The 72,089-nt window shown below is 38.6% G+C and overlaps 1 pseudogene; it reads left to right on the top strand.

Annotated features, from left to right (window-relative positions):
• The first annotated feature begins 36,824 nt into the window (after positions 1-36,824).
• LOC102516170 lies at positions 36,825-62,628 on the top strand (annotated as a pseudogene).
• The last annotated feature ends 9,461 nt before the right edge of the window (positions 62,629-72,089 follow it).

Below are 72,089 nucleotides of genomic sequence, written 5' to 3'. Positions count from 1 at the left end.
AAAACCAAACCACAAACATATTTAAAACAACATGATACATAGTTTTCAGATTGTTTGGAAAGCAAAAAATTATTTCTTTTCCAGAAATGTCTGCATCTTTTATTCTTCTTGGTTGCCATGCTGCCCTGAAAAGTATATCCAGAACAATGCTGGAAAGACGTGGTGAGAGCTGGCGCCCCGCCTTGTCCCCAGTCTTAGCGGGAGAGCAGTCAGTACGATGTTAGCTGCTGGGTTTTCGTTGGTGCTCTTAATTAGTTTGAGAAGTTATTTGATTCTTGGTGTACTGAGATTTTAATCATGAATGAGTTTGAATATAATCAAATGCATTTCTTTCATCATCTATGGACATCCTCATATATATTTCTCCTTTATTCCATTAATATGATGAATATATTGATTGAGTTTCCAATGTTAAACCAAATTCGCAACCCTGGAACAAAAGACACTTAGTGTTGATGGATTGATTGGTCATTGGGAAAATATATACATGTATTTATATACTGTTTTAATTAACTATATATCTTATTTAAGAGTGTGTATATATATATCCATATACACGTAATATATATTTAATTTTCTAATATTTAGATAAAAAATTTTGTATCTATGTTTTTTTTTTGAGAGTATTTTGGTAGCTTTTTTGTAGTTTTAGTTTCTTATAATGTTATATAATTTTACTACCAGTATAATGCTAGCCTCATCAAATGTATTGGCAAATGTTCTTTTCGCCACTACCTTTTCAAGGTTTTGAGTAGGGTTGGGATTATTTTGTTCTTAAATATTTGGTAGAATTTACCAGGAAATCCATCTGGACCTAGATCACCTCTGTGAAGAAGTTTTCAGTTAAGAATTTAACCTCTTTAATAATAAGTATAGGCACATTCAGCTTTCGATCTATTCTGCTGCCGAATTTGATAGCTTAATTTCTAACAAGTTTAACTTGTCGAATTTATTAGCACCGTGTCCCTGGGATCATGTCCAGTAAACTATCCCTGTGTTTAATAATATAACAACACCGCTCTTGATCACAGAGACAGTGACTTCACTGGGAAAAGAGAAGCCTAAATCTGTGTTGTCCTCCCCGTGGGCCAACAGATGAATGCAAAAGGGTAGCTGTGAAATGTATGTATGTGCGTGTGCGTGTGTGCACGTGCGCGTGTATGAAATCTGATTCAGAATAGAATTCTGTAGTGAGACTGTCAGTTGTCAGTTCAGGCACCCCAAAAGCAGATACTGATATAGACAGACACTAGCATGAGTCACAGGGGGCTTCCCCTGTGGGGAGACTGGGCAAAGGAATAAGGTGACCTGTGATTCAGACCCAATCAAATTCTCAGTTGAGTGAACCCCGTGGAAGTTCTGGAGCTGAGATGCCCCTGCAAGCTATTCTGACTTGGGGACTGGGGACCTAGGCTTGATAGCCCACACTGATCAGCCATCGGATGTGGGCTGCCTCTGGAAGGAGATGTGACCTCAGGTGACACAGTTTTCTTCTTTAAGGACAGCCCTTAAAGAGCTGGCAGCTAAGGGCAATTTCCAGCATGGAAATTGCTGTGGAATTAGCCCTGTATTCTTTTTTTTTTTTTTTAAGTTGGGGAGGCAATTACGTTTATTTATTTTTATTACTATTATTTTTGATGGAGGCACTGGGGATTGAACCAGGACCTTGTGCATGCTAAGCAGGCGCTCTACCACTGAGCTAGACCCTTTCTCCCCCTTTATTCTTAAAAAGGGGTCTGGGCATTGCATCCCAGCATCCACCACACAGTCACCTTCGTAAATGACTACACCACTGACAAACTCAATTCATTTTAAAATGTTTATACCTTACGTTCTACACCTATTTAAGTAAGTCTGCTTATCAACATGCTCATGTGTGGGGAAAAAAGTCCATTGACAAATTCAGCTGAAATTGTAAAGAAGATGCACGGCCAGAAGTTACTAATATCATGCAAACCAGGCAGGCCGTTCCCCAGATAAAAGGATGATTGTAGGAAATTGGCCTGCCATTAATTTTTAATATGCTGTCTAATTTAGGCAGCATATCAAGGATCCTTGTTGAGTCACAAAGTAATATCTCTCCCTGAAACTTGTTAGAGTTTGCTAAACATTATGCTGTTGAGGCGAGTAAAGTGATTTGGTGTAAATCCCTCAAGAACCGTTCTAATGAATGATGTATTGTTTATTCTATTAGCACTATTTGCTCTTCAACTCCCCAGTGCCAAGAATTCCAACATGCTCCTTTTCTTTTACAAGCAACAGATCTCAGACAATAAGGAAGAGAATTTCTGTGACTCAAATCAGAATCGACAGGCAGTCAGACAAAGATTGCTTGCCTCATTCTGATGAATTTCTCATGATTTCTTCCTCTGGTAAGAAATAGAGAAGAAAGAAAGTTGAAAATAGTTTATCCCCAGCTGTGATTGTTATCCTCCACCAAATGCCATCAAGCATTTAAATAAATAATGTCATTTTGGCAGAAAAAATAAAGTTCCACTCATTTGTTTCCATTCTCAAATGCATGAAGAATGAGACTCTTTATGGGAAAGGAGGAGAATGACTGTGTCCTGCACCCAACCATGCAGTGCCTTTCAGGAGCACGGCCCCTCATCGACTTTCTTTTCCATTCTGTTGCCAGAGGCTGTGGGAAGAGAAAACGGATCATGTCGCCCATCCCTGTGAGCTACACTAACACCTTGGCATTCTGGTGCTGGGGAGAGTCGCGGTGCTGTAGACCAGTTTAATTCCGTCTAATATCACCACCCATTTCGTGACCTTGGCTGAGTCTAACGACAGGACATGTTTGACCAGACCTGTAGATGGTTCTACATGCATTTAGTCCATGACACAGCAGTAGACGTAATAGTCTGTTTAAAGATGACTTCTAATATAGGTACTAGATGTGCGTCTGAACAACAGCACAAACGGAAGCCACCAGAAGACGAGATGCTGTCTGGCGGGAGGATCGGCAGCCCCAGGCTGCGGGCCTGTAAGGGGCCGTGAGGTCAGGGGTAGAGCTGCCCTCTGAGGCGTCTCCTTCTCTGGGAATAGATCCCATTAGCGTTACACTCTCCGCTCCCTTCCTCGCTCCTCCCTGGGGAGTGGGAAAGCTATAACCCCAGATTGCAAAACTTGTACAGAATAAATTGGGCATTCTCAGCGGAGCTCTGCCCTTCCTCTTCTTGGGAGCTGGGAGAAGGCGACTGCAGTCACCCTCAGGGCCACGTGGCCGGCCCCAGCTCAGAGATGCAGTGTTAGGGGCTCTACCTGCTCATGTACGTATCAGCTGTGTCCTCCACCCGGGCACGTACCGGAAATAGATGCCACCTGTGTGTCTTTGTTTTCTTTCTGGATTTGTTCAGAGCCTGGTTAGGGAAGAGGAAGGTATTGCTTCCTCGCTCTCAGAGATTCCCAACATTTCCTGCACAGGCCGGGCAGCCTCAGGAATGAAACAGAGGAGTGAAGCGGAGACCAGATGTGCAAGCGGCAGGGCTCTGGGAGGGACCGAGACACAGGGTGTCAGGCCCGGGCTTCACTGTGTGGGTTGGGTGTTTTGAACTTGCGTTTTTCTTTTCTTTTCTTTTTTATTTTTTTAGAGATGAATGTGGAGCTAGGTTTTAATTGCTGGGACATGAGGAAGAGATGTTAAGCCTCAGGGAACATTTTATTTTGACCCTGGCAGATAAAAATAGGTTAGAGCAGTTTTGTCCACAGGCAAATGATTGGTTTTTTAAGAGACTGGGACTTAAGCAGAGAGTGTTGGCCTCGGTAAGCATCTGGCCTCAGCCAAATCCCTGGCAGCCTGAGGGCCTGGCAACGGAGACCCAGTGGAGGCTCTCAGCAGGTTCCAGGAAGCCCCAGCTCACTATTAAAAACAGCCACAACCTTTCCAAAGTAGTCGTGGCTGCGGCAACACTCCACAGTTACAGGTCTTCCGGGCCTTGTTGGACAGAATGACGTCTGCTGCTTTAGAGTGAACGTGAGCTGAGATCCAGCGTTGCAGAGAGCATGACGAGGTTCTGGCTTTGCGTTCTCCGTGCCAGGCCTGCAGAGTCTTCCCAAATTATCCTCTCTTGGATGTTTTCAATTATCTTCAGGGCCAAGAAAAGGAAACACGCTGAGGTTAACCTTGGGTTTTTGAGGCTTGTCCACAAACTCCTTTTGGTTATAGACAGGTTCATTATAATTACAATAAAAATCTCAGGGAAACAATTTTGGGGAGCCCAAATATGACTTTAAATTAAAGGGCATGGCAGCAGTAACGGGGGCTCAGTGCCCACCCACAGAAGAAGGATCCTGGGCTCTAGGCAGAGTCCATGCTCAGCACTGGAAGCAGCAGAAACCAAGAGGCTTTGAATACACTGCTCATTGGCTAGAAAGGCACCTTAGCTAAGTCCTGATGTTTGGGACTGTCAACAACGCACATTTCTCAGCTTTGTGTGTAAACAGCCATGGCTCTTAGGTCACTTGGTGAGAGAGGAAGCGCGATGCGTGGGGGCTCCTCCCTACCCCCAGGATTGGCAAATTGGTGGTGCCTTTGTTAGCCTCTTGCTGGAAGATTTATCCCAATGGAGCTTAAATTCTAGGTAGTGGAGTGCAGACAGCTGGTCTGGACCACCAGCGTCATTCCACCCTTCTCTCAGAGAGCACCGAGCATCTGCAATGGTCTCTGTCAACACTGGCTTCTGGCAACGCAACTTCATGGAGATGGTGACTCTGGGGACTAGAGATCAGTCTGTTTTCTAAATTTGATGGGTGGGGAGCCAGTGCTATAATGATCTCCTTTCTTATTAATCCTTTGGACCCTCTAAAGTGAGGTGTATCAGACGTGGACCTGACATGACAAATTCTGAAGCCCTCAATGAAACAACGGCACCCGTTCCTCCGAGGTGTTCCTCAGAAGGCAGCCATTGAAAGACCAACTCTACCCGGGCGTCCAGCATCCCTCTGCTGAAGCCGAGCTGAATAATAAATTTGGGAGGATAGTTTGGGCCTTAATTATAACTTAGAAATTTTAAACTTCAAACATTTAAACTCCACAGGGGAAAATAACTTGATGTCAGACTTTAATTCATTTGGACTTTAATATATTTTGACTTTAACTTGAAAGGAGGTTTAATCTTTGAACTCTTGTTTTGCCCTGGGAAGTTTGTAATAGTGGGGATCTTTAAATTCAGGTTTGGGGTGTTTCTATGATGTTGGTGTCTCCTTATTAGGAGAAATTTGAGGCTATCTTTTTGTTGGCATTAAATCTCACTGACGGACTTCTGACACGCTGTGGGAAAATGTGGCCAGATACAGTTTGGAAGTAGGAAATAGAACTGAAAATGGATTTTTCAACTTTGGATTGAGACTGGGCTTCAAGTTGACTTACTTAATGAGAAGTTCATATCCATCTCAGGGCATTCTAGAGGCAAATGTTACAGGGTCCTGGGGTCCCAGGAGACTCTGAAAAGGCAGGGAGTAAGAATTTGGGGAACAACTTATGAAGATAAGAGTGGAGCTGGACTGACAACTGGGGCAGCTCCTCTCCTGAGGGCCAAGTGTGTGACCATTTGAATGTAATGGGTCAAGAGAGAAATTAACCTGAGGAATTTGGGGGTGAATGCTAACCTCCCACTCCTGGTGTTTTCTCCTTGATGGACGCAGAGCTATTACACTGATCCTATGGCCTCTCTCTGACTCGCTCCACCTGGCAGTGGCTTATCTGCCTGGCAAACTGGGGGCGATCCAAGAGTGCTCATTCCTCCTCTGAGATTCTAACTCTGAGAGCGAGCTACAAGCTTTCTCCTAAGTGTCTCTAGTGTCTAGACCAATTCGTAGTTAGGCCCTATCCTTGCTGAGGGATGGGGAGAAAAGAAGACGGGGGGCCAAGAGGGAATGAGGGCAGGTCTGTCCTGGTCCTACGTGGGCAACTCGGCCCAGTTCTTGGGTTTGTTTTCAGCATGCACAAAAGCTCCAACTTAACTCTTCGCATGAATATTGATTCTTGTCCTCTACCTGCCACTTCTTGGTTTATTTCTAAATTTTCCGGGACTAGGTTCAGAGAAAGGGGTAAGACACTCTTTAATAGACCCTCCTGAACTCCCAATAGACTTAGGACTGACATCTGTAATTCGCTAGTGATGCGATCTGACCATGTCTCTGAAACCTAGTCCGCTCATCTTTAAAACTAAAAATATAAAACCGACTTCACTGCATGGGTAATGGACAGTAAACAAAATTTAAAGGATTACTAAATATGACATCACAAGTGGGCTTGCAAATGCATTACCACAAAAAAAGAAAGATTCATCCTGTCTCAAGCAGAGTTGGTCATTTGTAGGTTACCCCCACCCCACCCTGCCTCCACCTCCATTGGGGATGAAAATGGCTTGGAGTTGAGTCTGTGGGCAGGCTGATGGACCAGAGTGAGGAGGAAGGGGCTGGCCAGGCACACCCATCTCCTCCTTACACACTCACCAGCAAAGGAAGAGACTTGATCCTCTCAGGAGGAGTGAGTGAGGGGAACAAGGGGCCCCTCACTGTAGTGGAAGTGTTACTGTAGTGGAAATTCTTTCACACGGAAACAGGAGTGGGGGGCAAATGTCACCCTCAGTGACACACAGACACTGCATGTGCATGTTAAATAAATGATGCTTTATGACTGTTCCATATGGATGCTAGTCCTAGAAACATTAGTACCAGGAAATTTAGACTTACAGCCATCCTGAGAAAATGTCCTGGCTGTCATATGAATAGACAGAACTTTTCAATCACACTGAATAAAAGGAAATATAATGTCAGTGTGGATTTCCTTTGAATTCTTACAGTTTTGCACAGAAGGGACTGAAAGATTGATGTATTACTTCACAACTAATCTGATTACTGGAGAGAATATTTTAAAGTAATGAGTGAGCTCTTAGCCTAATTGTTGACATAGTAAGAGTTTTGTTTTTTTGTTATTTTGAATGAGAATCTCGTCTCCATTCCTGCTAGCAAATGCCATTTCTAGGCAACATAGGTGCATCTGTTTATCGCAGTTTGTATTTTCAAACAAATAGTTTGTAGAAGGAAATAGAATAGAGTGGAACTGAACTGAACTAGACTGAACTGGAGTTGGATTGGATTAGACTGGGTTCCTTGGAGACTGTGCCATGGTGATGGCTTACCTGACCAGGTAAGGCAAATGAGGCCCCAGGATTACTCATCTGCCTGAGGTCACTCCCTCTGTTAGCCGAAGACCTGGAGAAGGAATTGAATTTACTGACCTCAGCGACACATTCTTCCCTTCCATGCTGCCTCTGATAATTCTCTCAGTTCTGATACAATGTTTTCATTTGTTTGTTGCTAGTGTTTTGTTTCGATGCCTAGATTTTTCATCTTAACTCAGTTTTATGATAGAAACCCATGAAAGAAGGAGAAATGTAAGATTTAAGAGCCTTTTTCCTGAAAAGTACAAACAAACAAAAATCATTTTTCTCACACCATGTAGGAAATCCCTTTAGAAATTTGCACAGCCAGGTTCAACTGCTCTGATTCCCCAAAAGGGGAACCACAATATGGATCAAGGAGACACTGCCCAAGAGATGAGACGTAAGGATTGGCATTCAGTAGCTTAAACTCATTTTTAAAAAATGTTACAATGGAAAAGTTCAAATATGTACAAAAGGAGAGTGATCTAAAGAATTCTCATATGCCCATCACTTAGTTTCTACCATGACCAACCCATGGCCAATCTTATTTTGTCCATGCCTTGCCCTAGGTTACTTTGAAGCAAATCTTGGGTATCAAAGCATCTCAATATGAGTCTCTGAAAGATAAGGATTCTTTTTTATTTGAAACACAATCGCCAGATCATTATCACACTACAATTTAACGATAATCGCTTTAAATTACCTGATCGCCTAACACATTTTCCTAATGGTTTGTTCAGTTTAATCAGGATCAAGTAAGATCTATCGCCATTGGTTCTCTCTCTTCTAAACTACCGGTATTCCTCCCTCTCTCTTTCTTCCCTTGAAATACGTCTATTTAAAAGATAAGGGCTTTTGCTGACAAATGCATGTGCTTCTCCCCCATCAATCTTGCCCTTAAAATCGTGCCTTAATCATCCCACAGGCGAGAGGCTGATTTGTGATTTGCTGTGAGTTTCTGCTTCTCCAGCCTCTGACCATTGAATAACGCTTCCTCTGCTTCAATTTCAGCCTCAGTTTTGTTTTTGGCTGTGAGAACCCGAATGGAAACAGAACCTTCCCCGCCAGGCTATGGCCCGTGTGGGGGTCCACATGTCCTATTTCAGTAACAAAAGCACGTCCTCACTCACATGTATGGTGGATAGTGATGGGTCTGTCAGCTGAGCTCCATGCGGCCTGGGCATTCTCTGGCCTGGTGGTCGATGTCTAAGGGTGGGAGCCGTGTCATGTTTTATGACTTAGCCTTGGGAATCGCGGATCCTAGTTACAGGCTCATCAAACTGAGGGGCAGGAACATGGACCCCACAATGAGAGGAACTTCCAGGTCCCATTGTAAGGTCACATGGGGTGAGAGATGTTGTGGCCATCATCTTGGAAAATACAATTTATTGCATTTTATTTCTCACTCTTTGCTGTGATTATCGCATCCACCAAAGTTCTAATCAGTTATTATTGTTATTATAGTTATGAACTCATGAAACTAAATACATATAATGGGATTCTAATCTATCACAATTTTGTCTTTATTCATGTATAAATTCACTCATCTTTAGCAAGTGAGTCCCTCTGAATGGACCCCTTCATTCTTCTGATACAACTTCACTAGGTTTCAAAAGTCTCTTGTTTTCAAGTATGACATGACATTTCAGGCTCATCATGAACACTTCTCATCCCAGAACTGGAATCAGTCTTTTTGTTTCCTTTTAAGGTAAAATACAATATGAGTTCCTCTGGTATTTTGAATTCGAATTCAAAACCACAGGGTTATTACTAACCACTTGGATCTTACACTGCTGCCTCCTTTCTACCACGCCCCAAATCCTAATTCTCAGTAATACCAACCTAATTATGTATATGTTTTTTTCCACAACTGCACCAAACAGTCTCAGAATGAATCTCAACAATACAATGACTGAAAATTATTTTTATATTCAGATTTTTTTATACTGAAAATTTTATTTTGGGGTAAGTCTCATAATGGAGGTATAATCAAAGTCTTGTGTTTTAAGAGTCGCTTGAAATAACTCTCCTCCATGTGATTATGACACCACCTCAATACAGAGTTAGATTCACAGACCTTCTCTTTTTAAGGATTCCAATTTTAAGTTTAATCAATTTAACTAGCTATATAAAATACTTACATAGTGCCAAAATCAAGTCTGCAAAAGACGGTATGTTCAGGGAATATGGTAACTTTTATTCCTGTCCCTTCTACTGCCTCCTCCTTCCCCTCCATTGATAACTTTTTTTTTTTCAATATTGGTTTATATTTTTAATATAAGAAAATACATATGTATTGTCATCTCACCCCCCTCCTTCTTAGATAAAGAGATGTATGTAATAAATACGCTTTCCTTTTTCACTTAATAAATTCAGAGACCATCGCATGGAAATATATAAAAATATTTCTCATTTTCTTTCACACCTGCATACCCCTTTGTCTGACTACACCATTGTGCATCCAACCAGGACCCCACTGAGGACACTGGATTGTTGCCAGTTTTTTGGTATCACAAAATAGGCCTGCAGTGAATAGCCTGATGATTTTGTGCTTTTTGTATTTTTGCCAGTGTGTTTTTTTTTTTTAAGAATGGACCTCTAGAAATGAAGGCTTACATTCATACGTAATTTGTGCCAAATTCCCTTCCATGGATGATGTAGCATTTTGCTTTCCTGCTAGAAATATGTGAGTCTGCTCCTTTCCCACAGCCTTACCAAACATATTATGTTGTCAAATTTTTGCATTTTTGCCAATCTGATGGTGTTTTTAATTGTCTTGTGCAAAGAGGCACATTTACATATCAAACTATGAAAATAAGTTACCATCTTAACTGAAGGGAATTCAATAGCCTGTTTTTTTTTTTTTTAAAAGACAAATAATTTTCTTCTTCGTATGACTACTCAGCGTCAAATACTTTTTCGTTTTCATTGCACATTGTCTAGTTAAACACATGCCCATGGTCTTCTGCGGTTAACGGAACAGAAAAAGAACTTGTTTCTGGGACGCGCTTGACTGGAGTTCAGCCTCCTGTACGCACCTTGTCAGACAACTCCTAGTTTGAGATATTACTTAGTAAAACTAGGCTGCCCCCGAGCCGGTGGCTAAATCGGCTGATTGTCATGCAGCCTCTGGGGGGTGACCTCCTCCCCGCCTGGCGCAGCTCCGAGTCAGTGCACTGCCTCCACACGTAGGGCCCTAACAACCTGGCCGGCCAGCCTCAGAGCCTCATCCTGACAAGTTAATTTTCTCCCATTTTACTACTTAACCTTCCCCCAACCCCTGTCTGTGCTGGGTTGGATGATCAGGACTTGGGTGACCCCATGGTGATACGGCTTCCCTACCTAGTTTATCTTCCATTTGTAACGAATAGACAGAGAGGGAAGAACTAGGAGATCAGGGAAACAGAACAAAACAGATATTTTCATTGCATGTATTTTTAGCTACTTAGCCAGCCATGCAGCTTTTGCACAGTGATGTCAGGGAGTCCTGATTTCAACTATCATTTCCTATTTGTAATTAATCCTAATGCTGAAAAATAAAACGCTTTCCCTTCCTATTCTCTATCTGTGCTTTCTGTCCAGCATCGACTGGTCCCCTTTCTCTATTCTTCTGTTCCCAGATAAACTCAGGCAAGAATCTCCTTTTCATGTTGCATTTCATTTTATTTTTTTAGCTATTGAATAGTATACTAGCTGCGTAAGGACAACCTGAGTCATAGCTTTTCACTGTCTATTTAAAACAGTAAAGGCAATTTGTTCTGGAATGAGCTATTTCAGGTGATTAAGATGGAGACTTCCTTCAAAAAAACTTTCAGGAGATATGAATGTACAGTCTAAAATATTGGAATTGGGGATGAAAAACACATTTGCAAGGTTTACAAATGACGACTAATTCTTACTGGATCCTAGTGTTGGAAGTGACTGCCAGTTGTTCTGGGATTGCAGTCTCTTTACATCATAGGGCATGCAACTTTTGGTTTCAATTATACCAATTCTAAATAAATCCGAATAGACAAATAGCAAATATCCCAAATCTTATTTTAAAGAATTTTGTTAGTATGGAGAAACGTTGCCCAAAGTCTTGTAAACGCATCTTGCAAAATCTTTGTTAATGACAAAAAACGTCTACTGTGTTCGGAATTCTCAAGTCAATCAAAGAAAGAAAAAATGTAACCTTCCATATGGTTTCATTGCCAAATGTGGCGCAACTCGTCACTTTTAAGACATGAACCATCTACTGTGTCATTTTATTTAAAAAACAAAAAACCTGACTTTAACCCAGGTACCTTTAAGGATGGCATAAAATAGAGTTGAGTTTTACTGTTGGTTTTACCAGGATCTGAAAATACATTTACAGCCTGACTGAGGAGAAGCTTCACGTAGCCAGACAGATGTCACGGAGAACAGGACCAGTCACTGTGGTTTGTATGCCCCACGGTTTCTCGCCCCACTAGGGTCAGGAGGAGTACTTTATCTGCTCCATCCCTCCCCTCATGTGTTCAGATGAGAGCCGCAGTGTGGGTTAAACTGGCCATTTAGTTTGTAAGTTACCTATTTTCCCACATATCTGAAAGTCCCGGTGAATTATAACTCATTACAGAATAAACGACATATTTTGACTCCTTTTCCGTCCTCTCCTCCACCCTGGCAAATGTACATACAAACACAGACAGACAAAATATCACTGAGGCTAGAAGCAATGTCTTTGAAATAAACTGCAAGCTAAGTTTTATGCTGTGAAGAAGGTGAAGGAATCAGAAGCAAAAGAAAAAAAATCTCTGGGGAAATAGAAGATGTTCACAATGACAAAGGTAAGAAAGAACAAAGAATAAAACACTCAAGCTCTCAAACTTGGGTCTTACCAGCCCAGCGAACTGAGGGTTTGTCTAACACACACTTAAGCAACTGCTGAAATCTGTCCATCGACTACTTCAGTTATGACAAGTTAAGGGACTCGAGCAGCCTCACTTGCCAAATGACTTTTCCAAAACACTGATAATCTCAACATTGTCACCACATGAGCAGTTGAAAATGTGGAAACAGTTTCTCTCAGAAAATCTGTTATCCTTAAAACGTTTACCTTTTTCCTATCTACTTCTCTGTAGCTTAAAGTTAACATTTAGAATGAATTTACAGTTCAAGTTTTTTAAATTAATTGTTTAAAGGAGAAAGAAGAAATCTGTTACAATACTCAAGTAGAAATTTACTAAACACTTGTAGAAAAAAATCATATAGAGATGAAATTCGTTCTGCGTGGATTTTGTCAGATCAGTTTGCATTTAGAGACAATCAAATGTTATGGAACTTGCATATATGCCTGGTTTGGTAATGAGATGGCCGCCTCTTTTTAATTTTATGTGTTATGACAACTGCAGTTACATGCCCCTGTACAATACACTCCACCCCCATTTCCATCTGCCAAGACAAACACATACATAGAAACTTCTTCTCTGGCTCTTATTTAATTTTTGTTATTGTTGTTCTCTAGTGGGTTAGGAATAAATTTCCTTCTTTGTCACACACATATGCTCTGATGCTGGTATGTATCATTTATTAAAATAAGTAGAAGCCATTCTGATTTCCATACTCATCGGTTTTCTGTGGGTGTTTTTCTGTGTTTTTTGTATTGTTTTCAGCTTTCTATTTAGTTTGCGGTAGAAAAGAAAAAAAAAAAACGAATATTATAGCAATATTTTTCCTGTCATTAGATGCATAGAGTGACACAGAAAACGTAACACCTCAGGAGGAAGAATGTTTCTTTCTGAGGTATTTGGGGTAGAGCTTTCAGTTGATGGCGTGAAAATAAAAGTGAATTACTGAAAGCACTCTAATTCAAACGTGTATATTCAAGTGTACAAATTCCTTTAATAAATATTCATAAGATTTAATTTAATATTATTTCAACGCTTTTTAAATGGCCTCTTAGAACACAAGTTAATGATGTTCCCAGGAATGAATTCATTTTATCTAATCATGAATAATAATAACTCATACTTTGGAGGATTCTAATCTGTTCTGCAAAGTGCTCACTTTTTCACATGCATTATCTCACCCGATTTTATTCACCTGTTTTGTTTTTTTTTTTTCCATTTCTCTTTCCCCCTCTCCTTCCTAAAATTATAATATGTTTGCTTTCCGGGAGAAAGATTATTCTCTGTACACGTCAGAGTAAAATTGGCAAATTTTCAGCTCAGAAAAGATTAAATCACTTAAATGCAAAGATTATTTAAAGCCTGGTACGGTTCAGGGTATTGAAACAGGAAAAGTCAGGGGATGGATAGAAGAGGCAGCAATGTCTAAAGCAACAGCACAAGGATCATCTTAACCCCGTAAATCACTCTTGTAACTTTTATTTGGACCAAATAATCTTGCTATATTATATTCCAAGTCCTTGATTTATAAAATAATTTATTTTTATAGTTTTGATGTTTTGCTTTATACAACATTGTAATATTGTCCTTGCAAATTGGGATAATTTGTTATTTTAGATGTCTAAACATTTTCTCACATGCAAATTTGTGTTGAGTGACATCTATACTCTTGATGTGGGTCACTTTCCATTTAATTCTCTGCAAGCATTTTATCAAAACGTTTAAGATTTTATAATGAAAAATTTCTTCAGTTCGTCCACCTGTGCTTCTTGATGGATGAGAATTTCCGTCAAGTAATGACCCTTTGGTTCCTCTTTTGTTATAGAAAGGTCATGTTGATTTGCAGAGGGAATTATTTTATATTCATTATATCATTAAGCACTTTTGAAAAATGAGACACTGTTAATGTTCCTAAATGTTTCCAAAATTCAATGGAATGAGCACCTTGTTCAGCGCATTTGCCGTTAGCATTCCGTGCAAGCAGGTAAATACAGTTCTTTGCTCTAAAGTGGCAGTCCACAGCCCGAGAACTTTATGTGCCAAGGTGGGCAAAGCAGAGTTTATGCTGCTCAAGAAGGAACTTACTGGGTCTGATTAAGCTGGAATCTCACTTGTACGATGTAATCAAGTATTTTAAAAAGGATTATTTTTTCTCAAGTCAGCACATCCCTAAGCTGGCCCTTGAATGCTTGGTTTGTTGACCTTCCAATAATGGCCCACTCAGTCTTTATCCTTCTTGTCTTTCAATTTAGTGTTTCTTTATCTCTTTCAGGAGACTATTTGTTAATAGCAAGCTTTACAAACAGTAAGTTTTCACTTTTAATGTATTTGCTAATAGGTTCTATTCCTTTCTTTATTGTCCCAATCTCTGTGTATACTACTTTCCCCAGTCAGAATTAACATAGTTTTTTATTTTAACATATTTTCTTCTATCCTCTCTGATAAAGAATTAACTAAAAAATATTTAAAATTTCCAACCCTAACAAACAAACAAAAGCACTCTTCATCTAACTGTATTCTCTATTCGGGAAAGTAGTAGCAAGCTTATCTTGGTCTAATTCCACATTAAATTCTTAACCTATTTAAATGTACCCTAATGTAATGGTCTACTTATCAATCCATCACTCGGTGCATCTGCTTTGAAATGGGCAGGTGGTCCCCTTCAGAAGTACCATTAGATAATGATGATGATTGCAATTAGGTGATAATGATCTTGGTCATTTACAACATGCAGAGTTGTTTGTATAAATAATTTTTTTTCAAGTATGGCATGGAGTTGGTAAGGAATCAAAAGATATTTCTTCCTTAGGTAATAATTCCTCTTAGATGAGATTAGCTAGTCCTATGGGTTTGGAAAAGTTTCTTGCATAAAAGTTTCTTGCATTTTCCTATTTAATAAGACAAATTATGTAATTATTTTCAGTGGTGGGGGGGGTGGCACACCAAATCCAGTTTTCATGTCCACCTCCCATCCAGGCCTTTGCCACATGCCTTGTTTCCTGGTTGGCTGAAGTGCCCCAGTGACTGCTCAAATGGTCCCCCTGGTCATGAGCCCTGGCAACCACGGTCACTTCATCTCCTAACACACCACAGCTTCAGTCCCTCAGGGTCAGAGCCAATGATCTGAGCCACATTGTCCCTGGTCTCCTCCCAAAGCTGCCCTGAGAGCCATGTAAATAACTCAGGTGTGGGGAGGAGTTAGCGTCCTGTGGGCCAGACTGTGACCAATGAGAGACAAGAGGAAAGAGGAGGAGCCAGCAAGTAAAGCCAAGACGTCAGATGTGACCTAAGGATCGAGTCTGTTTTCTTCAGAAGTTGGGGCCAGCTTGGCTATGCCTCACTGTGTCTTTGTTTTCTCCTCTTGCTTGTCTCATGTCCCTTTTTCTCACTCTGCTTCCCTGGGACAACATCCCCAATAAAATTTTAGCATAGAATAAGCTCTATTTCTCAGAAACTTGGGCAGCGACAGAGCTCTTTAAGTAATTGTCCACACGTGTTTCCATTTTCTTACCCTAGAAATCGTGACATTTACTGGTTTCTTACAACAACCAATCCCAATCTCCAGCACTTCCCGTGAGAGATCAAACTGATTAACTGATACCTTTCAGTAATTGGCTGTTGTCTGGTCACCACACTTTCCAAAAAGAATTCCTGGGGAAATAGTGCCAGACCAGAGGGTCATCTTTAATTTCTCATGTATTATGATTTATAGCCTAGCTGGATTACCCGAGCTACCCTTGACTTTTAAAAATTCAATATAAATTATTAAAAGAGCTCTAAAAGTCTCATGTGAAACCTGAAAGATTCAGCATGTTTCTTAGCCTCCTGTGAACCAATCCTAGAGCATGTACTTTAGAAATTTATTAGTGTTTCCTTATTAAATATAATAAAATATGCTTTTCACTTTCCAAAGGATTTTCATATTCAAGATCCACACAATTACCCTGAGACCTGGACAAGGTATTTTATGAACGTTGATACTCTCACAATTTATGTAGGATAAATTGAGGCCCAGAGTGGCTAACTCGGTTTCCAGAGTTGGCAAGTAGCAAAAATGGGATATAAAATTGTTTTTCTTGGGCCGTTTCCTCTTTCTATCCTGTCATGCTGCTCCAGCTCACTAAATAAAGAGGAGTAAACTTTAAGAGTAATTTGGACATAACACGATTCCTGAGTAGAAATAAATCATATATCTGCAGAGAAATGAGATCTCACGAACCACATGTCGATACATCCCATTATTTGAGACTCGCACAACTGTATGCAAATGTAATTTCTATGCCCCTCCCCAACAGACGAGAAAATTTAACAACTTAAAGAAAATTGGTGGTGAAATCTTTGGTAATGTCTTCTTTATTAACACCATCTAGCATGCAATACTGCCTAAAGGTAAAATGCTTTGCCTCAGAAGTCCTTAAGATTTCCTTATGTTTCAGCTGCATCTAATCTTTGGGCAGATATGGAATCAAATGACTTCTAAGGTCCTAAGATCCACTGGAAAAAAAAAAAAAAAGTATGTTCTTGGGTATACATTTGTTTACATCTGAAAAATGACGGGAAATTGAAACAAATAGGCACTTTTCTGAACAGAGAAAAGTTAATGATGGAAATTCTCAACAAAACATATTTGACTGTTTTAAATGATCTAAAAAAGAATTACATGGAGAAATCTATGTGTTTTCAGATTCATATAAAGCCCTTCTAGTGATAAAATGTGGATCAGTTGGGGAAAATTCTGGAAGCCATGAGAGCGTGTGTGTGTGTCACTTTGGGCAAAACTAAAATAATACTGATTGGCAAATTGACCCAAAGGATTAGAAAGATTGGTTTTGTACCATCGATTATGTTTTTCACAGTGAAAAATTCCTGGTAAACTATCTGCTGAAGATACGAGACAAACGTACTTCTGAAATAAAGCATAAAAACCCAAAACTAAGTCTTAACAAGAAGGAAAACAAGGAACAAAGATGCAAGAAATGCCAGCTCCTTAGAGAGAAACCCCCACAGACCCCTGTGCTGACTTCTTGAAATTTTGCCCCCCTTTCTTCGCAAAGTACAGAATCTTGTTTATATGTTCAGAAAATCAACTTTATCAGAAAAATAGAAAAATGAATTTTCAATGCAAAGAATGAAAACTGAGTGATATGGTATTTATTAAACCCCAAAGTGCATTACTTTGCAGAAAATAGATTTTGATCAAATCCCAGATTTCAGAAGTTAAAAGTATTCATTAAAGAAGCAGTTTTACTATCAAGGTGTGGCCCCGACTCTACTTTAAATGGTTGTGTTCATTGAAAATGATGTAAGCCAGAACTTTAAAACGGTATGATGTATAAAGACTGTCATTAGGCTCGAGGGATCGTCAGAACCTTTCCCACATAACTGCAAGGATCATCTAGCCTTCATAATAATGACAGTATGTCAGGCGCCAGAAACAGTTTCCTCCAACAGATGGCCACATGCTTTCTGTTCTAGAAAAAGCAGAGACATGCAGCTATTAGTGTAGCAGATTTATCCCCATCCACACCTGAGTACTGGTGTCTTAGAGGCTGAGTGTTCTTGGAAGATGTCTTAACATCTTATAATGAATAAATATATAATCATAAAAATAAATGAAATATTAAACCTTGCATATTAACTATTCCCAGGAGGAATGACTAACACATCAGGGAATAAATTTTACATTTTATAATGTCTCAGTAACTCCTCACATGCACCATAAACTTTAATAAGCACAAATGCCAATTTCTACACTGCTTCAAAAAGTAGACTGAAAACATTATCAAACAACGGCATAAATTAAAAGATGAAAGCTACAAATTTTGACAGACACTCACAGAGTAAGATGTTAAGGTTTTTACTTGAACACTCTTTCACAAAGAGTCTCTGGTATGGCTGGATACGCTTAAGAGGCAAATATGAACATAGGTCACAAACAGAGCGTTACTACCCCGCTGCCGGGGCTGGAAATAGGCTTCCTTCATCTGCACAGCATCAGGCCACTTCGGAAGAGCTGGTTCCTGTCTGAAATGCTATATTTTAAGGGAGACATTTATAAACTATAACATATCCCAAGAAATGTATTACCAGTTGTGAAAACCCTCTGAGGGAAGAGGACCACTTTAAAAGGCAGCACACCTGTCTAGTAAATGTCTTCCTCAACAGCAGAGGCCTGGGGCGGGGTCCTGGCTTTACCTCTTATCACCGTGGAAACTGAGGAGGGTTACTTCTCTGTAGCCATTTCCTCCACTATAAAATTAGGACAGTGATGGTTTGTGCTAAGCACGAAGGATCATTGAAAGTTTACACTGAAGTAAATCACCTCAACCACTGTCTAGCATATATTTAGCTCTTAGAAAATATCGTTACTCCTATGCAAAGAAGAGACAAGTTTTTTGAGGAGAATTCAAGAAAAGAAAAGGGCTAACATCGAATTTTTGTGACACCGGAATGTAGGAGAGTTAGTTAATACTACGTGTGACTAAGGAAAGAACTAAGTTCACATGATGGCCCTTTGAGACATGAGCTCAATACAACAAAAGGAATAACAACACTCTAAAGACTAGGTTTATCCAGAAATGGAAAGACAGGATGGGTTCATTGAAGCAAGGCTGACATCAGGAGGTGTCCAAGCATGGGTGAGAAGACTCTTGGGCAACAAGGTTATGGAGCTCTTCCTGCTTCAGCAGCCTCAACTGCCTTCTGACTAAAGCACATTTGTCTCTCCAGACACCTCATTCAGTACTTCTAAAGGAAGGACGCTATCCCCTGATCTCTATATACTCCCAGACAAAAGAGTGTTTAAGAAAATAAACACTTATTAAAGACTCAGTTTGAATAAAGTGTACATTACAATGGTTACCTTTTGGGGGTAGAATAATGGTCTGATAAAAGTCATCACTGTATGCCATGCATTCTAGTACACGTATTTTTCACATGTTAACCTTTCTGAAAGGGAGATGCCTCAATGGTATCATAGTTGCAGTCTTTTTCTTTAACTGTAGTACATAAAATAATGGTGCATTTTATAGCGTTGGTATCTTAGATTAGATGAAATACGGTATTTTGTGCACCTTACATACCAGGTGCTAAGTATGCACATGCACGTCTCATTTAGTTATCCTAGTAACCTTTAGGTGGGTTTTGTTGGTACCATTTTACAGGTCTGGTTTAGAGAGTTAAAACGCACTGTCTATGACCGTGCAGCTAACAAAGACGGAGTCAGAGTTCAGTTGAGATTCCTCTGACTGTCAAGTTCTTGCTTGTTAGCCAGTTCACCAACACGCTCTCTTTTCTAAGAAAGTTTTGGATAAAGATTTTCCCTATTTAAAAAGAAAAACTTTTAAAGCCTCAGAGAGGCTTCTTTTTATTTACAAATGTTTCTCACGCTCCTGGTGTGTCCCTCGGCTGGCTCAGACCCTGCAGCTTCCGAGCGGGCCTGCGCTGGGAGCAGCTGTGTCATTTTGTGCTGATTCCCAGAGCTAATCCAACATGAAAACACAATTTAACGTCGAGGTGAGTCTAAGAAGCCGGAGCATTGTTGAGGAAGATTGTCTTTTTTAAAAATGAGGCATAATATCTGTTCAATCCCCCTGGACGATGTTTTAATGTGATCTGAAATTCCTGCTAGCATTCTCTATGGAAAAAATTACTCCCCTATATAAATGCTTTTAGAGCTTAACAAAATAAGTTTGCCACAGCCTTAAAATTGCCAAATGCACAAGAGGACTTTACAATAGAATTTTTAAATTAACTGGAAATGTCTCTTTAAGAACTGTCTCTATTCACCTGACAATTTTTTAAACTATTATTAAACATCAATATTTTGAGAAATAGTTGAACTAATAACGGAGGCAACAGGATGGATTATGAGGTTCCTCCCTAAACTACCTAAATATTTCCAATTGTAAGGACCATGATATAATCTTATTTTTACAGCTAATTCAATACCAAACTGAGGCAGTAACAAATAAACCAAACTAGATTCAGGACCAAAATGAAGAGCGCAAGAAAAAAATATCACAACAGGGGTGTTACTAATAAAAATCTATTTGGTGAAGCTATAAAATCTCTATTGCTGCTTTAGCACGCACAATCATTATATTCTGGATTGTTTCCAAATTACCAGTTCAGGATATATTGATGGGCTGAAAATGACTGTATTTTAACAGCAATTCGATAAGAAGGGAACAAAAATACAACATAGTCAATTTTAGTGGTCTCTCATCCTCACTTTAGTTACTGAAGATGAAATGTGTATTATCAACATGCTAAACAATCATGGAACAATGGATGTGACCTGTATTTCTCTGTTCCATAATTTCTGTCTAAACTAATTTTTACTCTTTAGATTTAACTCCATGTCAAGTTCTAATTTAGGAATTTTTTCTTTCATGGCTCCCCCATCTCTGGTAGCTGGAGTGATGGCACCCTTTGTCTTTATTATTTAATTAAATTAAACATTATTATTATTACTTAATAATAATAATATTATTAATTAAAAATGATTATTACAAGTAAAAAGAATTTGTACTTCCAGAAAGAATTTCCGATCTTATAAAACTGTGCAAGATATATATAGATACATAGATATAATATATAAATGTAAATATATTTAAAATAGGTATATAAATGAAACATATGTTCATATGTTACAAAGAATGAATACACACATATATGTATACAACATGAAAATATTAAAGTATTTCAAGAAAGCTTAAAGCCATCTTTTAAAAACCAAACCCAATCTGAGAACACGCTCCAGATCTCACCAAATAACACTTGTGTGTGCATTTCTTTGGTACTTTTTTCCATTTCTGCATTAGATATACAGCATTATTTTCTAAATAGAAGCATGTGTCTTATATTAATTGTACTTACACAGATAAGTCTAACACTTGAATTCCTCACTCAAATGTATGTCATATTTTTCCATAGCAGCACATAAGTTTCATCTTTTTTAAAAAACTACCCCAAAGTATTCTATGGTATGAATGTATCATAATTTATAAAATGGCGTGGAGTCAAATGTTAGAGAATGCAGTGCTTTCCTTGTTTCCGACTTTATGAAATCCTTCTAACTTTGAGATGTAGAGCTTGAGTGCATCAATGCAAATGAGAAATGCGAAGTTTAAGCCCCAGTTCCACCAATTACTAGTTGTGTGTGTGAGCTTGAGCAAATTTTAATCTCCCTGTGTCTCAAGAAAAATAATGATTCCAACTTCACAGGATTGTTGGTGAGGATTAAGTCAGTGAACATACAGACAGTGCTCAGAGCACGCTGCCTGGCACAGCGGAAGTGCTCTGTAAGTGGTCGCTGTTGTCATTCCTATTGTGACATTAAATATTATGTTCGATGTAACAGTTTATGACCTTAGGTCTAGGCACAGATCTCTGGGATTTGGACCATCTATTACCATTAACAGAAAGAACTGCATGATTTTGGCATCAGGCTTCAAATAGTACCTGGAATAGAGTGCATTGAAATTAGTTGGTGTGGAATCTAAAGGAAAAGGGAGAAAGTTACCAAGCTGTTTATTGAACATCAAGTCCTTTCCAGAAACTGCACTAGATCCATGCAATTATTCCTCGTAACAACTCTCAGAGAGAGAGCTACAATCTTACTTTCAAAGGGAAGGTGAAGTATCAACCGCTGCTACACACAAAGTTGACACAATATTCAAATTCTGGAAATCCCTAGGATTTGCAGGTCCTACTCATCTCACAGTTGGCCCCGGAGGGCTGTGGGATTTTCTTCTCTTCTCCTGCGTGTACTGCAAGGAGACCAGGGTTGAAAAGACAGAGGTGTTCATCCCAAAAAACAAGCTCCCTATGAGCAAAATCTGAGTCGATCTCAAAATGTAGTGCTCAGTACAGTGCAAACATAACAGCATCAAAAATATTTTTTACTGGTTAATAAGGAACCATACATGTTTATGTCACTCAAACTGAAGGTTCTCACGTACCGAGTTAACAGAGTAACTGCACAGGTTCCTTTCTAAAAGTTTGTCTCTGTGTAATTTTCACGTGGATGGAAGTTTCACATTTTAAATTCTTCAGTTCTGTGTAGACAGGAGAGCTGTCAAACATAGGCCCCAGACAAGGAAGTTTTCCAAGCTTAGAACTTGAGACTTGCAATTATATCTAGATCTGCCTTAAATTTTAGGAAGATTAATTAAATTATATATATTTTTTAAAATTTCACTTTTAGGGGACAGAAGAACTATAGTTGCCTCTTCTTGGAAACAAATGGTTGATTAAAGTTGTTTTTGTAAAAAACAGATTAAGAAAATATAAAATATTGGAATGATATTAAATTCTGGTGATAAGATGTAATTTATAAATTTAACAATAAAATTTCAATACATTTGTTGGACACAACAGACCATTGAGATTAGCATTTTCAGCTATTCCAACTTGACACAGGAAAGAACTGAAACATAGGGTTGTTAGCTAATATTTCCAGCGTCACTCAGAGGGTAAAAGGCAGATGTAAATCAAACCCAGAGGGGCTGGCTTCAGAATTCTCATCCTTAGCCTCTGTGCTGTGCTTACATGATGGTTAAAATGTCTTAGCTGTGTTTCCTTCCTAAAGACACATTTAATGCATAGAGGGTGTATCTCAAACCACTGCTAGTGATGCTACACTTCCTTCTATAAGTATGTATGGCTTAAAATTTCAGAGAGGAAAATGTATCACACATTTCCTGTCCATCTACAGCAGGTTTAGGGGCAGTTATGGTTAGTATATTAAATTGTACTTTGAAGAGCTTCCACTGACCATCAACTTTCACCTCCAAAAACGCTCATTAAAAAAATAAAGTTATTTATGAATCTTTAGTTTTAATATTTTCAATGAACGGTCCAGCTACTGTGTTACTTCGCCCTGAGTAATGAAGTTCCTGCAAAATGTGTAGGTGCTGCTGCTTTATTCTGCGTGGAGGAAACCGAGTTCCCCTCTCGGAGTGAACCATCACTCGGCAGCATGAGTTATGTTAATGGACAATCTCTTTACCCTGAGCCTTGGCCATCTGTTTCACCCTCTAATTACAAATGCGGGAAGAACACAACTCACATTCGTGTCTATAAAGGAAAATATAAGGGACTTAAATGCAGGTTTATATCACTGCATCTGTGCAGTGATTTTTAAACCCAGGAGGAACAAAAGGGCAGGAAACTTTTCTTTCCCTCCTCCTTCCAATTAGCATAGACAAGTAGGAATTCATAGCACAAAGGTACCAAGATTAGTGCATCAGGCAAAAATCAGAAAACTATCATATTAATCTTGATCTGCGTTTTACTTCACATTCCATTTTTTTTTCCTGATTCCAATAATGGTACAGAAATTAGCATTTTTTAGAAGAAACGCAGAAAAGTCACATGATTTTAACAAACAGAACAGCTCAATGACAAGTGTGACTCAGAACCAGAACCTTTGTCATTTAGACGTAATTAATTTAGTCAAGAGAAAAGGCAAAAGTGTTCCCTTGCCTAGTCACAGTGCCCTGTTTGATAAAGCTCACAAACCTGTGTGAGTGGGTGTGTGAATCTTAAATCTAGGCATTTGGCAACTGAGTAATGATGCTGCCCCGGCCCGGCGCCTGAGGCTCGATTCACACCCTAACAAGGAAGAGATATTAAATCAAACAAGATTGCAAATGCGTAACCGGGCCACTCACTTCACAGTCTGTAGGTTCAATTTATTACAGCAGTACTTTGTGTCTATGGTGGCTCACATGTCTTTTCTTCTTAATTATGACAGCTGCATTCTCCTGATACATCAATTAGTCCCTGAAACGCAAAATTTGCTCTTACCCCTAACCAGCCCAGCTATTATCAAAGACAAATCAGTTCAAAGTATATTGAGCTGTATAGAAACAATCTAAATTACCCAATCACGCAGACACTAATCACTAGGGAACTAGGGTATCTTAACTCTTTGGGACCAGCTAGAGCAAGAATATAGAATGCTATAGCTCAGTGGCAATCCCACCAGGAAACAGCTTAAATACACACTGGGAGTCTCAAGAGAAGCATAGCAATTATACTGTTTGTCTCACTATTACATTAAAATTAAAACCCGTAAAACCTCCAAAGATTAGGGAAATAAGCAAAACTGAATGATAACTTGTGCCCATAAACACAAATTTTAATTTGCCCTCCAATTAATGTCCTGCCTGAAAATAAAAAGAAAATCTAAAATTCAGGCTTTTTCATCTAAATTTTCACAACTTTCCCCTTTTTCTCTCATGCATGTAAATGCACTTTCCTTCTAAATCCCTCACTCTATGTGTGAGCCAATGATGTAGGGGTTATTACCCCATGGTCTCCAGCTGTTAGCTAGAGAGCCGATGCTGTGGAATGGACATGGGGGCTGTTCACCCACTCCCCCTGTTACAGTTAACAACCCAGTGATTGGCAAGGAGTGGCACATTTGAAGTCCACTGAATTCGCTGTCTCATTAAACAATGCAGACAGGGTTGAAAATATCATCCTCTGGTGCTTTGAACTTGCATCTGCCCCATTAACATTTGCATTAATGGGGCTTCAAAAAAGTCATAGGCAGGTAGCTAATTGATATTCTTAGACGTTATCACCCCTTAGTTTAGATAATATTAGTGAGATTGGTTGAGAAATCAGGTTAGCACATTTCATTTACTTGAAGGAAATTTTACACGTGATCATTTGTATCTTCTCTTTCCAAATTAATCTAAATTGGCACACCTGATTGCTTCTTGAGAGCTCTTCCACTCTTAATTTACCACCCCAGTCTCCAGTCTGCCCTCTCCATACACCAAGATCCTGGCCCAAAAAAGTCTACCAAGTGGCCTGGGAAAATAGTCTGTTACTGGACACTATAAGGCAGAACTTTCTTTCCTCAGACTCCAGGAATGAGCAACGTAATAAATAATGATGGAGCCGCAGCAATGCTCTTAAAACTCAGTTGAAGTGTCACTTCTATAAAATTTGTCCTGCTAGTTCTCATTTCATTCATGATTTCTCCTAAGTATATATCAGACCATGCTACTGTTCTGTTTAAAATGCTTCAGTAGCGTCTCACCACAACCAAAAGGAAACCCCAGCTCTTGGGACAACTTCTCCGATTTCAGCTCCCTCTACTCTTATCCCTGCCACTAACCTCCAGTCACCTTGGCCTTTGGTCTGTGCCTTAAACGTGCCAAGTTTTTTCTGTCCTGGGCCTCTGTGATTATTGTATCTGCTTCATACACTCTTCTTCAAGCCTTTTGCATTGCGTCGCCTTATTACCATTCAGCTGGTAATTCAGAGAGCCGTTTCTTACGTATCTACCTAGTAAGCAGCCTTCTAGTCACTCTATGATCCTATTTTATCTTTGTCATTACATACCAGTACCTAAAATGTTCTTTTTTGTTCTTTACTGTTCTTCTTTTACTAGCTTACTTGTTTATTCTCTCTTATTCCTGACCAGAGCACAGCTCCTCAGTGGGGGGTGGGGGTGGGCTCTGTCCCTCGTAAAGCCAACAATTACAACAGTGCCTGACACACAGTAGGTGTCCAACAGTGTAGCCATTCGCCCACGTGTCTACAGAGTACTTGCAATGTAGCTAGTGTAACTGAGGGACTGAATTCTTAAATCTGCGTAAAGTAATTCATTTAAATTTCAGTTGCCACATCTGGCTAACAGCTGCCATAATCAACAGCACAGTGCCAGCTCATCAGTTCAAGCACTCCCAAAGTAGCTTCTACCTTAGACGGTGCTGGTAATGCACAAAAAGCCTGTTTTCTCCTTGAGTATCTTCTTCCTCCGTGACTACAACCAACCACTGCCCTTTCTGTAGGACATCATCAGCTCATAAATGTTACAGTCTAATGAAAATACACACAAATCATTTTGATTGTTGGTGGACATTTTTAGACAGAGACTTACAGCCATAAGGAAGACTATACTGACTGTGACTCCACTAACTACAAGTCACAAAATTTAAAAAAGTGAAATTTTAACATGTCACAAACTTAAAGTAAGTGCTACATGTGCTAGAAATGAAGAAAGAAGAAAAGGGATAATAAGAAATGAGCAACACTTAAGAGTTCAGACCTTGACATAAGATCTGAAGGGCAGGGGGCCAGGATTTTAAATCCTATATTTGTCAGGGGAGCTTCATCCATCCTACAGGCTGAAAAGCCTTTACATTCTGTGGAACAGGGCTAGAAAATATTTATCCTTTAAGAGAGTTTGCCAGTGGTCTAGAGTCTTGAGTCTAAGATTAAAAAAAGTAAAAACAGCCACGAAATCCCCATCAGAAATCAAATTCCAGGCTTTCAGCACAGATGGGTGAAGATTCCAAATGTACACAAGTGTGGGTTACAGGCACTACAAGCCCACCAAGGAACATGTGCAGTCAGATTCAGGATCATTCACAACCTAAGTTCCTGAAGAAAGACCTTTAACAGAGGCTCAGAAAGCATACTCTGTCGTCATGGTCCTTAGTACAGAAAAGACAATCTCCTTTAGCTGGGTTAATAAGAAAAGGAATTGTGGCAGAGTATTAAGGTAACTTAAAGAATTCCTGCGAGGGCCAGGAAACCGAGCTTGGCTGCTACAGAGCCAAGGAAGAGGCCTGCACCTTGGAGAGACGCACAGCCACACCACGGGAACGTTCCAACAGAAGGCCCACGGCAACCAACGTCCTGCTGCTCCGCTCCTGTGTTGCTAGAAATCCTGCACCAGACCTCGCATCACTGCTGCCACAGCTGTGGCATCCCAGGTGTCGCCTCAGAGTGCCCACTCTTGCCTTCCCAGCGTCACTTGGGTGCTTCTCCAGATGCAATCTAGTTTCTCCAGGGGAACACCAAGTCTAGCAAATCTGAAAATGCAGATTTAACTTTTGCAGACCTGTATAGTAAAAAAAAAAAAGGAGTTATGAGTAAATATTGAATGAGCCGATTTGAAAGAGATGCCTCATATCTGATCTCCCTAAATGTAATCTCCAGATCGTGGGTGTAGAGCATATGATCATGTAATATGTTGTGATAATCACTGAACATGTCCTAAAAGTTCTCCCCTAAAGTGTGAATTCCATTAGGGCAGATCATTCTGTGCGTTGAATATTGGTTCTTATCACCTGGCATAAAATACACACAGTATTTCTTAAGTGAATAAATTCTAAGTAATTAATTATGAAACTTCGAACTCGAGACCACACCTCCTTATTGTAACATGAACAGGAAAAAAAGGGATTTATGATAATATAAATTCCACAGCAGATGAAGGCATGAGTCTGACTAGTAGGGAAAGTCTACCGTATTTATACACCTAGAGTTTACATATCATGACAAGCTGGTATTCCAAGGTAGTTGGGTACAGCGACCCAACAGGCATAAATATTAGAGCATCAGAAAGCAAAGGGGGCTAATGAGTATCTCTTAAAGATAATTAGTATTCTATGGAGTAAATAAGAGAGAGAAAGAACACAATGTAACAAGTTAGAGAACCATTTTAAACCTTAAATGCTGACTTCATACTGATGGAAACCACTGATTATGTTCAGACCAGGAGACCTTCTTTCTCCTCCTCAATTTTGACCACCTTTAATTCCTAGAATCCAGGTTATAAGAGTTTTTAGTCTTTCTATAACCTGACTTTTCCATATTACAGAATTAGACTGTCAAGAAAATTAATGTTTTCTACATAGGCAATATAAAAGGACATTTATTTATTCCATATCATGAGGAAAAGGTAAATGGGATTTTTGTAATGTGTAAGAGTCCCAGTTCCCAGTTCTGCATGTAAGGGTCTTGTAAGCCCCCACTCTATCCTAACAGCAAGTGAAAAGCTGAATGTACTGAAAAAATCAACACGCCTTCTAAGATCCGTACGAGAGATGAGAATAGAGGGCAAGCGAATACAGAAAGTAACTCACTGGAGCAGAGACTCATGAGCTAAATCCACCGCAGGAACCAGCGCCAGGGGAGGAAAATCAGAACTGTAATGGAAAAATTGATGGAGGCACAGTGTGGACAACTCTGAGAGTTAAAAACTCTAGCAGGTCCCAGTCACGGGGGAGTACTTACAATCTGGGAAGGTTTACCTCCAGGAGCTCGACCAGGTTTCCACAGTGTATTGGAGAAAATCCCCTCATGCTCCTGCAGGGAATGGGGACAGGAGCCATTCTGAAGCACACCAAAGCACTCTGATCTTATAATGCCTGACCTCAGGGGGAACTAATACACCAGAGCTTGATCTTTAGGGCTTCATCAGAACCTAACTCACCTGCGGGGAAGGAAGTACCCAATTCCAGCTCACTCTCGCCATGCCCTTCCACCTAAGAGGGGGTAAGAAAAGTTAAAAACACTTGTGAAGTTCAGAGTCGAACCATCAGAGTGAGACCTCCTCACAGGACTACAGAACTCCTTCCCTCCCCCAGCCCTATCTCACGACCACATCACTAAAGGTGTGTTGGAGTAGCTCCTTCTACCTGGTACATCATGTCTGGCTATTTAAAAAATTTACCAGACATACCAGGAAGCAAGAAACACAGTTTGAAGAGAGAGCAAGCATCGAAACCAGACATGGGAAGGATGTTGGAGTAATCAGACTGTGAATCTAAAACAAGTTAATTAATATGATAAAGGCTCTGCTGGATAAAATAGACAATATGCAAGAACGGATTGGCAAAGTAAGCTGAGAGATGGAAATTCTAAGAAAGAACAACAACAACAACAAAATGCTAGTGATAAAAAACACTGTAACAAAAATAAAGGATGCCTTTGTCGGGCTCACTGGTAGACTAGATGCAGCAGAGTAAAGAATCTCTGAACTCAAAGGCACCACAGAGAACCTCCAAAACTGATAAGCAGAGAGAACAAAGACTGAAAAGCCCAGAACAGAATATCCAAAGACTGTAAGACAATCTTAAAAGGTATAACATGTATTTAATGAGAATACCAGAAGAAGGAGAGAAAGGAATAGAAAAAAATCTTTGAAACAATAATGGCTGGTAATTTCCCTCGAATTAATGTCAGACACCAAACTACAAAACCAGGAAGCTCAGAGAACACCAAGCAGAATAAATGCCCCCCCCCCAAAAATTAAAAACGTACACCTAGATATATCATTTTCAAATTACAGAAAATTAAAGATGAAGAAAAATTCTTGAAAGAAGCCAGAGGGGGAAAAACATCTTACCTATATTGGAACAAAGACAAGAATTACATCCAAATTCTCTCCCCAAACCATGCAAGAAAAAAGAGAATGAAGTCAAACACTTAAAGGGCTGAGAGGAAAAATCATCAATCTAAAATTCTCTACTCTGTGAAATTATTCTTCAAAAGTGCAAGAAAAAAAGACTTTCTCAGAAAAACAAAAACTGAGAGAATCTGTTACCAGCAGACCTGTGTTGCAAAATTTTAAAGTTCTTTAGAAAGGAGGAAAATAATATAGGTCAGAAACTTGATCTGCATAAAGCAAGCAAAAGCTTCAAAGAAGGATTAAGTGAAGGTAAAATCAAAACTTTCATTTTTCTTGTTCTTAATTGATCTGACTTTTTTCAAAATAATAGTAGCAATGGACTTGATAATGTATGCTTATGTGTATATTATACCTACAAATACACACATACATATCTATGCTTTTGTGTGCTTATATATTATTAGTAAATAATGACAGCAATGGTACAAGGGGTGGGAAGGAGGAATTAGGGATATTTTGTCATTATAGAGTACTCACACCATCAGTGAAGTGGTAATTGTGTTATTTAAAAGTAGACTTGTGGAATAAAGACAGTCTCTTCAGCAAATGGTGTTGGGAAAACTGGACAGCAGCATGTAAAACAATGAAGCTAGAACACTCCCTTACACCATATACAAAAATCAACTCAAAATGGATTAAAGACTTAAACATAAGACAAGATACAATAAACCTCCTACAGGAAAACATAGGCAAAACATTATCTGACATACATTTAAAAAATTTTCTCCTAGAATAAATAAAAGCAAGAATAAACAAATGGGACCTAATGAAACTTACAAGCTTCTGCACAGCAAAGGAAACCAGAAGTAAAACGGAATGGGAGAAAATTTTTGCAAGTGAAACCGACAAAGGCTTGATCTCCAGAATATATAAGCAGCTCATACGACTCAATAAGAAAAAAATAAACAACCCAATCCAAAAATGGGCAGAAGACCTAAACAAGCAATTCTCCAAGGAAGACATACAAATGATCAAAAAGCTCATGAAAAAATGCTCAATATCACTAATTATCAGAGAAATGCAAATCAAAACTACAATGAGGTATCACCTCACACCAGTCAGAATGGCCGTCATTCAAAAATCCACAAATGACAAATGCTGCAGAGGCTGTGGAGAAAGGGGAACCCTCCTACACTGCTGGTGGGAATGCAGTTTGGTGCAGCCACTATGGAAAACAGTGTGGAGATTCCTCAAAAGACTAGGAATAGACTTACCGTATGACCCAGGAATCCCACTCCTGGGTTTATATCCAGAAGGAAATCTACTTCAGGATGACACCTGCACCCCAATGTTTATAGCAGCACTATTTACAATAGCCAAAACATGGAAACAGCCTAAATGTCCATCAACAGGTGACTGGATAAAGAAGAGGTGGTATATTTATACAATGGAATACTACTCAGCCATAAAAACCGACAACATAATGCCATTTGCAGCAACATGGATGCTCCTGGAGAATGTCATTCTAAGTGAATTAAGCCAGAAAGAGAAAGAAAAATACCATATGAGATCACTCATATGTGGAATCTAAAAAACAAAAACAAAAACAAACAAAAACAAAGCGTAAATACAGGACAGAAATAGACTCACATGCAGAGAATACAGACTTGTGGTTGCCAGGGGGGTGGAGGGTGGGAAGGGATAGACTGTGATTTCAAAATTGTAGAATAGATAAACAAGATTACACCGTATAGCACAGGGAAATATACACAAAATATTATGATAACTCACAGAGAAAAAAACGTGACAATGAGTGTGTATATGTCCATGAATGACTGAAAAATTGTGCTGAACACTGGAATTTGACACAACATTGTAAAATGATTATAAATCAATAAAAAATGTTAAAAAAAAAGTAGACTTGTATTGTGGTATATATATGATGGAATACTACTCAGCCATAAAAAAGAATAAAATCATGCCATTTGCAGCAACATGGATGGATATGGAGATCGTCATACTAAGTGAAGTAAGCTAGAAAGAAAGAAAAATGACATATGATTTCACTTATATGTGGAATCTAAAAAATAACACACACACACAAATGAACTTATTTACAAAATAGGATGAGACTCTTAGACATCGAAAACAAAACTTATAGTTACCAGGAGGCAATGGAGGTGGGAAGGGATAAATTGGGAGTTTGAAATTTGCAGATACTAACTACTATTTAAAATAGCTAACTGCAAGGGCCTACTGTATAATGCAGGGAACTATATTTAATATCTTATAATAGCCTATAATAGAAAATAATATGAAAAGGAATATATATATATATGTATAACTGAATCACTATGCTGTACAGCAGAAATTACCATATTGTCAACTGAACATACTTCAATAAAAAGTAGACTTGTATTAATTATAAATGTACATTGTAAACTCTAAAGAAAAAAATTATAACTGCTATGCTAAAAAAAAAAGGAGTAAAAATGAAATTATTTAAAATGATCAATCAAAACTACAGAAGGCAGAAAAAGAGTGGAAGACAGAAGTAGGAACAAAGAACAAGGGCAAAAAATGGAGAACAGAAACAAAAATGGCAAATATCAGTCAACATATAACAGTAATCACTCTGAATGTCAGCGGTCTGTATGTGCCAATTACAAGACAGAGGTTAGCAAAGTGAGTCAGAAGACATGACCCAACTGTATGTTGTCCACAAAAAACACTCACTTTAAACATTAGACACATAAAGATTAAAAGTAAACAGTTGGCGAGAAATATAGCATGCTAACACTCATCAAAACAAAGCAAGAGTAGCTATATTAATTTCGAACAGAGCAGGCTTCAAAGCAAGGAACGTTATCAGGGGTGAAGAGTGGCAGAATCACCTAGGTTTTCTCCTGGAACTCTCCGCTCTGTTCCATCGATCCGTTTGTCTACTGTTTTGCCAATAGCGCAGTGTCTTGATTATTGTAGCTTTACATTATGTCCTGAAGTTAGATAGCGTCAATTCTCCAACTTTGCACTGCTCTTCCAATATTGTGTTGGCTCTTCTTGATCCTTTACCTCCCCATGTAAACTTTAGAATCAATTTCTCAATATCCACAAAATAACTCGCTGGGAGTTTGGTTGGGATTGAGTCAAGATGGGAAGAACTGACATCTTGACATTTTTGAGTCTTCCTGTCCGTGAACATGGAATCTAGTCATTTAGTCTTTTTTAATTTTGTCTATCAGCGATTTGTAGTTTTCCTCACATAGATCTTGTATATACTTTGTTAGATCTATACCTAAGTATAATGAACACTTCCGCTTTGAAAGATAGTTTGGCAGTTTCTTATAAAACTAACCATACTCTTAGCATGCAATCCAGCAATCAGGCTCTTTGGTATTTACCCAAAGTAAAACTGAAAATTTGAAAATTATATCCATACAAAAACCTGCACAGAGATGTTTATAGCATCTTGATTCATAATTGCCAAAACTTGGAAGAAACCAAGACATTTTCAGTAGGTGAATGAATAAATAAACTATCACATCCAGACAATGGAATACTATACAGCACTAGAAAGAAGGAAGCTATGAAACCATGAAAAAACATGGAGAAACTTAAATATTACTACGTAAAAGAAGCCGATCTGGAAAGGCTATGTACTATATGACTCCAATTATATGACATTCTGGAAAAGGCAAAATATGGAGACAGGATAAAGCTCAGTGGTTGCCACAAGGGAGGGAGAGTGGGATGAACAGACAGAGCACAGGGAAATTTTAGGGCAATAAAAATACTCTGTGTGATATTATAATGGGATACATGGCAGGATACTTTCGTCAAAACTCATACAATGTGTAACACCAAGGCTGAACCCTAATGTAAACTGGACTTTAGTTTATTGTAATTTATAAAGGTAAGGTCATCAGTTGTAAGAAATGTACCGCTCTGGTGAGGGATGTTGATAATGGGGGAGGCTGTGCATAGGTAGGGGAAGGTTATATGGGAAAGCTTTGTACCTTCCTCTTAATTTTGCTGTGAACCTTCAAACTGCTCTAAAAAAAAAAAAAAAAAATCCTTTAATTAATAAGGAATAAGAAACAGGAGGAATCTAAATATTTAGATGGAAATTCTAAAATAATTTCCATTCAGTGTTTATTGATAATAAAAACATTTAAGTAAATTTATATAATTATTATTAGTGAAATGAGAAATTCCTTGCAATTTTTCTTACACAATTACTTCGAATCCACCTATCACACGAGAGTCCTTTTTTCTTTATGTCAATATGCTCTTCTTTCACCACATCCAATAGGAGCCACCTCTTTCTTTTGCAATAAAAACCAAATAGAATAGAAGGACGGATGGATAAATGAATGAGTAGAGCAAACTCCATCACCTTAAAGTGCACTGTACCTTTTCAGCTAAATGGTAAAATGAATACCCGAGCCTGCAAACCCAGCAGGTATTTCAAACTTAAAGCCAGAGCAATCCTGTTGCTGACAATAATATAGGTCACTAGGACACCTGGGAAAATGTCTGATCTGACAGGAAGTTTTCACGGAGCTCTGTGGTTTTTCAGTGTCTCAGGCCACGGGACAAATTGGAAGCTGATCGGGGAGTAAGTTCAAGAGTCAAGACAATGCTGAAATATAAATGTTTTCATCAAAACTCTGTTGAAGGTGTAAGAAAATATGGTGACTTAAGCTTTTCATCACTTTCTACTTTTCATTTTTAATGTCATGGAGATTTGATAATAAGAAGCAAGTAATTATATATATAAAGAGATAAAAATTAACCAAGAGTAAGGGCCACATATTACCTCTTGAAGTGTTTCAAGTGCATTTATGGATATTATCTCCTACTGAGAGACGATATTTAAATCTTCAAAGCCTTAGCAAGTAAGTTTAACAATATTTGAAATATATACATTTTGTTTCTATTCTTTCAACCTGAAAGAAGTCAACCCTCGACCCATCATCTTGTTCTTTCTTAGTATTTACTTTGTTTATCCCCACTTCAAATCTGGTTGGGTTGTAGTTTATCCTTTAGAAAGAGAGATGTATATTTATTTCCACCTTTGTAAGGGTTCTTTTTTCTTTTTTCCTTAACACCCTAGATTTCATATTTGTTTCATTGTGTCTCTCTCATTCCTAAAACATTCTTTCTGGAATAAGATAAGGTAAAAATCAATAAATCAACCATTGTGGAGAGATGGCCTACCAGACTTTAATTCCCAACACATTGATCACACAAATCTTTCCCTCCGTGTACTTAGTTTTTTATTATCGTTCACTAGACCATGACTGTGAGTGCCCCCAGGCAAGAGGCATGTTTTATTCATCTTTTTTCTTCCTCCAAGGCCCAGCACAAGACTTATACATGGTAGGAATTCATGCAACATTTACTTAATGGCTGAGAAAAACAATGAATTAATTAAATCAGATTTCACTTTCCTTTAAGTTTATGTCACATAGACCTTCTAACATTTATTCTCATAATATATAGGAATTTATTTCCATACTTGAATACTGACATTCCCCGTATTTCTGGTTTTATTAACTCCCCAGTTTTCCTGGTAACAAGTAAAATCCTATGTCCCTAACCTTTTTATAGTCCATCCCTACAACAATTTTTTAAAAAATCCAACAAGCCAGTGTATGCTTCATATGAAATTTAACCACATGTCATGTTACTCTTTGTTCACATACTGGCCCCCAGTGGTTGCTGGGGGGAGGAAGGGGAGCAGACAGAGGAAACAGGGACCTAGTGGAGTGTGTAAACCAATAGCCATCCCTGTGGGACGCTTCATGACTCCCACTCGAGTCTCCAGATTAGGCAGTAAGTCAGAAGTTCAGATTAAAAATGTCTGTAGATACAAAACTGCATTTTACAAACTGCTTTCTAAATGATCGAAGAAAACTGATGTTATTATCGTGAGTTCAGGGACCAACTACCCTTCTGATGATGTTATTGCGTTTCTCACTAAATTTTCACTGATAAACAGGATTAATCTGTCTGCTTTAACCTTAAAAACTGCCTTTCTGTAAGCTTAGTCTTGGAAATTATTACCATTAGAAATATTACATTTTTACCATCCATATTCAGTCTTCCCATGGTAACTGAGGAGTTCACAGTAAAAATACCAGTCGTAAAAATACGGCTTCATATTCCAATATTCACAATTTTTTCAGAAATATTCTGGTATTATTGTAAAGGGTAGTCCACTGAAAATCTAACTTACTATGTGGTTTGTATTCTGTAATGTTAATTACAATTCGTGGAAACAGACTGCACTTTTTTTAGGTTAGTGTGATCCCAATTGAGGAAAAGACAGCAGAAACAATCCCAACTCACGACGTAGCCATGTGGATTAGATCTGAAAACTCAACTTTGAATTATTTCAAACACAAAAGTAGGTTCATGGAACATCATAGCACAAAATGTCTCTTTCAGGCCGTGAAGGGAGGTCTCAACACTGTCGCAGACGCTGCTGTCTGGGACGTTTCTCCATAACCCTAACAGCTAGTCTCCATGCAACTCCCAAGACCCCTCCGGGTGCTCTTCCAGGCCTAATGACCTCCTTCGGCAACCTCCTCATCAATGTTAGGACAGCAGCTATCTTCTTCAGCAAACAGATTCATTACACAGAGCACAACTAAAGGAGTGGCTGGAAGACCGTATTACCTACGTTTTATTTTAAACAAATTTTGGGGGTTCCTGCAATAATTCAAATAACAATAATTCAAATAACAGACGAGATCTGAAACTACGTGAGTCAAACGTATGGCTTGTTCTTATCGGCTCTTCTGACCCATTCCTTTTGTTTGTAAGAATTCCCATCCGCGGCATAAGGATGTAGATGATGTCAAGAAATGCTAACTCAGCAGCTTTGGTTTTATAGAATAAATTGGTTGGAAATGTGTAGTATTTTTTACCTAATGCTGCCTAAATGATCTGATAAGAAAGTGTTTTCACATTTAGAAAAACAAGTTTAATGGAGTGCTCCTTAAGAGATGAGGCTTAAATAATTTAAGTTTATCTCTGTCCTTTCTACAACCCCACTAACACTAAAGTAAATATATTTTTAAAGGACTGTAACACCCAGAAGGGTAAGGGAAATGAGGTAACACACAGCAGTAGAAGATAGATGTCTGCGACCTTCTGTCAGCGAGAAAGCAGATGACAGCGGAATGGAGAAAGCTTACGCCATGACAGGCAGACCTCATTTCATTGGGCTTCCTTTTATTTCAGATACCGTGGTTTTTTATTTCCAAACTGAATGTTTGTGGCAACCCCGCACTGAGGAAGTCTATCAACACCATTTTTCCAACAGCATTTGCTCACCTCGTGTCTCTGTGTCACATTTTTATAATTATCACAGTATTTTAAACTTTTCCATTATTAATATATGTGCTGTGATCTGTGATCAGTGAGCTCTAATGTTACTATTGTAATGGTTTGGGGACTCCATGAACCGCACCCATATAAGACAGTGAACCTAATGGATTAAAGTTGTGTGTGTGCCGAATGCTCCACCCTCTGCCCTCTTCTTGAGCCTCCCTCTTCCCTGAGACCCAGCAATATTAGATCAGACCGTTTAATAGCCCTACAATGGCCTCCAAGTGTTCAAGTGAAAGGAAGAGTCACATGTCTCTCACTTTAAATCAGAAGCTGCAAACGATTAAGCTTAGTGAGGAAGACATGGCGAAAGCCAGGCCTCCTGCACCAAACAAGTAGCCAGGCTGTCAACGCACAGGAAAAGTTCCTGGAGGAAATTGGAAGCGCTGCTCCAGGGAACACACGAGTGACAAGAAAGTGCAACCGTCTTACTGCCGACGCGGCGGAACTTGTAGTCGTCTGGGCAGAAGATCACACCAGCCTCAAAATGCCCGTATGCCAAAGCCTGATCCAGAGCGGGGCCCTAACTCTCTTCAATTCCACGAAGGCTGAGAGAGGTGAGGAAGTCACAGAAGAAACGCCGGACCCTAGCAGCGGTTGGGTCACGTGGTTTAGGGAAAGAAGCCGTCCTAACGTCCAAGTGCAGGGAGAAGTAGCCAGCGCTGACGTGGAAGCTGCAGCAAGTTACCTGGAAGGTCCAGCTCAGATCACGAATGAAGGTGGCTACACCAAACAGATCATCAGTGTAGACAAAACAGCCTTATATTGGAAGAAGTTGCCATCTAGGACTTCTGTAGCTAAAGAAGAACAGCCAAGGCCTGACTTCAAAGCTTCGAAGGGCAGGCTGACTCTCTTGTTAGTGACTTGAAGTTGAAGCCAGTGGTCAATTGCCATTCCAAAAATTCTAAGGCCTTTAAGAGTTGTGCTAGACCTACTCTGCCTGTGTATCATCAGTGGAACCACAAAGTCTAGATGACAGAGCATCTGTTTACAACATGGTTTCCTGAGTATTTTAAGCCCATAGTTGAAACCTACTGCTCGGAAAAAAAGATTCCTTTCAAAATAGTTTTGCTCATGCACCTCGTTACCCATGAGCTCTGATGGAGGCGTACAGTGAGATTAATGTTTTCATTCCTGGTAACACAGCATCCATTCTGCAGCCCATGAATCAAGGAGTAATTTCAACTTTCAAGTCTCGTTCTTTAAAAAATAAATTTTGTAAGGCCATAGCTGCCATGGATAGTGGTTCCTCTGATGACCTAGGAAAGGTAAACTGAAAAGGAAAGGATTCGCCATTCTAGATGCTGTTAAGAACATTCATGTTTCATGGGAGGAGGTAAAACATCAATTTATCAGGAGTTTGGAAGAAGCAGATTCCAACCATGGATGACTTTGAGGGGTTTAAAGCGTCAATGGAGAAAGTAGCTGCAGATGTGGTGGAAACAGCAAAAGAGCTCGAGTGAGAAGTGGAGCCTGAAGACGTGACTGAATTGCTGCAACCTCATGATCAAACCTGAATGGATGAGGAGTTGCTCTCCTGGATGAGCGAGAAAAATTTGTTTCTTAAGACGGAATCTCCTCCTGGTGAAGCTGCTATGAAGCTCTTTGAAATGACAATAAAGGACTTAGAATATTACATACACTTAGTTGATAAAGAAGCCACAGGGTTTAAGAGGACCAATTCCAATTTTGAAAGAAGTTCTACTGTGGTTGAAATGCTATCAAACGGCATTGCACGTGGAAATCATGGAAAGAAGAGTCAACCAATGCAGCAAGCTTCATTACGGTGTTATGTTGAGAAATCACCACAGCTGCCCCAACCTTCAGCAACCACTTGTCAGCGAAGAGCACGGAGGCAAGACCCTCCACCTGCAAAAAGGTCATGGCTCGTTGAAGGCTCAGATGATGGTCAGCATTTTTTAGCAATTAATTATTTTTAAATTAAGGTATGCACACTATTTTTTAGACATAATGCTACCGCACACAATAGACAGTGTAACTATAACTTTTATATGTGCTGAGGAACTAAAAAATTCATGTCACACACTTTATTGCGGTGGTCTGGAACTGAACCCACAGTATCTCCCAGGTAAGCCTGCATGAGGAAGCCACTGAGTGCTGTAGAGGCCTGATCTGTTCTCAGAAGCACAATTTCCTTAGAAGGCAATGTTGCAGCCTTAATGTACTTAGGGAAAAAGTAGCCAACAGGCAGTGTGGTATGTGTGCTACTTAGCTTAGGCTGGGACCCAGGTACTAACCAAGAATGTCCAAGTTACAGTCTGTCAGTTAAAATACTAGTTGATAAGTAACATTAGTAAACCTAATGTAGGGCGCAACAGGAGTCCTTAAGCCAACAGAGCTCACCCTCCATTTCTCAGTGCCTCATTCTCAGAAATTACTGGATAGTCCAGCATCTCCAGATGAGTTAAAAAAAAAAAAGTTTCCAACATGAATGAGCAGACCAACACAAACAGATGAAGATGAAACTCAGAAGAAATATAGAAACTCAGAAAAAATGCAGGGAGTAGATAGAAGATATTTTCAAAAATATAACTCTTGGTTAAGAGAAAACTTTTCAACTATAAAAAGAGAACAGGATTGATCAGAGTGTAAAAAAAACTATTAGTATTAAAATGGTAATGTATTTTCAATATCAAAATGTTAAGCAAATCATCTACAAAGTAGAACAAGGGATAAGAAATATTTTTTTAAAAATATTTTAAGAACCCAGGTTCAACATGTAGCTAACAGAAGTTCTTGGAAAGAGATTTGAGAGAGAGGAAATATTAAGGAAATTATTAAAAAGAAATAATAAAATAAAACTTCTCAGAACTGAAAGGCTGGGTTGAGAAACTGTCCTGCAAAATAAAGGTGAAAAAGTGCACCTGTTTTCAAGTGACATCATCATGAAATTTCAAAAGTATATAGATGAAAAGATCTTAAGTGCTTCCAGAGAGTTAAAAAAATAGGGTCAAGGGTGTAATGTATGTGGTGTCAGGAATCAGAAAGGTATGGGACTTCACAGCATAAACACTGGAGCTTAGGAGACAATGGGATAATGACTTTCAACATCTGAAAGAGAATTATTCCTAACTTCAGAGTGTTATCCCCTGACACAATTCAATCACAAATGAGGGTAGAATAAAAAAATTTCAAACAGGCAAGGGATCAAACATGTATTTTTCAAAACCTGCTTCTCAGGAAGCTAAGGGAGAATGTGCTCCAACATAATAAGAAATCAAGCGAGGAAAGAAGAAAGCACTGGGTCCAAAAAAAAAAAAGGAGCGGGTAGAGCATTCAACACAGGAGACATGCCAAGGGAATGTACAAAAAGCAAAGGGTATGAAACTGAAGACATGTGCCGATATGCCCCGTGGTGCCACCAATGAAGACTGGCCTATAAGGAAATTAACCTGGCACTGCGCACAGTGCACAGTAATGATGGGATCAGCCGGGGTGCAAAGGAGCAATCAGGGCTGCCCGAAAGGTGCAACTCCTGTGATGCGGACAGCTCAGATGGGATCCAAATGCATCGTCAGGTGGCGTCACAGGGGTCCCTTTGTTAAAGCGCTAGGTATAATGTTCTCAGTTCTTTGGGACGTGGGGGTGGCATGCATTTTAAATCACTGAACATCAAGTTATGCAATCAATATTACAAATCTTGTGACTAGATAAAGGTATGGAAGAAAAAAATGGAATCACATTGCCCTATTCTGAAAATATTAATCCAGATTAAGGTAATTCCAGTACATTCTAAGTGCATAATTGCCTTTTTGGCTGAACTTCAGCTTAAAAAGTCCATAAACCTCATGTAAGACCTATTGAATCTTAAGAAAAAATATAGATAATCATAACTTCCTTTCAGTTTCTAATATACCAAAGGTCAGTTATGTTAAAATACAATAAAGAAAAATATTCTTCTGTATGTATTTTATAAGTTTAAACAACTTTATTATATATTACTTCATTGGCTCCCCTTTCAGGGTTTTTATATGTGAAAAAAAATCTGAAGTAAAATAGAAGAATTTCTAAAACATATTGTAATTTAAATAATTGAATAAGAATGAGAATGTAATTTTCAGGAAATGATTCACTGCCAGTTTATCTGAACTTGGGTCTTCCTGCTCTTTGTATCCTCCCTTAAGTACTTTTTGCTCAGGAATAACTATTACAAACTCGTGTTATAAAAGAGATTTATTTTATACCACTTTATTGTAATTTTACCTTTATTTTAATTTTTTACTTTAAATCTACATTAAATAATTCATTGCTAGTAGTTTTGGGGAAAATTCAGCTGTGAGAGATTCAGACAAGCTATTGGTTAAAATACAGCTTGCGGATGCTCTTTGAATCCAGCAGTCCTTTCTTTCATTTGCATTCTTTTCCCTTTTGTTTCACCCTCATAGCTCTAAAATTGGGAATTTACTGTAATAGGTATTGATGTTTACACAGCTTCTTCCACCCTTATAAGAGTATGAGGATATATTTTGTCTTTATAGAGATGGATTGAATTCATCTTTTTGAATTATCAAGCAAAGGCTATTTCAAAACTATAGGATCTTTGCAGACTTCTTACAATAACTCTTATTATTCATGGAATCACAGGCCTCAAAAACCTAGAGAACTCACATTGACCCTTTGTTACCTCTAGATAGAAACAGTGATCTTTTGCAATGAGGTTATTACCCCCCCCCCCAAAAAGAAGAAGGCATCAAAAGAGAAGGACACTTACTACAGTTTGCCTAACAGATTAGTGAAAGCTAGGATGGGCTTTGACACCCTGGTTTAGCATGCGTTTGCAAAAGGGGGGAGGATTTTATATCACACTACTGTTTATAAAAGCAAAAACTGAAAATAAAATGTCATGTAGATAGTTTTCAGTAAACTGTAGCACAACCAAGCAACGGAATCCTACGTCATAAATAAAATGAGAAGGTAGGTCTATATTCACTCTTATCAAAGGACATTCATAATATGCTAATAAAGAGATCAGAGAGTATAGTATTTTATTCTGAAAGTATATACATCAATAGCATAGATATACTGGGTATCAACATTTCATGTAATTTTAGTTTAATTTTTTTAAATTAACATCTAAAATTATAATTTTTACTTAAATAATTTAAGAAAAATTATATGCTATAAAAATGAAAAAATTTGAAATTTCTCATGAAGTCTTGATAATTGTGATACTTTCATGAAGCCATGATAATTCTATACAAAATATGCTTTCTAAAAATTGCTCAAGATTTTACAACAATTTTTTATAAATAATGCCAATTTATTTGTCAGTGAAGGCAAAAATTCCACCGATTTGATCCCGTCCTTTGTTACTGAAAAGCTTCCAAGTATGGCGATTAAACACAAGAGCATAGAGAGAATTCCCTGTATGATTTTGTTCATCCCACTTCTTCTGAAAGACAGTAAACCACTGGTTCCCATCATTTAGAGTGTACTGAGTTTATTGCTTTGTTTTACAAACTGACTCCTTTTTATTTAGGGGTATGGACACGAACAGGTTTACAATAACTTCAAACCGAGCTGTTTAAAATCGGAATCCTATTTAAATAGCTGCAGTATTATGCTATTCAAGTGACTATGAAGCTTTCACTGCATAAAAACCAAAAATAAAAATAGGCTATTGTTATTCTTGGATATTTGAGGAACTGACCTAAAGTAAAGGAAGCCGGCTTTCTCTGCACTGTATTGAGGCGAGTGATTTTCACTTCTTTATTTGTTTATAGAGTAAGTTGAGAATATATTGAAACCTATGGACCTTCTTCCTAGAAAAATGTTCTTACACATACAAAAATTATTTTTAGATACAATTTCAAGTGTTCACAGAGTCCCCTGAAGCACACACTTTTAGTGGATAAATTAGAATTAGTGGGTGAAACTAAAAGAGAAGCTGAATTCATTTCTGTATTAGAAGGGATTTCTAACAAAGTAGAATTTCCCAATAATGTGTGTTGCTCCATTAAGTACTCAGTGAGGATGATTAAGAATATTTTGGAAGCAGATTGTGTGAAATGGTATGGAAGGAATTCCAATTTCCAAATTGAAGTTTGGCAAGATGACCTCTGAGAGCAGTTTAACTCTCATATTTTATTATGGGGTTTAAGTGGAGATCGTGTATTTAATCCATCAGATAGGCTTTAAGAACATGAAGGGACTGAAAATACGCACTGCTGTGCTAGCCCTTGCCACGCTCTGTTTTCTCATCACAAAGGCAAGACAAGTCTGGTGTTCTCTCTCTCTGAGTCCCTCTGAGGACTTCTCTTTCAGAATGGTGGCCTGACCACAGGCATCTCTCTCTTTTCAGCCCTACAACCTCTTAAATTGATAGTAAAGAAAATAAAGAGGTAGAAATTCCACAACAACAAAGAAGACGATGAAGATGCAATTGACAGAGGGGCGAGAATACTCACGCGTTTTAGGAGAAGACAAAGCAAAAAGGATGAGCCAGAAATGGGAGGAAACCACGGACAGGAATAAATGGGAAGAACTCTGCAGGAGACAAATTCAAGGAGAGATTTCACCTGCTCCAGGAGACTCTTGAGTGACTTTGACTCAGGGACCGCAAGGTTAGCCGAGGGCAGAAGTCTCCCAGCACCCCAGGCAGTACCCCTGCTACCAGACCCTTAGCAACGCACGGATATCACAGAGCTCTCCTTTCTAAAGAAAACTTCACCATTTATGCCTGGGTCCCCAGAGCAACTCTTTGAATGAAAACCTATAGAGCAAAGCTGTCCTGATCCTGGCATTTAGTGGCTTTCTAGTTTAATGGCTACTCCCATCCATTCCTGTAATATGAAGTCTGCTGAACCTCATATACACACAGTTTCCTATTTTTTCCTTCTTAAATGTGAGTATAAAACCAGTATTCAACACAGACTGGAGGATATCTCAAACATGTTTGAGAAACCAACAGAAATATATTTGTATATCACGATGATGAGAATTTGTTTAAAATCATGTGTTTTTTCAGAGAAACTTAATAAGCTATAGTATCCTGAAAATAAAAATGGCATGCTATGAAAAAAAAAATCCATGCACAAGAAACAGCTTTTAGAAATGAAAAAAATTGTTGGAAGATTACTTAATTGAAAGATGAAAGAATATTTTAAAAAATCTAGAATGCACAGACAGATAGAACATATGAGACAAGAAATAAAATGCAAAAGGTCCTAGTTAGAATCTATAATATCTGGCTATAAAATAATCCCCCCAAAGAATGAAAAGGTAAAAATTTTAAAGTGCAGTGCAAGTTTAACACTTATTTTTAAATTAAAAAACAATGTGCATAGCTCAAGTTTCCCAGTGCTCAGGAATGTGCTGGACAATGATAAGCACCTTAATAGGGTTTTTACAAAGGACACAAATATAGTTGCGATTAACTCTACCCTGGACTTTTTAGAAGTCATCACCAAATAACACATATGAACAGTACTAGGTCTAATATGCCTGAGAATTCCGTATCAGAGGAAGTAAAAGTGAGTAGAAAGAGGAAGCAACACATGCAAGGTTCTGGTGTGGACACATGAAAACTTCCCGTCACCCTACGGTGATCAGTAAGCTATTTAATAAGCACCAGCTCATCAGAATGCACACAACAGTCAGCTAGGATAGATACCAGCTCTGCACGACCAGGGTGGCCACACCTGGCGGCATCGCTGCCGCTACAGACAGAGAAGGGCAAGTTCCTTGGCTTAATTGGAAAGTTCAGGTGTTTAGTGTCAAAACTACAGTTTTAAAAATGAGAAAATATGCAAATTTTGAACTCCCAATTTTTCCCTTCCCACCCCCTTTCCCCACTGGTAACCACAAGTTTGTTTTCTATGTCTGCAAGTCTCTTTCTGTTTTGTAAACAAGTTTATTTGTGTCTTCTTTTAAGATTGCACATATAAGCGAGATATCATATGGCATTTTTCTTTCTCTTTCTGGCTTACTTCACTTAGAATGATGATCTCCAGGTCCATACATGTTGCTACAAATGGCATTATTTTATTATTTTTTATGGCTGAGTAGTATTCCATTGTCTAAACATACCACAACTGCTTTATCCAGTCATCTGTTGATGGACATTTAAGTTGTGTCCATGTCTTGGCTATTGTAAATAGTGCTGCTGTGAACATTGGGGTGCAGGGAAATGTTAGGTATCTTGATTGTGGTGGCGGTTTCATAGGTGTATACATCTATCAAAATCCATCAAATTGTACATCTGAAATAGATGTAATTTACTGTACAGAATATACCACAATAAAGTTAATTTTTTTAATGAGAAAATATAATCTGGGAAAAATGAGAAGAATGAATACCAGAGAAAAAAGACCAGATGAGGTAGCTTTGCTTTTTAAAGCATATAATTTTATAAAGTGAGAAGACAAAATTTTTTTTTAAAGAAAGAACATAAATACCTACATGGTAATCTCTTTCACTGGGCTGGAAATAACCACACTGTCTCCTCCAGAATCTATCTTTTATCTATGTATGTGCGTATATAAATAGATATATACACACACATTTATGTATGTGTGTGTGTGTGTGTATATATATATATATAAAGCCTTTATATATGTATATATATAAAGCCTTTATATGCATGTATATATATGTGTATGTGTATGTTTGTATACACCTGGAAGTCTTCAGTTTTAAATTCAAGAAAAGACTTCGTAGGTTTTTCACTCCTGGGCAAAGAAATTGTTGACTTTCTTTTAAGGCAATGGATGCCTGATTCACCTTTCCATGGAGGTTTTGATAGTAAGGGTCTCAGGGTTTCCTGGACACCAGAGGGAGCAAGACAAAAGGGCTAGAAGAGGTGTCAGAAACAGAGATTTATTCAAGGTCCACATGGTTCAGGTGCTGTGCTCCACCCTGGAGATCCAGAGATGAATTACTGAGCTGATAAACAAGAAAAAAAATCACTTCATAACAGCCATGAGAGTGGTAAATTTAGGGGGCTAGAACAAATGGGAAAATATTAATCTATTCTTAGAAGCAAGACTCAGCCCTGCCAGAATCTTTGAATCTGATTACTGTAGGCTACAAATGAACAAGAGTCTTATTTATTTCTTAGTCACCTGAGAGCTGGAAAAAAATAAGTTATGCTCAATTAATCTTGACTGAATTAATTAAATGAACAATTATGAAGTTTATGCTTAAAGTAGGTTTAAAGGGCAGTACCTTCGCTATAGGCAACTCAATTTTCATGTTTTAAATTGCAGATATTTCTCCTCAAAAATCAGCATTTTTAAAAAAAATTAAAAATCTCTGCTGCTTGTCTCTGCTTCAGTTGGCAGAATCTCAGCCACAGTGAATACAGTTTGTTCCAGTTCAGGAAATTTCATTTTCAAAAAATGACCTATTAGAAGTTTCCAAGTAAAGAAGTGATAAATTGAGTTATGGATCAAAAGTAACCATAAATTTCCCATTCTTTACATTACACATTCATTTAATTTAACTCAACGATCCTATTGATTTATCCATAAATGAAGTTTGAGGCATAATCAGGGCGAGTTCTTACAACTTAAATTATAGTTATTATTAAATCAGGCTTTGGGTTCAATTCTGTTATTTCAAAGTGAAGAAATAATTGTGTGATTGATCCTCCATGCAGTGTTTCCAGCATCCTCATTATCATCTTCTGTACAAGCCACTAGAGGGCAAGACAGTCTAACATTACAGCAGATCTAATTTTATCCAGCAGAGGGCAGTCATACACACACTAGGCAAAGAAATCCGTTTATCACCTTAGGTTTCAGCTGTTACCATCTGCCATTTCCTTTCCGGACTGCAAGAGGGAGGAGAAGACAGAAGGAAAGGCAGAAGGAACGCAACCCCCCAATAAACAATTCATTGGCCGACGTCTCTGAAATTGTTAAGCAAGTGCGGTTAATAAACAATTTGCTTATTTTCCCTGGTTTTAAATAGTTTAACTTTGAAGTGAAAGACCCATAAATTAGAGGATAAATCTTAACAAAGGGAAATGGGAAAACATGTGAAAACCATTTCCAATCAAAGGGACCAAGTGTTAACAGCTTTATTTTTATGTACAAACACAATATCAAGTTACCTTTAAAGGCTGAGTAGTGAGTCAGCAGCATCAATACCTCGTCATTAAACAAAGACTGGAGGAAGGCTGTAGGCGAAGTGACAGGCAGGATTAGCCATTCCCCGTAAAACGTCCCGAAGAAGCAGCCTGGGTTAATGGGAAAAGCCAAGCATCGGGAAGCCTGGGTTTTATCCCTGACTCCTATCCGTTGGCTGTGTGACAGCTGGAAGGCTGGCCAGTCTCCATGGCCTCCACTTGCCTTCTGTGCAAAGTTATAGGAGTTGTAACACAAGCGATTTCCGAATCCAGCTGGTCGTCAGAAATCCGGCAGCCTCTAGACCTACTAAATGAGAACTCAGTCTCCGGAAATGAAGCTCAATGACATACATATACACATAGAGATGTGTATGTGTACACCTTATATACAAGTATGCACATATTGTATATGTATACGTATTTATTATATGCACACATACATATACATGCATGCACGTGTGTGTGCAATTCTAGGTGATTCTGGTGATCTGTCATTTTTGTAAACATTGGACTGAATGATGGCTGAGTTTCCCTTTTCATTTTAAAATTCTAGCGACTTTATGATAATTTGTGTATCACTAAGTTGGTATTTAAAGATGTCAGACATTTTTCTGATCTAACACTGAAAAAAAAAAAAGGACAACAGAAACTCCATCACATTAAAAAAAACTGAACTCAGAAAGACTGATTTGGAGACAAAGTTTCCCAGAGTTCCACTCACACCTTGGTACATTTCACTTCTCCTCGGAACTTCCGCTTTCTACCTGGATATCTGTCGCGACTGCTTTTGACACTGGGCGGCTGCACGTGGCTGTGTGCGTGGCGATGCTGACTTCACTGCTGTTGTTGTGGTTACCTCTCGGATTTGTGATGGTGGCACTGCCCCAGGGACGACCTGCGTGTGCATGCTCTGACCCTGCGGAAAGTGGAGGAGATCCTCTCTTGTGAGTTACGGCATTTTACGTTAGGGCAGGACCAGGGAGTCCAGGCTGAACCCAACCTAAAGGAAGAGAAGCGAGTCCTAGGAATGAATGGTAAACTACTTTCTGTGTAAAGCTTCCCTTTTTACAGTCTGACTCCAAGTAGGATTCACAGCAAGTTTAACCTGACCTGAGATACATCAAAGAAAACTGTCTTGTAAGTCACCTAATTACCTAGCTAAGTCTGGTGACAGAAGATGTAAAATGACTTCGCTTTTGGTAAATATATTATTTTTCCAGTACACAACTTGATTACAAGGTCATGTCAGTCTCTGTGTTATGTTAGTGCTCTGGGAAGCAGTATAGATTCTCATGGGACTTTGACAAAGTAATTGCCATAGGAGATGAGATGCCTAATTACCAATGAGTGACTAACAACCTTACTTACAATCAGAGGTGATGGTGAAGGACAAGCAAAGACAATGAGATTCTCCACTAATCTCCTGCTTTGGTTACCACATTATTATTTAATGAGATTCAACATTATTTCCCCTGAAGAATAGATGAGAATGTATTATTTTAGTGATTTCATGTGACATGTCACTTCCTGCTTCTGTGGAAGAACACAGGAGTAATTCAGAAATTAGATGCTATGTAATGGTTTCCCTTTGTCACATTCATGTAATTGTCAGTATCCACCCTCCTCCCTTGCTGTTCCCCCTCCACCACCATCCACAGTGTTAAAAATGCTCTTCTTTTAATTTTGGACTAGCACTTAAAATACATATTTCTATAACATGATAATACTTTATCATCTAATGGTAGCAAAAATATAATTCTGCAATTCCAAAAGCACTAAACTGAAATCAAGAGTAATTCAGTTAATTCAGTTATTCTCATGTTTTATTTTAAAATGACTGAGCAGCTTTTTTTTTTTTTGCCAGCTGTTTACATTTATTTTAAATAGATACACATTTTTTTTGTTTTAGGGGAGCTAGCTACAGTGTTTTTATTCCATGTGCTTTTCTGAAAGCATTCTTTAAGAGCCAAACAGGCGTCACAAAATGAAGTACTCAAGCAGTCCAGAAGAAGAATTTAAAAAGTTGAATTAACAGCACTCCCGTATAACATTCAGTTCATGCCATATCCTGCAGCAGCAGGAAACACAACTAAATTTTTTTAGACTTAATTTTATAATAAGAGATTAAGAATGTGGACGTTTGACTACTGTCAAGTAAACTGGTGAGGCATGTTTATTTTTATGCTAACCTGACTCCCCTGAATTACCCAGTTAGTAAACTAGTCGCTGTTAATTTGGCCACTAGGAAAATCAAGCCTGCAGAGAAGACTTCAACATTCAGAAGATTATGTCATTGTCTCAACCATATACCGCATATCAGAACTGCTCAAATAATTTATTTTCCACACAATATACACCCTCAATATAAGGTATCTGATTAAATCAAGCACTGCCTCCAGCCGGTAATGGCATTCCTCCATCTTGGATTTAAGTTTTGTTCTTTGCTCCTGGCTGATGGAGTGTTTCACACCCTGAGGCCGCCAGGCTCATCTGTGACAGGTGTACGGACTTCCTGATCGCTCCCTGCCTCTTCAGTCTCTACTTAACCCATGAACTACAATTGTGGTGGAATCTGGCTTTCGAATCGGGATAAATGGTGCCTCTCTTGTTTTTCAGACAGAGTGAGATCCCTCATCTCCATCACTTGAGTAAAGAGAGACAGCTGAGTAACTGGTCCCAGCATCTCCGTGGCACATCGGGATGCCTCACCCTCCCACCAGCTTCTCTAATTCTCCCTGAATATTTTAAGCAAGTAAGATGCCAAGCAAAGGAAACTAATCAAATATTAAAGTTTTGGACTATATACAATCTGAAAATAATCTTAACAGATATGCTGCAAGTCCGCTCTAAGTGTTATTGCGGGTGCTTATGTATTTTTTTCTGTTCGATTTGATGAATAAGAACCAGAGCATTTGCTATACTAAGTGGCTGACTCCACAGAAATTCTTTCCAACACTCATTTTCAGGATTGTGTAATATTCCACACCAATCATGATGTTGCTCTGGGGGTTCAGGGATTAGTGACTCTGACAGGTGACCACACTCCAGAGTCTGCGCTCCGTGGAACCCAATTCTGAGTCAAGACTCTTAAAGTCACACTTACTCTCAGGCCCCTGGAATTTATATTCTCTCTTGTTTTTCTTCTTTCTCCCAACTTTTCTCCTCTTTTTCCTACATGCTTTTGAGAGAGAAAAAACCCAGACACCCTTCCAGGCTAGAGAAATGCAAACACATCTGAATGTGTGGGACAGAATGCTCCCAGTTCCTGGCCAAGTCTAGGAGGTGAACCGAAGTGACAGGAACAAGGCATTACTGTGTTTTGGGAAAAGCCCTTCTCTGACAGTGTGGGCAGAAGGGATGTAAGGGCATCCAACACACCTATGTACACTCGCTTTGATGTCTAGAAAGCCATCATTAATATGCAAATGTGTCACATAAAGACAAAACAGTTATCTTATGTTTAAAAAAAAAAACAGATACAAAATGGTGAATTGGAAAAAAGCACAGTGTAGGTGTCCCAATACCATATCTTTTCATATCTTTTCTACTTGCTCTTCAGGTTTGTATAGTAGAATAATCTTATATTTTTAGAATCCTGGAAAGGGTCTCCAGATGGTTTGAATAATCTATTTCGTTAATTCTTGAACTATTGAGTGGAGTAAACTTGGGACTTATCAGATACTAGAACCAGTCGTGAGCTCTGGAATGAGGCTGCCACGACTAAATCCAAGCTCTTCTGTCTGCTAAACACCCAGCTTGGGACAAGCTACTTCATTCCTGCAAGATTCAGTTTGCTTCTCTGTAAACTGGGTTCAAAGTAGCTGCATCATAAGATTTCTATGAACGAACCCACTTGAGTACAGATGCTGAGCCTGGAGTTTAATAATTACTCAATAAATATTATTACTTGTATAATATTTTTTGTTCCTCTAATGCTTGCAATAAAAATCAAAAGCAAATTCTTCAGCATCCGGGTCCACCAAAATCAAATTGGATAATCAGGTGTGAGTTGACTTTAAGTCATGACGTATTACGGCGATGAAGCCAAAATACCGTCAAATAGAGGCAGCACGTGGGTGGGAAAAAAGCAGGAGAATTGGTGCCAAGGGAGTATTTTTAGCTCCAGTTTCTCCAATTACCAGTTATGTGACCTTGAGTAAGTCACTCAATCTCTGCCTTGAGTAAGTCACTCGATCTCTGAGGCTCAACTTTCTCGTAAGGAGAAGGGAGTAACACACACACCATGGCATGTGTCATGGGACCTAAAAGGGATCATTTATGGAAAATTAAAACTAGGAATGTTAAACTGACTAAGGAAAACTTCCTGCGCTTTAGGAGACAATAAGAAACAGAAACAGATAAACCAAAAAACCACATACTCGGCTGGAACGCCCCTCCTCGGTGGAGGCGGCCCTGCTTCTACAGTCTTCTCTCCCTGAGAACAGTGTTGTTTACGCCTGCCTCTTTATTATCTCTAGGAATACCCTCCTCATCTGTCTCATAATTACTTGTTTATGAGTCCGTGGCCTATGGACACGAACATGTCTGATCTGTTTGCATTGCCCCTGCTCCTACCGCCCAGACACACACAAGGAATGGCGCTCATCAAGTGAGGGTCTAATAATTGACTGAACGCTTCAATGAAAGAATGTGCTCTCCTGATGTTAAAGATAGGATACAGCTGTATGTCATTTCTTAGAATGGGTGGCCAAGGGAAAAAAAATCCATACCACTGTTTACCTAACAGTATTGTCTTCTGTGTATATACCTCCAGATGCGTGACTCTTGGGGTTGTCATAACTAGAAATGCCATGCTAACATTCCAGCGTCAAACAGACATCTCTTTTGTTGGGTGGATAAAGACTCCAGCCTGTTGGTAGGGCTGAAGCTGTACCGCCATCTGGAAAATACACTCGGAATTCTGCAGGAGGGCCAGAAAAGGGGCATTAGCTTCATGAATGTGGCGCTCATACAACTGTGTTGGAACAAAGCTGGCTGTGAATCAAACCCTGTGCTTGTCTGCCTGTCCCCCTGGAAGAGTTTACGTGCTACATTGGCTGCAGGAGACAGGCAAGGGTTTTAAGAAACAAGCAGAAGAGAGGATAGGATGTCATTGAAAACACATTTCCAGGCTCCTTCTCAAGTGAAAACCCAGTAACTTTGAGTGGATCCATGCCAACAATGTTTCAGCGTTTCTATACATGATCAGACCAGTCTCATCTCATCTTGGCTTCAGTCACATGTGAGCCATAGAAGCCTGCACTGTCTGGGATACTGTAAGCAAAGAGCCAGCTGTACACTCGAGCAGAACAGATCTGTGTGGAAGGTTCTGGTTAACTCATAAACAATTTATAAACTGAAGCATTTAGCAGTTCTTGATTAAAGGTTTAAATCCTTACAGCTCTTTGCCAATGAAATATAGGATTTCACTCTTTATAGTAACCACCCTTTGGAAATCTTGGGGGAAAAAAATCTTGCTTCACAGCTAGGCAAAATTTTAATATTTAATCAGCTAACCTAAAAAAATGCTTATGAGGAAAAACCTAAGCACTGACATGTGTATGAAATGCTTTATATAAATCTCTTCAAACTAAGAAGAGACAGGTTTTGTAGTGATAGTGGCTCAAAAATTCAAACCAATTTTGAAAAAAAGAAAAAATAAGAATTTAAACCAGATTGAATGTCTGGAAAATGAGTCATGATTTTACTTTAGTACATAGTTAATTATGGCTTTCCAAATTTGACAATACTGCGTCAGTATAAGCAATCAGTTCTTCTCTAAGGTCGCTTTTATTACCCCAGAAGGCTTAGTGATCTATCTAGCCCAACCCTTCCCTTCCAATTTAATGTAACCATTGAAATCCCATTGTATGGATTGTCGGAGTCACAGAGTGATGGTTAAATCAAAGATCCATTAAAAGTTCTGGCCCCAAATCAACATGCCAGTGTACTCAACTGGAAGACTGTATTCAACTCAAGGCTTCTCAGCATTGAGGACTGGGTCTTAATAATCTTTTAATTCCCAGAATGTTGGATAGACCTCTATACTTAGTAAACTCTCAAAAGATTTTGGTCCAAGAGCCTGGAGAAACTGATTAAAAATTCCACTAAAAAATTTTTTTCTTAGTATCCTTATCAAGGCAGGATCAATACTGGAAGATTGTTAAATTTGTTATTCTGTTCTTTACATTTTGACTTTTAAATACCCCACCACAAGGCTGAAACGCGCCTTTGGCGTAAGCCTATCTTAAGTGAACACAAAAGAGACTGAAGGTGGGGGAGAGTGAGCAAAAGTTAGCTGGGGAAACAGGTGTGCAGAGGAAGTGAAAGCAGGACATGGAGAGGAAGACAGCTGCCAGCACCCCAGGGGAGGGAAAGCAAGCAGCAGAACTTAGTTTTATCACAAAATCAACTTCATTCATTTATAAAGAATTTCCCAAGGGATTTTTCAGAATAACAATCAATGAAAAGATCTTTAAAGAAGAAAAAAGAAATGAATCACTTTCATTCAATCCAATAAAACCTTTTCTTTATTTTCTGGGTAATGGATTCTCCTTTCAGGCCGTCCAAGGCCAGGTCTCTGCAGTCAGCATAAAATGAAGTTGAGCAATTATTTGTTGAATTTTAATTTAAAGAGTTGTAGATCAGAATAATTTAAGTCAACTATGATCAAGGATTCACGTCAGGGTGATAGCCTCCAGGACTTGAGTTAATGACCCCCTCCCTCAGTGTGGTGGGGAAAAGAACATTCCATCAGAGGGCAGGAAAGTTGGGTGCTCGTTTCAGATTCACCACTGAGCTAGCAGCTCTGCATCTCTTTGGGCCATAGTGGTGTCATCTGCTCACTGTAGATAATATTTGCATAATCCAGTTATCTTGAGCAATGAAATACTATACATAAATGAGTTTGTGCACATGAGGGGCTTTGCAAATATACTGAATTCACTGTGAAAACTCTCTCCCTGGTCAGCCCATTGCACTTTGTGTAGGTTGTATGAACTTTTCTTTAGTAAGATATTATAAGAAATAGGGCTGAAAAGGAAAGTAGTTTGATGTTAAACTATAAAAGCAAATGTACTGGAGAGGGGAAAAAAACATGCTCCAATGTACATATGTTAATATAAAACAAAGGACTTTATGGAAAAATCATTTCCTCAATAGTGTTCACGTTCTCTTTAGGGCTGAGATAAAAGTATGATTCCACACTTTATGATAATAATGTGTCATTTTTCATTTGTCCACAATAAGTGGCATTCTATCTTCAGTGGAACGAAAATTTAGTTTGTTTCCATTTTAATAACGCGAAGATCTTATAAAAACAAACCTTCAGCTCAGTATATTTAAATCCATATATCATAAAAGCAGCTCTTTCAAAAGTTGAAAATGTCATTAGGCATTTTGCACGTAGTGAGCGCTTAGCCGTGCATAATGCTCACTTTTGTTATCATTAGGGATAATAATAGTTTACCCTTTAAGCCACGCAAATATTGGCAGTGATATCAGGTCTCGTTTAGAAATTTGGATTCATTTGAAACCTAAATACAGCTAGAGTGGGTGAATCCACATGAACCCAAACTCCAAACCCTATGAATTTTCCCCACAAATTTACATGACTTAACAGCCTCCACACATGCATGTGGCTTAAACAACAAAAACATTATCAGGGATGCCAAGAAAGTAGAGCAGAATTTCTTACTAGTCCCTTCAGTGAGAGACAGCTATGTTCCTGTTACTCTTACTGCTGCTGCTGATGCTTTGTGTTTGCTGTTAGTGAGGGATCTATTTAAATTCTCTTTAGACTTAACCACTAAACATAGCAACAAAATGGGAATGCATGAAAAATAAGCCTGACATGGTCCAGAGATAATAAAATTGTCTTTTTATAACTGCGGTATAGGGATGTTTTTGGACAGTGAAAGTCATTTCTTAATTAAGATGCAAAGTTATTTAAGATTAAGATGAAAAAGTTGTGATTAAGGTGAATATTTTCTGCTTGGCTTTTTAAATAAGTCTTTTTTTCTCCTCTTCTATTGGCATAGCCAAATAAAAAAAATGACTGCTGTGGATACATTAATAATATCTAGCTTCAGAGCTGGACTTGGCTTCAAAAATACATTCTAATATTAAAGAATTTCTTATTGGCGATTCGATATAGATCCCTTGTTTATTGAAAAAAAGCCTCACACACTTATATATTAAAAATATAGATATTATTCTATTTCAGTCAACCTGGGATTACAGAATTCTACTTTACAGACTAAAAAGAAGAAGAAAGAAAAAGAAAGGTAATTCTTTGGACAGAATGGGAATTTCTCTTTTACGATGAAATTAGAGAAAGACTCAGAGATTCTCTAGATCAGCAGTTTAATTTTACTGATGAGGAATTTTTCTAGCTGTTAGCCCTCAGAACCCATGTCTGCTGGCTCATAAATTCAGTGCTTTTTAGATTCCATTATGGTTGCTCTTGAGTGCACAGAAACTTAAATTGAATATAAAGAAAAACTGTCCCCCAAAATGTCTCAAGTGTACTTAGGAAATATATTTTTAAATAATTTTCAATTGTTTTACAAGGAAAGAAAATTTATATTTATACTGTCCTTTAAAAAGACATATGACTGAGGGGGAGGGTATAGCTCAGTGGTAGAGTGTGTGCCTAGCATGCATGAGGTCCTGGGTTCAATCCCCACTACCTCCATTTAAAGAAAGAAATAAATAAAAACCTAATTATCTCCCCGTGCCCAAAATCTTTTAAATAAAGTAAAAAACTTTTGGCTTCATAGGCGTATACACCTATCAAAATTCATCAAATTGTACATCTGAAATATATGTAGTTTACTAAGCAGGAATTATACCACAACAAATGTGTTGAAAAATAAAGTAAAAGAAAAAACTGTAAAGACATATGACTATTAAATATTTAATTCTTTCTGTTCTCTGAATGGAAAATGTATATTCTGGTATCTATGAGTATCTCTGGCATACCCATACTCATTTTTATACCGCTTTATAATGTCAAATAATTGGTCAAAAACGATTCTTTCTTGTTTTCAATATTTTTTGAAAGAGTATTTCTGAGTCTCAGAAATAAAACATTGTAAGAAAGGTTTAGGAATGTGGACCGGCAATTCTAAGTCACAGCTAGAACCAGGGACCAGTGACAACCAGGGTGGTGGCCACTAGAGACAAACGAGAGTGGAGACGAGAGGTCAAAGCAGGGGCAAGGACAGCAAGGAATGGATGCAAGAGATCCCACAGGCCTGCCCCAAAGAGGAGAAAATGGCTTAAGACCCGTCTCTCAACTTTTATTCCTTCCTTTCCCAAATCACAGCCGCAGAGACATTCAAACAGGCAAAAATCTCAGAGAGACTCAAAGCATCCTCTGCACGGCAGCCCTCCAAATAGGTAGACAGTAACATATGCAAATTGTTTCCTATTGTTTGGTATTTATGCTTTACACAAGTCTCTGAGTGTTTCTACAGAATTAATTCATTGTGGTAAACTGGCTAAACAAGCAAGTATAAAAATTTTAAGACTGTTAAGCCAAAGTGCTTGTCAGGAAAATTGCCTGAATACTTCTTCTGATAACACATAAGCAACACCTTGCTTTGAACTCTTGCCAACACTGGCTGTCAAAATAAAACACATGTGTATTTTCTAACTTAAGAAACAAAACTTCCATTTTCCACAAATAAAGTAGCTTTACTGTGTTCTCTGACTATAAAAATTGATACTTGCTTCTATTAATAAAAATGCAACAATCAAAATACAACAAAGAGAAGCAAAAGCCCCCAAACCTCTCAGCTCAGAGATGTTTATGATTAACATTCTGGAGAATCTCCTTCAAAGCTCTATGTGTCTACCTCTGCCAATGTGTGTGCACAAAATTCTACACATGTGATCCAGCCATGATGCTGTTTCATAACAAAAGTTTTCACTGTGCAGTGGAGCACAGACATCTTTTCATGTCTCTCTCTCTCTATACACACACACATACACACAGAGTATTTTAATGAGCATAAAATACTCTGTGTTTTTGTATTCCCACACCTTATTAACAGCTTCTCTTTTAAGGAAATCCTCAGTTAAGCTATTTCCAATCTTTATGATAAACAATGCTGTGAGCAATACCTTTGTGCTTATATTTTTACATAGTTGTGCAATGATGCCTTTAAGAAAATATATTTTAGTTGATTCCCTGGGGTCTTATGGCATTATAAAGTTATTCTCCAAACCACAATGAATGTGTGCTGCCTTTAGACCACCCAATCTGCAAAGATGTCTGATGAGACTGGGGGTAAGAAGAACAAATTTGATTTTTTTAATACTGGATATCAAATGTGCCAACATTTAGAAAATCTGCGCATATCCACATACCGATACTTTCCAAATACCCAATGTATGATGTCATAGAACCAAACATAGATAAATTACCCATTTACAGTATAAGATAGGAAATGAATTTAAAATAAGAAACAGTTTGAAAAGTTCATTAGTATGGCTTCAGATTCCACATTGCAACTAACCTTTAGGAAACTATCACTTGTCAACTGTTGGTGTAATATCAAAGAACAGCCATAATTAAATGAAAAGGCTCTTAAAAGTCTCCTTTTTCTAACACATGTCTATATGGAGCTAGCTTATGTACATATATATAATATTGTGTATATATATACAATACATACTTAATTATATATAATATATACAATAATATATAAATATAATTACATATATTTTATTTTATGTGCATATATATATATATATATTTCAACCAAAACGACAGACCACAGCCAATTAAAAGCAGAAGCAGACATAAGAATCCATCTGTCTTCGAATCAAGCCAGACATTAAAGAAATTTGCAAAAGTTGTAAAACAGTATTGTTTTTCCCTTAAACATTTTATTTTGGAAAATACGATTATCTGTCATAAAAATAAGCTGGTTCTACATTAACAGGTGATGGATTTGTTACTGTTATTTAATATCAATTAACAAATATGTATTTTAACTTCTTAGCTTTAACTTAGAACACGGTAAATATCAATAGATAAGAAACCCATATAAACAAAAATTTGGTGGTCAGTTTTTAAAAATATAATGGGCTTCTGAGACTAAAATGTTTTCAAACACCTGACCTAACCAACAGAAAGTTACTCGGGTACACACCTCTTACGCTGATAATCATCAAAGAGTCTGATAGATGACACTCAACATTCCATTTGAAGGCTATCCAGTCATCTCTCGCCCATTTCCAAATCTTGGACAATTTTCAGTATTTACTATATAAAAGATCACATTTTATTATTTAAATTTAGTACTGAAGGGAAGATTTGAAATGTGTGCCAGAGCTCAGCCTTTAAAAAAGCAGGATCCCCGCCTGCTTTAAATTATACATTTATTTTATAGGACATCATAGGCAGGGTGAGGGGCCGGATAGAAATCTTTTACACAATAAACTACAGAACCACAAAGAAACAGCTGCCTTTTTCTTTTTTCCTGGACTCCCCAATCCAAGGGCAGTAGGTTATCACTTAGGCTGTTCTCGGAGCAAGGAAGACCAGGAAGGCACAAACTGTATTCATGATAGACTTTTTGAAGGAAATAATCAGGAAAGAGAAACAAACAAACCAACCCAATTCCCTGCCCCCCTCGACAAATGCAGGACATCTGGTCACTTTAATGAAGCCCATGGATCCTAAACGTTAGCTGAGTGCTCCTTCTGTTGTTCTTACAGAAACTCTAGGACTTGAGAGGCTACAGTTTCTTATGTTAAAACAAACAGCTGAAAAGGGAATCTATTTGTACTAATGATTCCGTGGTAGACTGAAGGCACAAACCTGACTCTGAGAGCAAAACCGCCGCACCTACATGCCTGGAATTCACATTTCATGAGGGGCTTGGAGCCCACGTAATTTAGCGTATGGATCTCCGTAGGCATGAATATTAGGGCATCGGAAAACAGGGGGGAATAATGCATGTTCTTTCAGGATAGTCAGTCAGTCTGTGGAGGAAATGATAAGAGGCAAGGAAGGCCATAGAGGAGTTAAGGAGCCAGCCATTTAACTCTTACAATTAAACCTGAAGTTGAGCAATCAAGCTTCGGTAGGATTTAGGCTCAAATGAAGGCTGCATACCGTGAAAGGGGGAAAAAATTACTTGACACATCATTCAGGTACAACTTTAGGAGTTACTGAATAATTAAGGTGTTCCCTCTTCCTATGAGTAACAAGCCACTTGAAAAGCCACATCTGGAGAATCAGCAGAGACCCCGAGGGATGTTTAGGATTCCTTCAGTTCGTCTTCACCCGTGAGCCACCCGGGGCCCGGGGGGAAATAGCTCAAGGCATCGAAAAATGACTAGAACTGCTGTTTCCTTCAGGAACGCTCTCTCTGTCTTGTCCTCTTTACTAAATGCCTCTGCTTTCAGAGCAGTCTCCTCCGCTTGTTCTTCACACATACCTTGAATTATCGATAGTGGCCTGACCTGAGATTGTCACAGCGGAGGTAGCCAGCTAGCACAGCTGAACACAGCCCTGTCCGAGGGAACCCAAGCGAAGACCGAGTGCAGGCTGGCCGGAGGGACGGGAAGCATTTCAGGTCAGCGGGTGTTTTCTCAGGTGCTGAAAGTTCCGTGGAAAGGTCTCATTTTCTCTGTCTCTCCCTGTTCTCTGTCTCTCTCTCTTCCTCCCTGTCCTCCTTCTTTCTCTCTCTCTGTCTTTCTTCTAGTTCAGGTACAACGATAAAGAAGATGAGAAAGAGACGAGGGTTTTCCCGTGGGCGGCTCTCCCCTGCCACCCCAACAGCACCAGCACAAAGACAGAACTACACACCGAGGAGTCGGCAGCCGCAGCCTGACTGGCGTGAGATGCTTAAAAATGGGAGAAATGGGAGAAAAATCCCATTTCCACTAAGCAGTTCAGTCTTAGAATGAGCCTGAGGAACACACACACACACACATACACACTTTGTGGGGAGGGGGGGACGACAAAATTTTAACCTAATCAACATAGTTCAGAAATTCATCCTGATAAGTGAAAATTACCATTCCAGAGAAAACATTCTTTTTACATGGATATTGCATAAACTTCGGTATTTTCGGTGCAGCCTCCATGGACAGATTCCCTTGATCATCAACAACACTCTGTGTGTAATTATCAGATGTTCTTTCTCTCCTCAAACCCCTTCCTACCTTCTGCTACTGCTAAAGAAACCATTTAAATTGTCTAATTAATAACAAGTTGGTCTTTAAAACATGGAATGGCAGGACCTTCTCCTAAAATAATCTGACATACCGTCTCAGTTTACGTTAAAAGATAATTGTTCACAATAAGAAGTGTACTGCTTTTTCTGGGCCCGTTCTTGCCTTTTAAACTTTCTTAATTTTGGTAAATCTCAGTTCCCAAGGTTATATCAAATTAGGCCAAACTAAGCCAGCGACCATGTACACCGACTCATTTCCCAACTAAACGGAAAGACATAAATTAAAAAACCTAATTTTTTACAATTAATAGGAAAGTTACATATGTAACTTTCCCCTCCATGCTGTGGAAACTCTAGAAATGTAAAAAATACTCCAATGGAAAAAAAACCAACGAAGAAAATAATTTGGAACAATGGCTTATATTAAAAACAAGACGAATGCCCAAAGCAGAGTTGCTTAAGCTAAGCCTCATGCCAATTACCACTTCCGCTCTCCCAGACGTGGCATCTGAAACCTGTCAATCAGCAATCGTCTGATCAGCACTGGTTAGGCCATCTCCATGATAGAGCCTTGCATCCCCCAAAAGGACAGGAATTTTGCAATAATCAACCTGTTTTTTGGGGGTTTGGCTTTTTGGAGTTTTCGCCTAGTACAGCTTCCTTGTTCCTGGTCCCTTCTGCTTATAAAACCTCTTGCCTTGCATAGCCCCTCAGAGCTCCTTTCTACCAACAGATTGGATGCCACCTGATTCCTGAATGGTTGAATAAAGCCAATAAGATCTTCTAAATTTATTCAGTTGACTATTGTTTTTACATACATATTAACTTCTTTAAGTCTAATTCTGTCTAATGTGCTTTTACCCAGATTAATATAACACTTTGTCCATTTTGATATCATTTTTGTACTGTTGGAATTTTTTTTGATTATATAAATTTCTTCTCTAGATGTTAGCAAAAACTATTCCTTGTTTTACTAAGGCGGAAGAAATCTCAAACAAGTTTCTGTATCTCGGGAATTCAGCAAGAAGAGTGAGTGCTAATTAAACAATGGACATACAAAACTTGTTTTGTTTGGATTTCATTAAATAAGAGACCCAAGTTAAACTGCTTCTTAGAGAGATTGTATGGGACACCTGGTGTTGTTAGCAGAGGGCCCTTATCAGCAGAGTTTAGCACCTAACAGCCCAGCCTCTAAGCCTAGACCCGAGACCCACACAGGTACCGCTACACAGGTTGCAGTTTCAAACTTCAGGAACCTCACAGTTAATCCCAGGCCGAATCTTAGTCTCAAATCCCCTCCCTAGACTCGACTCTCCATAGTCTAAAAAAAGGTTCGTTCTTTCATTTAACCTACTTTGCAGGGAGACTGTGAGAAGTAAATTTGTCAAGAGTTTCAAGACCTTAAAAGATACGGAGTAGAGATTAGTATAATAATTGCTTCCAAGCGCTTGCTACTTACGTATTAGCAATACATGTCAAAGTTTTTCTTCAAACTAAAAGTGGAGGAGGGGAGGGTATAGCTCAAGGGATAGAGTGCATGCTTAGCATGCATGAGGTCCTGGGTTCAATCCCCAGTACTTCCTCGAAGAATAAATGAGCCTAATTACCTTCCCCCTCCACACACAAAACTACAAAAAAATTTTTAAATTAAAAAAAATAGTAAAAGAGAAAAATGCTTAGAAAACTAGAATCTGATGCGTAGTAGTAGGAAGTTAGTAGACCTGAAGCTTTACCACTAAATATATTATGGGCTTTAGCAGGCATTTTTAAGCTTCATTTTTTTAACTATGAAAAATTAATTATAGTATTTCTCACTTTACCTTTTATGGATAATTTGTTAGGATTAAGTTACATAAGTTCCGTATAAACACTGTAAGCAATTAAGCAAATGCCATCATATAAAATAGGAGAACTATCTGAACTGACAGTTCAGATCAAGTCCTTATGCATGATTTTTGTAAAGTTAGCGGAATTTTTGCACCATTAAGTTCATGCACCCGTCCCCGGTTCCATCTATAAAACTATTTCTCTTTTTATCAAGATAGAGGGTTATTAATGATCTGATTACTTAAGAAAGTGGGTTTTGAGATGGACTCTAATATTGCCTCTTTAAGGAAAGCATACAGTATATTCTCTCTTTAAAATTTTGTATCCAGGAGGGGGAGGGGCTCGGTGGTAGCGCGCATGCCTAGCATGCATAAGGTCCTGGGTTCAATCCCCAGTACCTTCATTAAAAATAAATAAGTAAATAAACCTAACTACTTCCCTGACAAAAAAAAAAATTTTTTTTTTAATTTTTTCATCCAGGAAAATAAGGAGGGAAATGCATCCCTCTCTCATAATTACTGTTGTAAAATTAATATTTGAAGTGATATAGTATTGAAATATAATATTTATCCTATCACAAAGAAGGCTAGCTTATTCCAGGAAAAAAAGCATGTTAACACCTTTCATGTTGACAAAAAGTAAGTAGATGGGAAAGGATTCATTGTACGAAGAAGATCTTTAAAAAAGTCTAGTGCTAGAAAAGCAGCCTTTAAGTGTGTATGAGGTAATTTGAACTTTTTCTTCAGCTATACATGAGGAGGGTATTGTGAGACTGGCCAGGTGCCGATTAGGTGACCTGGCAATTACGTGTAAGGATAGACCAAGAACATCCTTTGGAAAGTTTGTGAAAACTCCTCCGACAAATCATTCTCCGGGTAACTACATGCTAGAGTCTGGACTCTGAGGAGTGACACTCAAATCAGTGCTATTCATATGAAATTAATACCTCATATTTTTTTTTTTTTTTGATATTTACATATTTACGTTTGCAAAAGGTCCAGGTGACATTTTCTGATTTTCACTCTGTTTCTATTCAATAACTTGTTAATGCTCCTTGTTAACATTTAAAACCAGAATGGTTAGTGGATTAGCCAGCCAAACTGAGTTTCTTCAGGAATAGCAGAGGAGTTCTAACTCAGGACATGCAAAATGCAGAGAACCATAGCCAAGTTCAGGGAGCAAAGGAGAGGAGTGTTGTTTTAGCGAGGAAAGAAGGAAATTGGGCGGGGCTGTTCTGAACAGCCGTTCATTGGAGGAAAGTGGGAGTTTGGGGCTATGGTGGCTTCTCATTGGCTTAGTTGTTGCTGGGCAAGGAGAAGAGCCTTCCCCCTGCTGGGGTGTGTGTGTGTGTGTGTGTGTGTGTGTGTGTGTGTGAGGAGGGGTGCGCGCGTGACAAGTCCTCCTGCAGGGCTTCCTGACTCCATTCCGAGTGAGGTATTTCTTTATTCGTTTTCACATCCTCTGTCTGTTTAAGGTACAATCATCTTCAGGATGCAATGCGGCCAGAATCTAAGTTTTCAATAATCCCTTGATTGAAAAGGAAAGGGACAAAAATCTCCCTCAAAGAACCCAAGGCAGAGTATTTATTAAAGGAGCTTCGATAAAAACGAGTCACTAAGAGTTGGAAGACTCTTCTTGGTGCTTTAAATGCCTCAGGCCCCTCGATTATCCACTCCCACTGTGTCCACAGCCAAGTTCCACGGTTAATAACCTGGGAAGTGGGGTGAGGCTGGATTGACTGTCTTCTCTTTGCTCAACATTGACTCTGCAACTTAATGTTGGTAGTGAATACATGCTGGGCAACAGGAAGATAATGAATAACACCAATTAAATTCTCTCCTAGTTTCATTTTATGTGCCACCGTTTCACACTTTCAGCTTCTGGGCAGTAATATGTTTAGCGAGAAAATTTTCATATGGATTAATAGGTCTGTCTTCAGAATAATGGAAATGAGGACCAATCTCCCTCTGCCTCAAAAGTTCACGAGGTAGGGCCTGATATGGTCCAAGATTACCAATCACCAATACTGACTTTTCAGTCCCCAGAGGAAATTTAAAAGGCTAAGTAAAGTAGGTAGCAAGTGTTTTCACCAGAGAAGATAAAAATATTAAAGCAAAAAGTTCTTGAGATATAACTGAAGAATAATAAACGCTACATAATTCAAGTACAATTTGATCAGCTTCGGCGTATGGATTCACCCATGAAACTATTGCCACGCCAACATAACAGGTCTTTTCCATCACCTTCAATTCTCCTGTGGCTTTCATTGCCCCTCCCTCCTGCCCTTGCCTGCTATCCCTCACCAGGCAACTTCTAACTTGCTTTCTGTTACCATAGCTTAATTTGCAATTTATACAATTTTATATAAATGCAATAGTATAGTATACTCAGTTTTATTGTCTGCATCTTTCTCTCAGAATGGTGATTTCGAGATTCACCCAGGTTATTGATGTATTAATAATTTATTCATTTTTGTGGCTGAATAATGTTTCATTGTGTGGATACACTGCAGTTTGTTTATTCATCCTCAGGTCAGACGCTTGGGTTGTTTCCAGTTTGTGGCTATCGTGAACATTCCCCTGCCAGTCTTCTTGTGAACATCCGTCTCACTTTGTTTTGGCAAATACTTAAGAGTGAAATGGCTGAGATGCGTGGTAGATGGACGTTTACCATTACCAAGAAACGGTCACATTTTTCCAAAGTGATTTACCTTTTTGCATTTTCATCAGAAGTGCATATATATACATATAAAAGTTGCAGTTCCTTCAAAACACTCGGTATGGTCTACTATTTTTTTTTAATTTTATTTGTTTAGCCAAACTAATTTAGCAGCAGCTACAGTCTCTCTTCAGCATTTTCAGCCACGTTGCTGTTGCTTTCCATGAGGTCTGTGGAGTCTTCAGAGTGCCTTTGCAATTCGGCAGGAGTTTATATGAAGATTTGGGGATGCCCCACCTATGGATTCATCCTTTTCAGAATTTCCTCCTCAATCCTCAGCCATTCCGGAATCTCTCCTCAGATACCACAAGCTAATAAGACTGTGGTTTTCTGTTTGAGTTCAACCCGCCCCGTATCACAGACTGACCCTTAAGCAAATATGGCTCCCCTGTATTACAAGGGGTGGACCCCCCCAAATTCTGCCTGTTTCCGGATGCTCTCTAGCGCCTTGTAATAAATAAATGATGTGAAGGAAAATCATTTCATTTGACTCTGATGCCCACACCCACCCCCATCCCTTTGGTTAGCATCTTTCTTTTCCCTGCCTATTTGGTTAAAATAAGTTTTAACTATAGTGGACCTACTTTTCTTGTGATCCATTCCCTTCTTTATCTACTACAGAATGCCTTAAGTTTGTACCACTTTATTAAAAATGTTCATATGAAAGTCACTAACAAGTAATTCCTTGCCAGGCTGAAAGGCCTGTTCCACCTAAGTTACACGTGAAATTGTTGGCCTTGTTTGTTTTTTACTACATGGGTCAACGCCAAATTCCTAACCTCATCCTTTATCTTTAAATGTTCTATTTTTCAGTATTGATAAAGCTAAATGTTTGTGCTGCCATTTTTTTTTCCCTCAAAGATGGTTCTTTTAACAACTCTTCAAGATTTAAAGTTTTGGATTCAGATAGTAATATTAAAACTCTGTAAAGTAAGCAACAGGCATTCATCTGCATTTAAAAAGTAGAATTTTTGCAAAAAGGTTTTAGAGGTGCTAAAAAAAATCAGTCAGAGGTTGTCAAGGAGTGAAGGAAACACTTTTCTGTGTACTTCTCCAAATAACAGCTCAACTACCCCTCGAAAATACTTTTTCTGCTCAATATCCTGATATTATTTAAAGAGATGCTATTAGAGAAAAACAAGAAAATCTCTAGCTAAGAGAACATAATTGGGGAAGTGCTCTGCATCTGGCTTCATCTCTGGAAAAGCAATCCTTGTGCCAATTAGAGCCTGGAATTTACAGTGTTTATATAAGACTAAGTAGTCAGGTTGGCTCCCATGAAAGCTGTAGCCAAATTTATAGGAAAATGTGTCACAGAGGCTTTCCAAGTACACATCAGAGGACATAACGTGAAGTCGAGCTACAGGTGAGCAAAGAATTTTTTCAGGAAACATATGTTTCTCAGGAAATAGATATGTTGCTTTTGGGGGCAGTTGGTGAAGAAACAGTGCAAGAATCCATAATATGAACAGTCGTCCAATGCCTCTCAACACCTAGTAGAAGGAGGGGTCCAGACTTGCCTCCGTGCCTTGGAGTGATCACAGATTTTACTGCTTCATTCAGTTATCAATACACTAAAATCGACCAAGGATCACATCTCAGATATAATGTTTTAGACTAAGAAATCCTAAAATCACATTTTCTTGCTCTTTTCATTTTCAGTGATTTCTGCATTTACCAAAAAGAGGTTGAGGGCACTTAAGTAGTTCAGTTCCAAGTAAAAATCAGTGAAATGTTCCCAACTCAACACACATCTATGGACTACCCATTATGTGCAAGGCACTGTGCCCAGGGCTGTAAGAGGCAGACAGACAAAATAATTCAGTCTAATCCAATGGAATAAATGCTACCATAGAGGCAAATACAGAGCATGGTGACTAAAGAAAAGGAAAGGGTGAACTCTTCCTGAAGGGACTGCCGCGGAAAGGACACTAGATAAGTGTTTGAAGAATGGGTGGGAGTTTGCTCGGACGCAAGGTCAGGGAGGTGCTCCCTACATCCAGAGAACACTGCAGTTGCCTAGGAGATGAGGGAGCGGAGGAGAGCAGCCTGAGATGAAGCCTCAAGGAGGTCCATGGGAGCCACATCAGGTAGAATTACCTACAGCGGACTAAGGAATGACAGAGTCACACTGGAATTCTAAATTCATTACTCAGGTCATCCTTTGAGAATGACTTTGCAGGGGCAATGCTGGAGGCAGAGAGACTTGTTAGGGATTTGTAGCATTCTGGGTAAAATGTATGAGTCTAAACAGGGACACAAAGGTGGTCCTCAATAAAATTTCATGGAAGGAAGAAAGGAGGGGAGGAGAAAGGAAGGTTGGGAAGGAGGAGGGAGAGAAGAAGTCAAGTCTTATCCTCTCACTCCTCAGATGAGGAAGCTGAAGTCCAGAGAGAGGAGAGTGCTTGTCTGCGCTACAGAAACAGCATGGCAGAGCTTCCAGCCCAGAGCGTCTTGGACAGGGGAGGGGAGTTTGACCTAGAGCATTAATAAGAAATGTAAAAAAATAAAAGCATCTGCAGAAATTTCACTGTCTTTGCTGACTTATTTAAAACAGTAATTTTAACCTCATGAAAAGCATGTGTTACTGATTGGAATGTAATGTTACTGGCAATGTCTTTGTACATATTTTCCAAGACTTCATGGAGTTGGCTTAGATTTTTCTTTCCTTAGACCAAAGCTCATGTTTGCTGAAATTCTGTTACAGGACAATGTGAGATTCCTCTTCTCGTATGTCTGTGTTTCTATGTATGTCTTGATTATCATCAAACTTTTCAGGGTTATAGTTACATTTTTATCTCTACACCACCTCTAAAATTTCCCCAAAGTTCGGGTACCACAGCTAGTCTGTGAGATAATATATTTTTACCAAAGCTAATTGTCTGTTCACAATTTCCAGTACACATTTATATCTCAGAAGAACCAAATGAGGACACATTTCTTTATTCTTTACTCATTTAAATACCAACCTTATTTGAGTTAAACGTCTTGTGTTCAATGAGGTTAACTCAAAAACAAACGTTTTATAATGTTTTATAACCCTGCCACAGAAATGAGTTAGAACTGAATCAAAAAGTTTTCATTACTCACCACAACCCTTATCAATTATGATACTGATGCAAAGTTAATATTCTTGTAATTTCCAGGTTTCTATTTCTGTCAGTGCCAACACCACTATTCCAGTCTCCTGGACTGAAAGCTTTGACATCATTTTTGATTCTGCCCTGTTTTTACCCATTAGGAGTAATTTATAGCAAGTCTATTTGTAACCTCTTATATAAAACTGCCTTGGTCCTCCGAACAGCAATTAATCTCTCTCTCATTTCTATTCTCTTAATTCCTTCACCTTGTTACAGCATTTATTAAAGTATAACTTGTATTATAGCTGTAAAAATATCTGTCTTCTCTACTGAGGAAAAAGATAGTATCTTATTCAAGTTTTTAACCCCCTCAACGTCCAATTCTCCACTTACGTAAATATAAGCACCAAGCACATAAAAGCAGTTAGAACATACAGCAGGCAGTTAAGACATGTTTTTCAAATTCTAAAGATTTGAACTGATTATCATCATAACGTATCTTCATAAATCAGTATTTTCAGTGTGACTTTGTGCAAGCTCTCTACTGACCATTCCATCTCATAAAACTTCTCTGTCATTCTTTTAATGTCTTTGACAGTATTTTTCCACTGCACATTTATAAGATATTTATTACCAACTCCTAAACAAATCTTCTGCCCCAAGCATACCGGCATCCCCACCATCCACAATTTGTATTCTCCCCTCAACCTGGATCCTGAGCAACTACTTCTACTCCAGCTTCTGCTGTGGTTGAACCACCATTTGACCAAAGGCTGGCAAAGTGCTTGCACGTTTGGGCTTCCTCTCTTGTCGCCCTGCCACTGCCGAGGGAAGAACAAGCCCACAGAGGCCGACTGGCCCCAGGAGGAGGTTGAGAGATACTTAGAGCAGAGCCAGACAACCCTAGCTAAGGCTAGCCTAGTTCTGATGGGCCCAGATAACCCTCAGGGGTAGGAGTCAGCTGAGCTGCTCAACTGAGTGTGGCCCGGACCAGCAACTGGCCCAAATTGCAACTCAGGTCCGTTTGAATAGTGATTGTTGCTATAAGCCTCTGAGTTTTAAGCTGTCTGTTCTGCAGCACTTGTTTTGAGCAGTAAATAACAGACAAATTTACTTCTCAATTTCAGTCCCTCCTGATGGTTGTAGAGCCACGGACGGTATGGAGACTCTCATTAGCTGTCCCAGTATTTGAACTCGAGAAAAACATCACACAGAACCTGTAGGTGTTCTCTCTGCATGTGATCTAGCCATGGCCCTCAAGCCAAAGCCAGTCTGTGACCTGTTTTTGTACAGTCAACAAGCTAAGAATAATTTTTACATTTTAAGGAGTTATGAAAAAAATAAAAATAAAGAAATACGTGACTGTGATCTGCAAATTCTAAAATATTTACCATCCATACCTTTACAGAAAAAGTTTGTCAAACCTGATCTAGAACATAAATAGACACAAGAACAGAACAGACCAAACCTCCCAGGAAGTAAGCCCCCTGTTATGTCCCTAGTCCCTCCAGGCCATGTGGTCAAAATTCATACAGGTTTTCCTAGGTCATGACCCTGCAAAAAACTAGTCTCTTTCTGGCTTACTTCACTTAGAATGACGATCTCCAGGTCCATCCTATGACAGCAAATAGCATTATTTTATTCCTTTTCATGGCTGAGTAGTATTCCATTATATATACTATATCTCTATATTATATATAATCTCTCTCTCTCTCTCTCTATATATATATATAAACACACACCAGAAATTGACACAACATTGTTAACTGACTGTACTTCAAGTAAAAAGAAAAAAAAAACTAGTCTATCATCCTAGTTTTGGAGGATTTAGAATGGGATAGGTCAGAGTAACTTAATCAGGGGAAATTTTATTCTTATTATAATAATGACATTTAAATTTTAATAATGCTCCTTTTTGAAATTATGTGAAGATACCTGCTCATTTTAGAAATTTTTGAAAACTGACAGAGGCATAAAGAAATAAAAGACCCTGTCTAATTCCAGTAAATTGAGGCAACCACAGTTAACTTCTTAGTGTTCATTCCAACTTTAATGTTGCTTACCCGAGATAATTCTGAATACTAAATTATGCAAACTGGATGTCACCCAAAACTTAAACATTATCCATTTCTTTTTAGAAACCTTTATAAACATAATTTTAATAGATTAACTAAAATATTGAAGTCACAAACTATTCAATTTAATTAAAATTTTTAAAATGTTTTAAAATTCTTTATAATATTAAGGCTCTTAAAATGTTCTGACACGTTTAGACATTAGCTTGTTCCCAGTGGTTTTAAAATTTTTAATAATGAATTCTGAATATTTGGGGAATGAGGTCTTTTTGCTGTATTTCAAATGATAATCCTAAGAAGATTAAAGATATGTGTATTTTAGCTATTTTTAAGTAGTCCAGGTTTTTGCCAAAATGGTTCCATGATTTTATACCATACCCACATACTGCATACTGTTTGTGTCACATTTTGTGATCCTTGCTAATCTGATAGTCAACATTTTCCTTTAAGCTCATTAATCACATGTATTTTTTCCTTTATAACTAATTTTGATCCTTCACTGGTTTATCTTTTGGCAGTTTTGATGTTTTCATTATGAGTCTATATGTACTCATTAAGGAGAAAAAATTAAATTTTCTGCAAGTTTTTTTCCCAATGTACTGTTTTTGTTCACATTTTATTTACATTCAGCATTTTTATTTAATGCTTTTAAAACAATAGAGCTATTCCGTTGTTATTTTATTATTTGTACTTCCTCATTATTATTAACATAATATAAGCATATTGTAGGCAACAGAACCTATAGCAATATAGAGAGGAGAAAATCAAAATTCAGCAACAATGCTTGTGGTAAAGTATTAAATGAAAAGAAAAGGTGATATCTCAACAATTATACCATAACATGTTTTGTCCACAAATTGCATTATAAACCCAGTTTTCACCACTTCATAAAATTTAAAAAAATCTATACTCCTTAATGAACTTAACTATTTCTTATTGGGGCCATTAAGATTTTTTATTAGCATCAACAACGTCTCAGTAAATATTTTGCACATAAATCTTAGATCCTTGTAACTTTGAAATACATTTCTGAGGACAAAACTATTGAGTTAAAGGTTATAAACACTTTAGAACTTGCAACTTGCTTTCCTGGATGTTCATTCACACATCAACCAATGGTATATAAGAGTGCATGCTCACAGCACCTGGAATAATACTGATTTTTAACTCTATGCTAATTGGATTTGTACAAATATTTGTGTAGATGTGCACTGCTTTGGTTACAGTGATGCTGGGCATTAAATACTGATTTTCCAGCTCCAAGTCCACTTCAGCACCTGGCTTGGAGATGCCGACTGGGGCTAGGACTCTGCAAACTATTCCCCTTTGGCCAGCTCCGTCCTTTGTTAGGTCCTGCCACCAGGGGGCACTAGAGTGGGACTAGAGAGAGGCCAGGATAAAAGCCCTCCCTTCTTGTTGGTCCGCTCCTGTCAGAGTCTCCCTGCATCGGCTCTTCTCCCTGGCAGCAGCGGTGGGTTCTAATGGCAGTTGACTCTATTTTCTTTCCACTCCCTCCCAGAATGATGCATCCCACTCAGTGGTACCAGCAGCAACGGGGCGACGCCCTCTTCCCAGAGGCCTGGAACTCAGTTCTTTAGGGTCGTCTTACAAGCTTCCCGGTTGTGAAAGCTCCAACCTCTTCCCTTTGTTCCTGTGCTCTCGGGGCAGTTAATGCTCCCTGCAGCCCTGATCTCCATCATCTCAGAATGCTGCCTCAGACAGCAACACACCAGTCTTTGAATGTAAAGTTCAGCCCACGGCAATGGTTCCCAAACGTGGAAGCTCCCAAAGTTAAATTTCCAAAGCTCAGGCCACACCCCAGACCAACTAAATCGCAGTCTGTGAGGGGGGATACAAGGACCCTCCTCCCCACCTCCTTTCCTCCCCACCCCCTCTCTTCTTCTCCTTCTCCTTCTCTTCTGAAGCTTCTCCAGGTGATTGCAATGTGCAAACAAGTTTGCGAACCACTAACCTGTGGGTTCCTTTAAACAAAACAAGACCATTAACATTATATATTTTTATAAGTTTGCTGTTCGGGAATAATCACCACTCTCCCCTTCTCTCAAGTTCCTTCTGCTGATAACAGTACAGACTACGTTCCTCTTTTTTTTGAATTTTTAAAATATTTTGTTGTATCATTTAATTATTTTATTTTGGCAGGGAGGAGGTAGCTACACTTACCTATTTTTAGAAGAGATACTAGGGACTGACCCCAGGACCGCATGTGCTCTACCGCTTGAGCTATACCCTCCCCCGTACTTTTATCTTTTTAACGTTGAGGTGGTTACCTCTCTGTCTTTGCGTCAGGCCTAAAATGAAAATGCATTCCTTGAATTCATTTGGTGCTTTAAAGAAAACTCCTCATCCTTCATGGAAAAAAAAAAGTGCTAACAGGTATTTTGGCTTCCTGGTCGGCAGGTTGGTTTGTTTAGAATGGCTTATAAGTGGCATTTAAAGGCGCTGAAACAGCTGCAGTGCTCAAAAAAGTGTGA

This window comes from Camelus ferus, chromosome 12, assembly GCF_009834535.1.
Source record: "Camelus ferus isolate YT-003-E chromosome 12, BCGSAC_Cfer_1.0, whole genome shotgun sequence".
In the NCBI taxonomy this organism is placed as follows: Eukaryota; Metazoa; Chordata; class Mammalia; order Artiodactyla; family Camelidae; genus Camelus; species Camelus ferus.
The sequence above is the reverse complement of the archived record's forward strand: the minus strand, read 5'-3'. Positions and strand labels throughout refer to the sequence as shown.